The 71,822-nt window shown below is 39.2% G+C and overlaps 6 protein-coding genes across 11 annotated transcripts; 3 read left to right on the top strand and 3 right to left on the bottom strand.

Moving 5' to 3' along the window:
- The first annotated feature begins 24,174 nt into the window (after positions 1 to 24,174).
- On the top strand, positions 24,175 to 25,435 carry LOC110886572 (aquaporin TIP2-1). Its single transcript, XM_022134384.2, has 3 exons — positions 24,175 to 24,396; positions 24,494 to 24,744; positions 24,943 to 25,435. Exons 1-3 carry the CDS (start codon positions 24,270 to 24,272, stop codon positions 25,309 to 25,311), a joined length of 747 nt encoding a protein of 248 aa, XP_021990076.1. The 5' UTR covers positions 24,175 to 24,269; the 3' UTR covers positions 25,312 to 25,435.
- Positions 25,436 to 26,104: 669 nt separating this feature from the next.
- LOC110886573 (putative nuclease HARBI1) lies at positions 26,105 to 29,671 on the bottom strand. 6 transcript variants are annotated; one of them, XM_035978789.1, is made up of 8 exons: positions 29,546 to 29,670; positions 29,309 to 29,397; positions 27,934 to 28,042; positions 27,625 to 27,821; positions 27,332 to 27,408; positions 27,112 to 27,254; positions 26,792 to 27,023; positions 26,161 to 26,712 (listed from the first exon to the last, which is right to left on the bottom strand). In XM_035978789.1, exons 5-8 carry the CDS (start codon positions 27,390 to 27,392, stop codon positions 26,213 to 26,215), a joined length of 936 nt encoding a protein of 311 aa, XP_035834682.1. In that variant the 5' UTR covers positions 27,393 to 27,408; positions 27,625 to 27,821; positions 27,934 to 28,042; positions 29,309 to 29,397; positions 29,546 to 29,670; the 3' UTR covers positions 26,161 to 26,212. The 6 variants fall into 6 exon arrangements, with proteins under 6 accessions (XP_035834679.1, XP_035834680.1, XP_021990077.1 ...); XM_035978786.1 differs by having other exon boundaries at positions 26,105 to 26,712; positions 27,112 to 27,408; positions 29,546 to 29,671; XM_035978788.1 differs by having other exon boundaries at positions 27,332 to 27,821.
- A 497-nt stretch (positions 29,672 to 30,168) lies between these two features.
- LOC110886575 lies at positions 30,169 to 36,745 on the bottom strand. Its single transcript, XM_022134389.2, has 13 exons — positions 36,504 to 36,745; positions 36,262 to 36,347; positions 34,726 to 34,884; positions 34,321 to 34,658; positions 34,130 to 34,248; positions 33,978 to 34,050; positions 33,112 to 33,335; positions 32,952 to 33,008; positions 32,728 to 32,857; positions 32,538 to 32,639; positions 31,746 to 31,916; positions 31,586 to 31,645; positions 30,169 to 30,454 (listed from the first exon to the last, which is right to left on the bottom strand). Exons 4-13 carry the CDS (start codon positions 34,468 to 34,470, stop codon positions 30,293 to 30,295), a joined length of 1,248 nt encoding a protein of 415 aa, XP_021990081.1. The 5' UTR covers positions 34,471 to 34,658; positions 34,726 to 34,884; positions 36,262 to 36,347; positions 36,504 to 36,745; the 3' UTR covers positions 30,169 to 30,292.
- Positions 36,746 to 41,424: 4,679 nt separating this feature from the next.
- LOC110883504 (ethylene-responsive transcription factor TINY) lies at positions 41,425 to 42,254 on the top strand. The gene has a single exon (XM_022131236.2). The coding sequence runs from the start codon at positions 41,468 to 41,470 to the stop codon at positions 42,101 to 42,103; it is 636 nt and encodes a 211-aa protein (XP_021986928.1). The 5' UTR covers positions 41,425 to 41,467; the 3' UTR covers positions 42,104 to 42,254.
- A 2,621-nt stretch (positions 42,255 to 44,875) lies between these two features.
- On the top strand, positions 44,876 to 45,711 carry LOC110883311. The gene is made up of 2 exons (XM_022131102.1): positions 44,876 to 45,296; positions 45,401 to 45,711. Exons 1-2 carry the CDS (start codon positions 44,876 to 44,878, stop codon positions 45,709 to 45,711), a joined length of 732 nt encoding a protein of 243 aa, XP_021986794.1.
- Positions 45,712 to 67,052: 21,341 nt separating this feature from the next.
- LOC110883313 lies at positions 67,053 to 68,060 on the bottom strand. The gene has a single exon (XM_022131103.1). The coding sequence runs from the start codon at positions 68,058 to 68,060 to the stop codon at positions 67,053 to 67,055; it is 1,008 nt and encodes a 335-aa protein (XP_021986795.1).
- Between the last annotated feature and the right edge of the window lie 3,762 nt (positions 68,061 to 71,822).

The following is a 71,822-nucleotide window of genomic DNA, read 5'->3' as shown; positions in this document are numbered from 1 at the left end:
AAGATTGGTCCAAAAGTTTCTTTTCTTCTTCATGCACCAATTCAACAATTGGTATGAAGAAAAGACCACCTTTAAAGGATGGGAAACCTCCACATACCTTCAAACCACCATCTCAGAGGTTGGTTCGAAGTTTGTGCAGCATTACTAACAAGGTCTCCAAGAGACTTTCGGCACAACAACAGGTGGCAAGCCACCTGGTGACATAAATCGGCTGAGAATCTCGCATCAGACGAAGATTCCTTCACCGATACAGAAGAGACGTCAGATGACCCTTCCAGACCTCCAGCTTGATTTACATACAGAAAAGACCACACATGGTCTAGGATCTTCTCCAGACTCCAAACTACCTTCTAAACACCATAGTCCAGTACTCCTCCCACATACAACTTGTATGTGGCAGCAACACTAGACTGGGGGGACTTGAAGGGGTATGGTCCCAGATCTCGCGCCAGCATCGACCGCGAGTGACCATTACCCTTATCAAAACCCCCACTAGCTAACAACCTACTTGTGCCCATGCGAGAACGCGTCGGCACAAGGGTTGAATCCAATCCATCCAGTAATAAAGGAGGACTTACATGGAACATGAGAACGGTAGAGTGATGCGACATAGCATCACATCTGGTGTATGAAAACGGAAGTATTCACAGCGATGCGGCATCGCACCGCATCCAGTGAACACTTCTATCAATACAGGAAAGCCTTACCTTAGGCATAGAAGAAGATGAACGTAGCAGTGCGGCTGACACCGCACCATACGGGCATTTTCGTCACGACAAGGGATGCAGGCAAGACGACGATGCGGCTAGCACCGCATCTCGCGTATTCCTTGATCACAAGTAGGAGACGCGGTAACTTCAGATGTTACCGCACGTAGCGATGCGGCTTGCACCGCGTCCTATGCACTCAAGCAAGTGGTACTGACACCACAGTACAAGTGGCACCAATGGCAGTTACCTGTCAGAGCTACGTAAGCAATGGACTGACGTGGCGTAACCTCCATAACCGACAAGCCTGACACACCTGAAAAGGTGCAGCACGTCGTCAGTCCATCCATCATCATCCTCCTTCACTCCTCGGCTATAAATACCAACCCCAAACCAGGTTTGAGGTATCTCTTCACAACTCTCTCACTACTACTACTATCTTACTTTGCTTCCCAAGCAAACTACTGATTCTCACGCCGGAGAGTGGTAACAAGGAGCACCCCCCACCCCATCCTCCTTGTTACGAGTCACGGCTTGTTTCCTTGTGCAGGAGATCAACCACCGGTGATCCAGCCAGCGATCCTCGAGAGGAAGGGATTAACCCTTCTTGACGAGACCAGTGTGTTAACCCTGCCCGGTTAACCATTGTTTCATCAGGGTCGTATAACTGTATACGGCCCGTATGAAAAGAAAATTAGATTTTACCCAAAGTATTTAATGGATTTAAGGTGTCAATCAAACGAGACATTTTACAGTCGTTAGGTGGTCAAATCTTTCTAAAAGTAAAAAAAATAAAACTTTAACAAGTAACAAAGATTGAAAAACAAAAAAACGTGTCGTATGACTGTAATAAAAAGGAAGGGTGAGGCATTTGATGAGAGTTGTAAGGAGAAGCGTTTTAATCACTTGTTTTCAACGGGGATGTAATGCAATGATTCTGCTAGTGGTCGGGCTTCCAATGCTTACACAGGGTGATAAACAACGCTGATATGAACCCAAACCAACTGCTTTGTCTTGAGTCGTCGGGAAAACTTTTCCTCAGGGGAGGGTGAGTAGTATTAGTCTGAGTCCATTGTGGTTTGTGAATGTTTCGAATCATCATAGAAGACGTGTCGGGTTCTGCTAGAAGAGTATAAGGATTTTATTGGTTTGTTTCCAACTCTTCTGAAAGACAATAATACAACGTTCATGTATCACAAGTAATGACCGATCTAAGGCAGGGAACCTGATTTAGATACACAAATTCATCACCGGTTTCTACAGCACAAGCACATACACAGTTTGTTGGAAGAACCCTACACGTCTTCTGCTAGTTACTCTTTTCTTCGATTTCAACAAATCTTTCAAGGTCTTAAGTGATGTACAATTGGTTAAAAGATGTAGAAGAGTTTGTGTAGAGATCTTTACATATAAATTTGCATCATCCTTACGGTTACAAATGAAGTATTAAAAGATGTTAGTTTCTTGACAATATGGTTTCTCGACAAATGAAGTATTATCTGTCATTGCTGCCTCTTCGGTTGGTAAAAGACATAGGATGGTTTCTAATACAGGATCTTTTAGAGAAGCGTTGGGATTCAAGGGTTTATGAGTAAAAGATGTTAGTTTCTTGACAATATGGTTTCTCGACAAATGAAGTATTATCTGTCCTTGCTGCCTCTTCGGTTGGTAAAAGACATAGGATGGTTTCTAATACAGGCTCTTTGTCAGTTGTGGTTGATTTATAGCAGGAGGTTATGAAACGAATATATGTTTATGCGAATTCACAACATCCTTGCTTTATTCTCTTTAATCTATTAGAACGATCCTTGTTTTGTCACGCACATGCGTTTAATTCCCAACATCATCTGTTCATCATTGTTCTTGAAGATGAAGATGAAGAAACGAGGGTTTATTCTCATTAATCTATTAGAACGATCCTTGACTTGAATTTGTGGATTTCGGTTGGATCAGAAAAACTTAACAAGAGAATCAACTAAAAAAATACAATTGATTACTCAGTCGAATAACCGGTCCGTTAAAGTTGAGCTTCCTGATGCAACTTTCACAGTGGTACCAATATCCTACTACTACAATCCTTCCAACGCCTGATTCCGATACAACCCTCGATGTTGATTAGTGAAAGAGTTAACATTCTGATTCAGATTCAGGAAGCAGATGTTTATGAGTGAAAGAGTTAACATTCTGATTCAGATTCAGGAAGCAGATGTTTATTAGTGTTTTGAGAAACTAACAAGGTAAACCTGAATTTTCAAAATTTTAGATAACTCGCCATTCTCTTGCATCTGTATACGTTGATTGTGGATTTAAGTTGCAAGAATTGTGTCTGTCGCATGGACTCAGACTCATACTACTAGCAGAAGAACCCGACACGTCTTCTGTGATGATTCGAAATATTCACGAACCACAATGGACTCAGACTCATACTACTAGTAGAAGAACCCGACACGTCTTCTGTGATGATTCGAAACATTCCAAATCACTAGCAGAAGAACCCGACACGTCTTCTGTGATGATTCGAAACATTCCGAATCACTGTCGTTTTTTCTCTTCCGGTTACCAGGCCTATCATCTCCGTCTACGTTTGGTTTCAGCTACTGGAGTTAAATATTTGTTAGATACTTACTTGAATCGTTAGTAATGCTAGATCATTTTGGCTGAACCACAACTTATTACCATTTTTTACCATGTGTATACGGGTCGTATACTGTTTATACGGCCGTATACGAATGGTAAAAAATGTTTTTACCGATCGTATACTATGTATACGATGATTGTATACAGGTCGTATATTGTTATACGGCCCGTATACTATGGGTAAAAAATGGTAAAAAATTGGTTTATTCTCTTTAATCAATTAGAACGATCCACGTCTTCTGTGATGATTCGAAACATTCTGAATCACTGCCGCTTTTTCTCTTCCGGTTACCAGGCCTATCATCTCTGTCTACGTTTAGTTTCAGCTACTGGAGTGAAATATTTGTTAGAATTTGTGGATCAACTGAAATAACTGAATACAACCGGTCAAATCACACACTATATAAAGTGTAAAATTATCGTGTGTTGTAGCTTGTAATAGATTAACTAGACCCCTCAAGTTGTCATTCATAACAACTAAGCGTGTGGAGAAGAGTATGTTGATATAGGAGAGTTGATGCAATTTTACAAACATTTTATCGTGTGTTGTAATTTTAATGAAGCTACACAAGTTCATCACTGGTTTCTACAGCACAAGTTCATCACTGGTTTCTACAACACAAGTTCATCACCGGTTTCTACAACACAAGTTCCTCACCGGTTTATACAGCACAAGTTCATCACCGGTTTCTACAGCACAAGCACATACACAATTTGTTGGAAGAACCCGACTCGTCTTCTGCTAGTTACACTTTTCTTCGATTTCAACAAATCTTTGAAGGTCTTTAGTGATGGACGATTTCAACAATACGTTCACGAACCACAATGGACTCAGACTCATACTACTAGCAGAAGAACATGACACGTCCGGTGATTGTTGATACATGGAAAAACAAGAACCATTCACCTCTTTCAACCTACCAAAACACCAAAATCCGTACCGGTGATTGTTTATCCATACTATTCTTCATAGCCATATTCCCACTCACAAGTTGTTGATACTGAGCTTCCTGATACATATCGTTCGTAAGAAACTTTTCGTGCACTGAACCTTCAGTTGTGTACTCTTCAATCTTCTTGAGTATTTTTCTAACTTTATGCTTGCATCCACCACAGTGAATATTAACTTTGAGTGAAAGAATTTGGAAACCGGACGGCAAAAACGAAGTAACTGTTGGAATTTGTGGATTTCGGTTAGTTCAGAAACTTAACAAGAGAAGCAACTAAAAAAATACAATTGATTTCTCTTCATGTTACAAAGAATGTTCTAGAAATTGAAGGAAAAGGAAAAGATTTGTTGAAATCAAATTCAACAGAGATAACTGAATACAACCGGTCAAATCACACACTATATAAAGATTACAGAGGTTTTTACCATTTTTTACCATATGTATACGGGCCGTATACGCTTTATACGGCCGTATACTCTCGGTAAAATTTTTTTCTACCGATCGTATACAACGTATACGAACGATGTATACGGGTCGTATATTGTTATACGGCCCGTATACTATGGGTAAAAAATGGTAAAAATTAGTTTACTCTCTTTAATCTATTAGAAAGATCCTTGTTTTGAGAACCTGATTCTGATTTAAACAATGGAATTTGTGGATCAACAGAAATAACTGAAAATAACTCGCCATTCTCTTGCACCTGTGTCCGTCACATGATAGAAGACGTGTCTGGTTCTGCTAGAAGAGTATTCTCAAAGACAAGAATACAACGTTCATGTATCACAAGGAATGACCGATCTAAGGCAGAGAACCTGATTTAGATACACAAATTCATCACCGGTTTCTACAGCACAAGCACATACGCAATGAAGTATTAAAAGATGTTAGTTTCTTGACAGTATGGTTTCTCGACAAATGAAGTATTATCTGACATCATCTGTTCATCATTGTTGCAAACTCCTTTAATGTGAGATTCTTCAAGTTTGCACATTTTGAGAAAATACCAATGTGTTTGTCAGCTTCGTCAACACACAAAGTGACAGAATGAAGCAATGAAGATTGAATATGCACTAGGGTTTTTTCTCTTCCGGTTACCAGGCCTATCATTTCCGTCTACGTTTGGTTTCCTCAACGAAGAACCATCAGCCATTATTTGCCCTTTTTCCTTTGGTTTCTGGTTGATTTTGAGGGTGAGGGTTTTGCATTGATTCATGCGCTCAAATCATCTACTTTCTGAATCTGAATCTGAAAGTTAACTAGACCCCTCAAGTTGTCATTCGTAACAACTAAGCGTCTGGAGAAGAGTATGTTGATATAGGAGAGTTGAACCCGACACATCTTCTGTGATGATTCAAAACATTCCGAATAACTAGCAGAACCCGATCCACTTACATTCGAATAACGCTGAGAATCCACAACGCTTATGGCCAGATTCTTTCCTTCAATCTTGGCAAAATCAATGTCTGCTTGTTTTATTATCACGAAAGTACTGAACAACCGAGATAGGCACAATAACAACAACAGCTTTCCATAATTTGGAGACTGATCGGAATCGAATCAGTGATTTTACTGGAAGCCGTTTGATTATTTACTCATGGATCTCGAAAGTACTGAACAACCGAGATAGGCACAATATACACAACCTCTTTGCTTCGTCCACTAGAACTATTTGTGTATGCATTCTTTTGGTAGTTAACAACGCTAATTAGAAAAAAAAAATCTGTAAAATTAATCATATTGATTGCTATAACAGGATGGATGTGACACACATAGACAGATAAGCTGTCACAGTTGTCAAGACTGTTTGTCGGGTTTCCAATGCTCACACAGGGTCATAAACAACGCTGATACGAACACATGTGTTTCGAAATAGGCTTTGTTCTTGGTTTAAACAATGCCCGCCTCAACTGAGATAACGGACATCCATCAAGCTCAAAAAGAAAACTTGTGTTTCCCATAGTCACAAAAGATTGCGGTTTGTATTTCGCATAGCCACCGTTTCCGTAGTAAAAAACGGTTGCGGTTTGTATTTCGCATAGCCACCGTTTCCGTAGTAAAAAACAGTTGGGTTTGCACATTCAATCTTCAATACTTCACTAAAATACCACTAGTAGAAGAACCCGACACGTCTTCATGTTACGGAGAATGTTCTACAAATTGAAGGAAAAGATTTGTTGAAATCGAATTTGACAACTATGACAGCTTATTAAAGGTAGCAATCACCTCCAATTATTTCCTGGTCAAATCACACACTATAAAGTTTAAAGTTATCGTGTGTTGTAGTTTGGAAAGATGACCGAATAGAGATCTGAATAACAAACTGTGGAGAACTTGTTTGTGTCGGGTTCTTCTGCTAGTTACTTGATCAACAGACTGATCGGTAACGTTACTCTACTTGTGCTCCGATTTAAGCGGCGTGTTCCGATCAACGTTGTTTAAAGGTGATGAAGAGTTTAGAAACCCTAGAATGATGGTGCTTTTACGGGAAAAAACGTGATAATTGAAAAACATCAATCTATACGGCCCGTATACAATTATACGGCCCGTATACAATTATACGGCCCGTATACATTTGGTAAACATCAAAAACCTCAAAAATAAATCCATTGAGCCGTATACTTTTTATAAATCGTATACACTTGTATACGGCTCGTATAACTATATACGGGCCGTATATAATAAAATCAAAAAAAATATTCTCTGCGCATTTTCCTATTCAAAAACACTCTATACGGCCCGTATATTTTGTATACGGCCCGTATACACTAGGGATGTGAAAATAAGATCTAGGGGGTGTGGGAATAAGGGGAGCCTTAATCAATCATGAATATCATCGAAAGACGAGAAAAGGAATTTTATAAACTATTTTATTTCCTTTGAGATGATTATTTACTAATATTTGTAATTATTGTTAGTTTTTGAAAGACGAGTCACTATAGAATTGCTAGTAGTGAGGGGGAGAAAAAACTAACAAATAGTTAAAGAGTTGGTGAATTTATAACACGATATGAACCTATTATCACGTTGAACCTATTAACCCGTTTCGTTAAATGGGTCAGGTTTGTGTTAAATCCAACGGGTAACCCGTTTAACCGATTCATATTATATTTTAATTATTTCAAAGTGTATTTTTATATGATAAGTTAAATTGGTTGTGTATCTTTTGCAATATAATTATATTAAAAGAGAAATTGACATAAATTATTATTATAGGGTTAGGTTCATTTGTGAACAACCCTATTGATTGTGAACTGTGTGAACTAATCCTAGTCCTGATGATCAATACACATATGTAAATCAATGGCCATGATTTGATTAGGATTTGATAATGAAAATAAACCAGTGTATTTTACAATTTGATGATGTAAATCAATTGACGTGATTTGTTCACTCAGTTCATAAATACATTAGTGTTCACTCTAGAAACTCACTCTATTATTATTATAAATATAATTTGACAACTTCTTAGCTATAGTGACTTGGTTTTTTTTGTTTATTTGTTTTTTTTCTTTTTGTGTACTTCATCCCTCACACCACTTTAACTTTTTGAAAACTTTGCAAAGTAATTTTGACCCCCTTCCGTTTTACGTGTTTTTAATGTATGTGTCGGTAAAAACTTAAGTTTGTTTACATTTCAACGTAAATCTGTTTTGAAAATGAGTCTGATCAAATATAATATGTTTCCATACTTAGTTTTTTATTTAGGTTTTCAGTTGATCTACGTTTAGATGTAAATTTGGTTCTGAAATGAATCAGGTAAAATATAATATGTTTTCATCAACGGAAAAAATTCGAGTTATTTTACGTTTCGACACCGCCATAACACACAATACCATTCTTTAACCTAAGAAAACCCTATATTCTTACGTGCTTATTTTTATGCACGTGTCGGTATAAATTCAAGTTTGTTTACGTTTCAACGTAATTTTTTTTCAAAAATGAATCGGGTCAAATATAATATGTTTTCCTATTTATTTTTATGTATGTTTTTAATTAATCTATGTTTAGTCATGACCGGTACCGAAAAGTTTGGTACGGTACTGGGACGGTACAGGTATTTGAGGGTAAAATTCGGTAAAATATATATTGTAATGAAAACACCAAAAAGTGGGTACCGAAAAACAATCGTACGGGAAATTCGGTACTGGTACCGCTACCAAGTACCAAATGCTCATCCCTACTCAAATCACATTTAAAAAATTGACCCCATAACACGGGGATTCAATTCTAATTATATATATTAAACTACACTATTAGCTACAAGAAATTTTTTGAATTTTTGTTTTGACGACGAAATTTTTTGAATTTTTATTTTGACCACGTTATATATACAAATGCCGTCAATCCTTAAGTACAATCATTTTTGTGACTTTTGACTTTGACCAAACAAAGTTTGTTTGATGGTGGTTAAGATTGTACCTTTAACTTTTTATAATTATCTTTTAAATTTGTCACTTTTAGCTTCTGCTTTCGAAAAATTTTATACGGTATTACATTGACCCCTCGACTTTAAGTCACTTCGTGTTTTTTAGCGGTTTTGGTCGTTGTTTGGCCCCTCCCCGTCGGTATAAATTCGAATTCATCTCCGTTTTAGTCATGTAAGTCACTTGGTGTTATAAGTTCGTGATTTTGTTATATTTTTTTTCTTGGTTTTGATCATCGTTTTAGCATGTTTTTACACCCCTACCTTTGGTGCTACATTTTTACGCCCCCGCCCCGCAACGCGGGGGCTCGATTCTAGTTTTGTATTAAGATGTAACTTTTTATATACATTTGTATTTTTTTATTGAAGATTATATTTTGCGTATATTAATATGTGAAAAAATAACAAATAAAAATATTTGCGTTAAAAGGGTCGTCAACCCAGAAATATTCGTGTTGTGTTCGGGTTTCTGTGTCTTACACGATTTTCCGGGTTTAGGTTCGTGTAAAATTTTTGAGTTCAGATCAAGTTGAACCAGCGAACACAACCTGTTTAACACCTCTCGATAACTGTATCTACCGAGTACCGACTTACCCGCATTACCCTTAACTTTGTTACCGTTGTTCAATAGCTATGAATGATCACATTGTACTGTATTTATTTGTCTAAGGATAGTTTGGATAAATCTTTTTAGACATTATAATGTGCGAGAATTTAGGTAACGTAGTCTAGATAGACTTATCTTATATATTCGGATCATAGGCTTTCTTGGCATACTTTCATTACAGGGTGTAAAGGTTCGAATATCCTTCTATCCGTTTTTATAGCCTCACAATCTGTCACGTGGTTGTGTTTACAAGCTTCAAATCAAAAAGTATAAATTTTAATCTCTTATTTATTAACTTAAAACTATTTAAGATAAAGTTAAAAGCATTTCAAAGTATTATAAAAGAAATGTTTTGATATATTATCCATTGAGAGATCAAAACGACAAATCAAAAAATATAATTTTTAGTCTCTTATTTATTAAATTAGAACTATTTAAGATATATTATCCATTGAGAGATCAAAACGACAAACATAAGAGGACATGTATCCATTATATAAAAAAGATTTGAGTTCTAGACACTTCCATATTAAGCATGTTATTGACAGCCAGGATCCCACCCCCACATATTTGCATCGACAACATTATATTCCTATCTTCAAAGATCTATTATCCTAATTAGTTTTTATAAAAATTACAATAATCTAACATCTAATTATGTCATTAAGATATTTTATTATTAATCAAATCTTAAGAAACACTAAACCATGACTATGTTTCAACCAGTGGAGGAGGTAGTCTAAAATTTCAGGGGTATCCCAATGTATTTTTTTGGGGGAGTAGAGGTGTCATTTGTATAAAACCGTAATTTTTTATTTTTTTTACACTACGAAAATGGTACAAAGATGGGGTTGAGGGGTAGCCTGTGCTACCCCTTCTAATACACTAGCTCCGCCCCTGATTTCAACGTTAGTGTTTCTTAATTATTTTCGTTCCTATAAGTATGGAGAAATATGTAAATTTATAGAAGTGAATACGTTTTCATACATCTAAGGTTAGATATGAATACTTTTTAAAAGTATATTGTTTTAGTTCATTATATCAAAACAATGACACTTCACACGTCAAAACTTCTTACCTTCATAATGTTTCATGGACTTGAAATGAACGAAATTTTGATGAGGAAAATAAAATTAGGAAAAATAGTCTATAGGTAGTTTTGATGTAAATTAACCATAAAGGCTTATTTACGAGAGTTTTAGATATGAACGTAGGAGTGTGATGTTGGAAAATAAGTGAAAATAACATTTTTTACAAATATAAGAAAATGATTTTTTCCTATTTTGGACTAGAAATAAATATAATAAAATGAGCGGGTTTTATGTATTTATTTGTGAGTTTGTGTTCTATGTTGGAAGAGCTTCGCAACGATGGGGAGTGATGTTGGAAAATAAGTGAAAATAACATTGCGCGTGGCGTGGGCGATGGGGCGCAATGTGGCGCTTTGATGGCGCACTTTGCACTTCACTCAGTTTGTGTTTTAAAAACAGATTTTTTTTTAGTTTTCATCTTTAAAGGAGCGACTTTGGGTGAAAACTTTTGTGGTTACATTCGAACTTGTCCTAAATTTGCTAAAACTTTCTGATTTGGTCTTCAAAGTTGGACTTAGAAGCCAATCAGTAAGTTATAACTAATAAAAATTTTCTGTTTTGGTCTTCAAAGTTGGACTTAGAAGCCTAAACAGTAAATTTGTGGTAAAAAAATTAAAATCTAATTGTTTACTTCTGGTTTTTGCGTAAATCAGAATATTTTGACTAAACTTTTAAAATTTTAATTTTTTTTTCAGCATGTCGAACGAAAATGTCAACGTTAACAACACCACAAATGTTGTGACGGGAAACCCCCTTAACGCCACCACTGTGGGAGCGTCCACAGTGGCCAATCACGCTGAACGACCCGAGAAGTTTTCGGGTCAACACTTTAAGAGGTGGCAGCAGAAGATGTTCTTCTACCTGACCACCATGAACCTTGCGAGGTTCTTAACTGAATCCGCTCCCCAACCTGCGGAAGGGGAGACCAGCGCTCAGGCTCTGAATGCGGTAGAGGCTTGGAAGCACTCGGATTTTATTTGTCGAGGCTATGTGTTAAACGGGTTGTCGGATGCGTTGTATAATGTTTACTACAACGTCAAGACTTCCAAAGACCTTTGGGATGCATTAGACAAGAAGTACAAAACGGAGGATGCTGGCACAAAGAAATTTGTGGTAGCCCGTTTTTTGGATTTCAAAATGGTTGATTCTAAAACAGTTATGAATCAAGTCCAAGAATTCCAAATTATACTTCATGACATCTCAGCGGAAGGCATGACACTTAGCGAGACATTCCAAGTGGCAGCGATGATTGAAAAGTTACCTCCTAGTTGGGTTGATTTTAAGAATTATCTTAAACACAAACGAAAGGAGATGACTATAGAGGATCTTATTGTTCGTCTTCGGATTGAAGAGGACAATAGAATTGCCCTAAAAGGCAGCGTTGCGCAGACTAGTGCTAGCGCAAATCTGGTTGAGCATGGGCAATCCTCTAAGGGCGCGAAGGGCAAGGGGAAAAAGGACAAAGGGAAAGGGAAAGCAAAGGCTAGCAACCTTGGACCAAAGAAAGGGGTTGTGAAAAAGAAACCTCAAACGTTCCAAGGGACTTGTTACAACTGTGACGAGCCGGGGCATCGGGCTAACCAATGCAAGAAACCAAAGCGTGAGCGTGCGCACATGGTGGATGAAGACGGAATGCCTTTGGTGGCAATGATTTCCGACAAAAGCGCAATGATGGATGAGGTCAATACTGTGACCAACACTCCAAAAGGATGGTGGGTTGATACGGGCGCGACCCGTCACGTTTGCGCAGACAAAAGTCTCTTTACCACCTTCAAGGCGCTTTCTGGAGAAGAGAAGCTGTATATGGGAAATGCAGCCACCGCTGACATCATGGGTGAAGGAACGGTGATCTTGAAGTGGACTTCGGGGAAGGAGCTCACTCTAAGCAACGTGTTGTATGTCCCAGACTTGCGCAAGAATCTAGTCTCGGGATGGCTGCTTAACAAGTTTGGTTTTCGTTTAGTTTTTGAGAGCGATCAATTTGTACTAACTAAACGAGGAACGTATGTAGGCAAGGGCTATGCCCAAAATGGAATGTTCAAATTGAATGTAATGGCTGTCAAGAACATGAATAAAATTGCTACTACTTCTACTTATATGCTTGAGTTTTCTGAATCGAATAAATGGCATGGTAGATTAGGTCACGTAAATTTTAATTCAATACGCCGTTTAATCAGTTTAAATTGTATACCAACATTCCATATTGATTCACACTATAAATGTGAAACATGCGTTGAATCCAAACTTACAAGAACATCATCAAAATCGGTTGAACGAATAACCGAACCCCTTGATTTAATTCACACTGATATTTGTGATTTAAAAGCGGTACCCACAACAGGTGGAAATAAGTACTTCATCACGTTTATTGACGATAGTACTAAATATTGCTATGTATATTTACTAAAAAGTAAAGATGAAGCAATAAGTAAATTTATCTTATATAAAAATGAAGTTGAGAATCAACTTCAAAAGAAGATAAAAGCTTTGCGAAGCGATCGAGGAGGCGAATATGTTGCACCTTTTGCCGAGTTATGCGCAAAAAGTGGCATTGTACATGAGTGTACACCTCCTTACTCTCCACAATCAAATGGCGTGGCGGAACGAAAGAACCGCACATTGAAAGAAATGATGAACGCCATGTTGATAAGTTCTGGGGTGAGCCACGAACTGTGGGGGGAAGCCATTCTCTCGGCTAATTATCTTTTGAACAGGATAACACTCAAAAAGAGAGACGAAACTCCATATGAGTTATGGAAAAGGAAGAAACCTTCATACAAATACTTGAAAGTGTGGGGGTGCCTAGCAAAGGTGACTGTACCACCTCCTAAGGCTCTTAGGATAGGACCCAAAACTGTTGATTGCATATTTATTGGGTATGCACATCAAAGTAGTGCACATCGCTTTCTTGTACATGAGTCCAAGAATCCTGATGTACACGTAAACACTATTATGGAGGTGAATTCTAACGTTGTGTCTTACTTTGAAAATGTGTTTCCTTTGAGAAGACAAACACATGCAACGTCATCAACACCTAATTTTGAAGTAGGTGAAAGTTCATCTACACCAGTTGATGAGGTGGTTCATGATAAGACACATGAACAACCTGAGGTTGAAGAAACCGATCGTAGGCGAAGTAAAAGGCCAAGGGTTGAAAAATCCTTCGGTCCAGACTTCGTTAGCTATATGGTTGAGGGCGAGCCCAATACATATCGCGAAGCGGTTTCCTCTTCAGAAGGACCTCAATGGAAAGAAGCAATAAGAAATGAAATAGATTCTATATTGCAAAATCATACTTGGGAGTTAGTAGATCTTCCACCTGGTTGCAAACCACTTGGATATCGTTGGATATTCAAAAGGAAGATGAAAACTGATGGAAGTATTGATAAGTACAAGGCTAGGTTGGTGATTAAAGGATTTAGACAAAAGGAAGGTCTAGATTACTTTGATACCTACTCGCCTGTGACGCGCATAACCTCGATTAGATTGGTTCTTGCTATAGCGGCTTTAAGAAATTTGGAAGTTCACCAAATGGATGTTAAAACCGCATTTCTAAATGGCGATTTAGAAGAAGAGATTTACATGGAGCAACCTGAAGGTTTCTCCACCCCAGGTCAAGAGGGTAAAGTATGTAAACTCGTCAAGTCTTTGTATGGCTTGAAGCAAGCACCAAAACAATGGCACCAAAAGTTTGATCATGTCATGATTGACAACGGTTTCAAAATAAATGAGTGCGACAAATGTGTTTATTTCAAAGACACAAATGAAGGTTATGTGATCTTATGCCTTTATGTAGATGATATGCTTATCATTGGGAGTAATGATAAAATTATCAAAGCTACTAAAAGCATGTTGAAAGTGAGGTTTGACATGAAAGATATGGGTTTAGCGGATGTGATTCTTGGAGTAAAGATCATAAGAACCCAAGATGGTCTTGTGTTAAGTCAATCTCACTATGTGGATAAAATTCTTGAAAAATTCAACTCGGGAGATACGAGTGTAGCTCGAACTCCAGTTGATACCTCCCAACATCTCAAGAAGAATAAAGGAGATGGAGTTGCTCAGTTAGAGTATTCAAGAATTATTGGCAGTTTAATGTATCTAATGACATGTACTAGACCCGACTTGGCTTACGCGGTGAGTAGGCTAAGTAGATACACCAGCAATCCGTGCGCGGATCATTGGAAGGCTATCACGAGGGTGCTTAGATACATAAGATACACAAGAGACTATGGATTGCATTATACCCGACAACCAGCAGTGATCGAAGGATACACTGATGCAAACTGGATATCGGATAATAAAGATTCCAAATCAACAAGTGGTTACGTGTTTACACTTGGAGGAGCTGCTATTGCTTGGAAGTCTTCTAAGCAAACGGTCATAGCGAGATCCACAATGGAATCTGAATTTATCGCCTTGGATAAGTCAGGCGAGGAGGCGGAATGGCTACGTCAATTCGTGGAAGATATTCCAAGATGGCCAAAGCCTTTGCCAGCCATATGTGTACATTGTGATAGCCAATCAGCGATTGGTAGAGCTCAAAGCTTGATGTACAATGGCAGATCAAGGCATATGCGACGTAGACATAACACGATACGACAACTACTCTCAACGGGTGTTATCACAATTGATTATGTGAGATCAGCGGATAACATTGCGGACCCGTTTACAAAAGGCTTAAGCAGAGAGTTAGTAGAAACGTCGTCAAGAGGAATGAGACTAAAGCCCGTGGTAAATGGGAATATGAGGGAAACCTAACTTAGTTGACTGGAGATCCCAAGATCTAAGTTCAATAGGACAACTTAATCATATTACCAAAACGGAGTCACTGTGGGGGAGTACCCCAAACTAAATAAAAGGGAGTTACATATACTTCCTAGTCCATTCCAATCAGTGACATGAAGTGAGGTTAAGCATATTAAGGTTAATGATTTCGGGAAATCAAATAACCATGATGCTTTTAATGATTCATGGGAATCACCTATGTTAGAGAGAAGTGGGGTCGCTTCAAATGGATTTGTGGGGTGAGCAAATTCTAGAGCTCTCGCAGAACCAGGCTAGTGTTCCAGGACCATAATAGGACACGACAATGAGGAGTTGGCCAAACCAGGGAGAGTATTGTGTGAAGTGTATTGTCGTTTACACAAATGGGGGTATGTTCAAGGACATCGCGTCTACACACCGCTAGTAAGCTAAGTGCGTTTCACAAAAGAAGGTTCAAAGGCTTCAACCTACCTATCTTGCAATACTCAACTGTCGAAGTTTATCGTTGAAAAGTGTAAGGAAAAGATCCATTTCCATACATGTGGGGGATTGTTGGTAATTTGATGAAAATAGCATTTTTCATGTGGGGGATTGTTGGAAAATAAGTGAAAATAGCATTTTTCACAAATATAGGAAAATGATTTTTTCCTATTTTGGACTAGAAATAAATATAATAAAATGAGCGGGTTTTATGTATTTATTTGTGGGTTTGTGTTCTATGTTGGAAGAGCTTCGCAACGAACTAAACCACGTCCAAAACCGAGCTAAGATGAATGAGATATCAATGCTCAAAGTTGGGTGTTTGGAACATTCAATGTTGAAACTAAAGGGAAAGTAGCACCTTGTCCCACATAGGAGGAGAGATGGAACTTAAATGGGTATTTAAGGTGGAACTCTCCATCCTTATTGTTTCATGGAAGCACACACTAGTGTCCTCGCGAAGGGTGCGGAGCACCCTAACTCGCACTCGCACTCGCACTCGCACACGCTCGCGCGCGCGCGCGTGGCGTGGGCGATGGGGCGCAATGTGGCGCTTTGATGGCGCACTTTGCACTTCGCACGCTCGCATCGCCGCTTGAGAGCCGCCTTTGTATTTTTGACCACGCGCGCGTGGTGGAGCACAAGGGTTGCAAGGACCAAGTGGTACGTGATGTGGCGCATGACGTGGCAGTCATGCGCGCGCGGTTGGGCGCATGGTGCATGGGTCCTGCTGTGTCGTGTGCGGCGCACCAGAGTGAGCCAATACGGCGCGACTGTGTGGCGCGCACGTATAGGCTCACAGGTGACGTGGCGCACGCGCGCATGGACGGACTTGAGCCAAGAGGCCGCACCGCGCATGGCCTTGAGCCAAGAGGCCGCACCGCGCATGAGCGCGCATGGGCATGGGCTATTGTGGCGCACGCGCGCATGGCAGTGAGCCAAGATGCCGCACCGCGCATGGGCGTGCGGACCTGGGCGCGCGCGCGCGCGCAGAAGCTTCCAGCATTGAATGACTGGGCAGTTTCAGTCCAGCTTCGTAACTGACGAGTTAATAGGCTTTGACTGAGAATTAAATGACGTATTAAATTGCATTGAAGACGTTTAATGCAATTTAAACCTCTCATTTAATTCGTTTTGACTGTTTCAACCTAGGAGCTGTATAAATACAGCTCCATACCCACATCAGAGACACACCAGCAACAACAGCTTATGAAAACAACATTCCTCCTACTTCTAATCATCTTCTTCGTGCAAGTTTCAAGGTAACCTTCGGGTTGTAGGCGAATTCCGGCAGTACTACTGCTCCGGCTGTTGTACCCTGGGAAACAAAACGAGTACTCTTGGGAGACTCGGAATTTGTTTTAAGGGAAGCGTGTTGAACACGTGACTCAGCCACTCTGTTTCTACCCCTTTCTTGTATTTTGGTTTATTTCAGTTGTAATTGTTCTAGTATTTTATTTTTAGCTTTCCTTGTATTGTAATCTGTAATAAAATATTGTTTATTTTATTTATTTACGCGAACGGTTCTTACAATCTTAAAACAAATTTTTAAAACAGTTCGTGTAATCAAAACCATTCTGTTTGTGATTCAAACCAGTTTTGTTTTTCACTCAGTTTGTGTTTTAAAAACAGATTTTTTTTTAGTTTTCATCTTTAAAGGAGCGACTTTGGGTGAAAACTTTTGTGGTTACATTCGAACTTGTCCTAAATTTGCTAAAACTTTCTGATTTGGTCTTCAAAGTTGGACTTAGAAGCCAATCAGTAAGTTATAACTAATAAAAATTTTCTGTTTTGGTCTTCAAAGTTGGACTTAGAAGCCTAAACAGTAAATTTGTGGTAAAAAATTAAAATCTAATTGTTTACTTCTGGTTTTTGCGTAAATCAGAATATTTTGACTAAACTTTTAAAATTTTAATTTTTTTTTTCAGCATGTCGAACGAAAATGTCAACGTTAACAACACCACAAATGTTGTGACGGGAAACCCCCTTAACGCCACCACTGTGGGAGCGTCCACAGTGGCCAATCACGCTGAACGACCCGAGAAGTTTTCGGGTCAACACTTTAAGAGGTGGCAGCAGAAGATGTTCTTCTACCTGACCACCATGAACCTTGCGAGGTTCTTAACTGAATCCGCTCCCCAACCTGCGGAAGGGGAGACCAGCGCTCAGGCTCTGAATGCGGTAGAGGCTTGGAAGCACTCGGATTTTATTTGTCGAGGCTATGTGTTAAACGGGTTGTCGGATGCGTTGTATAATGTTTACTACAACGTCAAGACTTCCAAAGACCTTTGGGATGCATTAGACAAGAAGTACAAAACGGAGGATGCTGGCACAAAGAAATTTGTGGTAGCCCGTTTTTTGGATTTCAAAATGGTTGATTCTAAAACAGTTATGAATCAAGTCCAAGAATTCCAAATTATACTTCATGACATCTCAGCGGAAGGCATGACACTTAGCGAGACATTCCAAGTGGCAGCGATGATTGAAAAGTTACCTCCTAGTTGGGTTGATTTTAAGAATTATCTTAAACACAAACGAAAGGAGATGACTATAGAGGATCTTATTGTTCGTCTTCGGATTGAAGAGGACAATAGAATTGCCCTAAAAGGCAGCGTTGCGCAGACTAGTGCTAGCGCAAATCTGGTTGAGCATGGGCAATCCTCTAAGGGCGCGAAGGGCAAGGGGAAAAAGGACAAAGGGAAAGGGAAAGCAAAGGCTAGCAACCTTGGACCAAAGAAAGGGGTTGTGAAAAAGAAACCTCAAACGTTCCAAGGGACTTGTTACAACTGTGACGAGCCGGGGCATCGGGCTAACCAATGCAAGAAACCAAAGCGTGAGCGTGCGCACATGGTGGATGAAGACGGAATGCCTTTGGTGGCAATGATTTCCGACAAAAGCGCAATGATGGATGAGGTCAATACTGTGACCAACACTCCAAAAGGATGGTGGGTTGATACGGGCGCGACCCGTCACGTTTGCGCAGACAAAAGTCTCTTTACCACCTTCAAGGCGCTTTCTGGAGAAGAGAAGCTGTATATGGGAAATGCAGCCACCGCTGACATCATGGGTGAAGGAACGGTGATCTTGAAGTGGACTTCGGGGAAGGAGCTCACTCTAAGCAACGTGTTGTATGTCCCAGACTTGCGCAAGAATCTAGTCTCGGGATGGCTGCTTAACAAGTTTGGTTTTCGTTTAGTTTTTGAAAGCGATCAATTTGTACTAACTAAACGAGGAACGTATGTAGGCAAGGGCTATGCCCAAAATGGAATGTTCAAATTGAATGTAATGGCTGTCAAGAACATGAATAAAATTGCTACTACTTCTACTTATATGCTTGAGTTTTCTGAATCGAATAAATGGCATGGTAGATTAGGTCACGTAAATTTTAATTCAATACGCCGTTTAATCAATTTAAATTGTATACCAACATTCCATATTGATTCACACTATAAATGTGAAACATGCGTTGAATCCAAACTTACAAGAACATCATCAAAATCGGTTGAACGAATAACCGAACCCCTTGATTTAATTCACACTGATATTTGTGATTTAAAAGCGGTACCCACAACAGGTGGAAATAAGTACTTCATCACGTTTATTGACGATAGTACTAAATATTGCTATGTATATTTACTAAAAAGTAAAGATGAAGCAATAAGTAAATTTATCTTATATAAAAATGAAGTTGAGAATCAACTTCAAAAGAAGATAAAAGCTTTGCGAAGCGATCGAGGAGGCGAATATGTTGCACCTTTTGCCGAGTTATGCGCAAAAAGTGGCATTGTACATGAGTGTACACCTCCTTACTCTCCACAATCAAATGGCGTGGCGGAACGAAAGAACCGCACATTGAAAGAAATGATGAACGCCATGTTGATAAGTTCTGGGGTGAGCCACGAACTGTGGGGGGAAGCCATTCTCTCGGCTAATTATCTTTTGAACAGGATAACACTCAAAAAGAGAGACGAAACTCCATATGAGTTATGGAAAAGGAAGAAACCTTCATACAAATACTTGAAAGTGTGGGGGTGCCTAGCAAAGGTGACTGTACCACCTCCTAAGGCTCTTAGGATAGGACCCAAAACTGTTGATTGCATATTTATTGGGTATGCACATCAAAGTAGTGCACATCGCTTTCTTGTACATGAGTCCAAGAATCCTGATGTACACGTAAACACTATTATGGAGGTGAATTCTAACGTTGTGTCTTACTTTGAAAATGTGTTTCCTTTGAGAAGACAAACACATGCAACGTCATCAACACCTAATTTTGAAGTAGGTGAAAGTTCATCTACACCAGTTGATGAGGTGGTTCATGATAAGACACATGAACAACCTGAGGTTGAAGAAACCGATCGTAGGCGAAGTAAAAGGCCAAGGGTTGAAAAATCCTTCGGTCCAGACTTCGTTAGCTATATGGTTGAGGGCGAGCCCAATACATATCGCGAAGCGGTTTCCTCTTCAGAAGGACCTCAATGGAAAGAAGCAATAAGAAATGAAATAGATTCTATATTGCAAAATCATACTTGGGAGTTAGTAGATCTTCCACCTGGTTGCAAACCACTTGGATATCGTTGGATATTCAAAAGGAAGATGAAAAATGATGGAAGTATTGATAAGTACAAGGCTAGGTTGGTGATTAAAGGATTTAGACAAAAGGAAGGTCTAGATTACTTTGATACCTACTCGCCTGTGACGCGCATAACCTCGATTAGATTGGTTCTTGCTATAGCGGCTTTAAGAAATTTGGAAGTTCACCAAATGGATGTTAAAACCGCATTTCTAAATGGCGATTTAGAAGAAGAGATTTACATGGAGCAACCTGAAGGTTTCTCCGCCCCAGGTCAAGAGGGTAAAGTATGTAAACTCGTCAAGTCTGTGTATGGCTTGAAGCAAGCACCAAAACAATGGCACCAAAAGTTTGATCATGTCATGATTGACAACGGTTTCAAAATAAATGAGTGCGACAAATGTGTTTATTTCAAAGACACAAATGAAGGTTATGTGATCTTATGCCTTTATGTAGATGATATGCTTATCATTGGGAGTAATGATAAAATTATCAAAGCTACTAAAAGCATGTTGAAAGTGAGGTTTGACATGAAAGATATGGGTTTAGCGGATGTGATTCTTGGAGTAAAGATCATAAGAACCCAAGATGGTCTTGTGTTAAGTCAATCTCACTATGTGGATAAAATTCTTGAAAAATTCAACTCGGGAGATACGAGTGTAGCTCGAACTCCAGTTGATACCTCCCAACATCTCAAGAAGAATAAAGGAGATGGAGTTGCTCAGTTAGAGTATTCGAGAATTATTGGCAGTTTAATGTATCTAATGACATGTACTAGACCCGACTTGGCTTACGCGGTGAGTAGGCTAAGTAGATACACCAGCAATCCGTGCGCGGATCATTGGAAGGCTATCACGAGGGTGCTTAGATACATAAGATACACAAGAGACTATGGATTGCATTATACCCGACAACCAGCAGTGATCGAAGGATACACTGATGCAAACTGGATATCGGATAATAAAGATTCCAAATCAACAAGTGGTTACGTGTTTACACTTGGAGGAGCTGCTATTGCTTGGAAGTCTTCTAAGCAAACGGTCATAGCGAGATCCACAATGGAATCTGAATTTATCGCCTTGGATAAGTCAGGCGAGGAGGCGGAATGGCTACGTCAATTCGTGGAAGATATTCCAAGATGGCCAAAGCCTTTGCCAGCCATATGTGTACATTGTGATAGCCAATCAGCGATTGGTAGAGCTCAAAGCTTGATGTACAATGGCAGATCAAGGCATATGCGACGTAGACATAACACGATACGACAACTACTCTCAACGGGTGTTATCACAATTGATTATGTGAGATCAGCGGATAACATTGCGGACCCGTTTACAAAAGGCTTAAGCAGAGAGTTAGTAGAAACGTCGTCAAGAGGAATGGGACTAAAGCCCGTGGTAAATGGGAATATGAGGGAAACCTAACTTAGTTGACTGGAGATCCCAAGATCTAAGTTCAATAGGACAATTTAATCATATTACCAAAACGGAGTCACTGTGGGGGAGTACCCCAAACTAAATAAAAGGGAGTTACATATACTTCCTAGTCCATTCCAATCAGTGATATGAAGTGAGGTTAAGCATATTAAGGTTAATGATTTCGGGAAATCAAATAACCATGATGCTTTTAATGATTCATGGGAATCACCTATGTTAGAGAGAAGTGGGGTCGCTTCAAATGGATTTGTGGGGTGCGCAAATCCTAGAGCTCTCGCAGAACCAGGCTAGTGTTCCAGGACCATAATAGGACACGACAATGAGGAGTTGGCCAAACCAGGGAGAGTATTGTGTGAAGTGTATTGTCGTTTACACAAATGGGGGTATGTTCAAGGAAATCGCGTCTACACACCGCTAGTAAGCTAAGTGCGTTTCACAAAAGAAGGTTCAAAGGCTTCAACCTACCTATCTTGCAATACTCAACTGTCGAAGTTTATCGTTGAAAAGTGTAAGGAAAAGATCCATTTCCATACATGTGGGGGATTGTTGGTAATTTGATGAAAATAGCATTTTTCATGTGGGGAATTGTTGGAAAATAAGTGAAAATAGCATTTTTCACAAATATAGGAAAATGATTTTTTCCTATTTTGGACTAGAAATAAATATAATAAAATGAGCGGGTTTTATGTATTTATTTGTGGGTTTGTGTTCTATGTTGGAAGAGCTTCGCAACGAACTAAACCACGTCCAAAACCGAGCTAAGATGAATGAGATATCAATGCTCAAAGTTGGGTGTTTGGAACATTCAATGTTGAAACTAAAGGGAAAGTAGCACCTTGTCCCACATAGGAGGAGAGATGGAACTTAAATGGGTATTTAAGGTGGAACTCTCCATCCTTATTGTTTCATGGAAGCACACACTAGTGTCCTCGCGAAGGGTGCGGAGCACCCTAACTCGCACTCGCACTCGCACACGCTCGCGCGCGCGCGCGCGGCGTGGGCGATGAGGCGCAATGTGGCGCTTTGATGGCGCACTTCGCACGCTCGCATCGCCGCGAGCCGCTTGAGAGCCGCCTTTGTATTTTTGACCACGCGCGCGTGGTGGAGCACAAGGGTTGTAAGGACCAAGTGGTACGTGATGTGGCGCATGACGTGGCAGTCATGCGCGCGCGAGTACACGAGGCGCGCGGTTGGGCGCATGGTGCATGGGTCCTGCTGTGTCGTGCGCGGCGCACCAGAGTGAGCCAATACGGCGCGACTGTGTGGCGCGCACGTATAGGCTCACAGGTGACGTGGCGCACGCGCGCATGGACGGACTTGAGCCAAGAGGCCGCACCGCGCATGGCCTTGAGCCAAGAGGCCGCACCGCGCATGAGCGCGCATGGGCATGGGCCAGTGTGGCGCACGCGCGCATGGCAGTGAGCCAAGATGCCGCACCGCGCATGGGCGTGCGGACCTGGGCGCGCGCGCGCGCGCAGAAGCTTCCAGCATTGAATGACTGGGCAGTTTCAGTCCAGCTTCGTAACTGACGAGTTAATAGGCTTTGACTGAGAATTAAATGACGTATTAAATTGCATTGAAGACGTTTAATGCAATTTAAACCTCTCATTTAATTCGTTTTGACTGTTTCAACCTAGGAGCTGTATAAATACAGCTCCATACCCACATCAGAGACACACCAGCAACAACAGCTTATGAAAACAACATTCCTCCTACTTCTAATCATCTTCTTCGTGCAAGTTTCAAGGTAACCTTCGGGTTGTAGGCGAATTCCGGCAGTACTACTGCTTCGGCTGTTGTACCCTGGGAAACAAAACGAGTACTCTTGGGAGACTCGGAATTTGTTTTAAGGGAAGCGTGTTGAACACGTGACTCAGCCACTCTGTTTCTACCCCTTTCTTGTATTTTGGTTTATTTCAGTTGTAATTGTTCTAGTATTTTATTTTTAGCTTTCCTTGTATTGTAATCTGTAATAAAATATTGTTTATTTTATTTATTTACGCGAACGGTTCTTACATGTGATAGCTCCATATTCACTATGACCACTTATGAAACAAGTTTAATACATGTCTAAAATTACGGCGTATAACTTTTTATAGGAAAGAAAACATAGCACGGGAGTATGTCAAAAGTGAAAAAGATAAACGGACGTCGAGTTTTAAAGTTTAAACGCACCTGTTTATAGACATTTGTGTATTTTGGTGTTACTTTGTAATTTAACCCGATGTTTAGAACGTATAAAGCTTTTAGGTTCGTGAGGGCTCAAGCCATCAACCCATATAATAATATAACATATAAAATATTTAATATTTATTAAAATGTCTATTACTTATTTAGTTAAGTATGAATTACTAGAAGAATCGTAATTATAGTATAGTGATTATGACACCAAACCTTTCTTAACAAGGCATTTTCAAAATAATATATATTCCACTAATAATTTTTGTCACATCTTAAAATAATAATTATTATTATAATTGAAAATTTCATTATATAAAGGGGCTTTAGTGTCATTTGCAAAGTGCCCACTCCCAATTCTCCTCATTTTTTCTTCACACTCTCCATTTCTTTTAATTATTTAAGTTCTGAAAAAACAAAATGCCTGGAATTGCATTTGGTAGTTTTGATGATTCCTTTAGCTTGAGCTCCATCAAATCCTACGTTGCAGAGTTCATCTCCACCCTTCTCTTCGTCTTCGCGGGTGTCGGCTCCGCCATTGCTTTCGGTATTCAATATATATTTCTCACTTTCTAATTTACTAACTATTATTTCCCATGCAAATTTCATGTTTTGTACGTAGATTAATTGTTGGTTTTGTGCAGCCAAGTTGACAGCGGATGCTGACCTTGATCCAGCCGGTCTGGTGGCTATCGCGGTCTGCCATGGACTTGCACTCTTTGTCGCGGTCTCCATCGCCGCTAACATCTCTGGCGGCCATGTCAATCCAGCTGTCACCTTCGGATTGGCTGTTGGCGGTCAAATCACCATCCTAACTGGCATCTTTTACTGGATTGCCCAATGCATTGGCTCCATCGCCGCATGCTACCTTCTTAGCTTCGTCACCGGAGGCTTGGTAAGTAAATTTTTAGTACAAGAGACGTTTTATCTGATTATGTTGGTTAGCAGGGTATTGGCTAGGCCACTTAAGTTTTATGATAACGGGGTTTTCCAGTAACAGATTCTCATGGTTTAAAAAAAAATAATAAAAATAAAAGGCTATACATTATGGCATATATATTTATACGATTTGTTTTCTTTTTTTATTTTTTAGGCGGTGCCTACCCATGCGGTTGCTGCTGGTGTTGGAGCTATCCAAGGAGTAGTGATGGAAATCATTATCACATTTGCATTGGTGTACACCGTTTACGCCACCGCAGTTGACCCCAAGAAGGGCGATTTGGGCACAATCGCGCCGCTTGCCATTGGTCTCATTGTAGGTGCCAACATTTTGGCCGCCGGTCCATTCTCTGGTGGATCAATGAACCCGGCCCGATCCTTCGGTCCTGCTGTGGCCGCTGGTGATTTCTCCGGCCACTGGATCTACTGGGTTGGACCTCTCGTTGGTGGTGGCTTAGCCGGAGCAATTTACAGCAATGTGTTTATTAGTAATGAACATGCTCCCCTTTCCAGCGAGTTTTAATGTTTTTTTTCTTGTGAACCAGATCAGTTTGTAATTGTAATAAAAGAAAGGAAAGCAATTTATTTGTTTTTCTTTTCTTTTCTATTTTATTTTAATTTATGAAAATTTAATTTGTTGTGTTCTTTGTATTATCCAAGTTTTTTTTTTTTCTTGATTTTTGAATAATGGGTGAAATTGGTACAAGCATTGCAATTATTGTAGGTAGTGGTGGGCCCATTTGCTTTACTGGGCCATTTTGTTTGATTCTTTACTAGCATGAAGTGAGTGGGCCAATTGTACCAATCAAGGCATGTGATTTCATGGGCTTGTTGACCCCTGACATCATATATGACAAGAAATATCATTGAAATAATAAATAAAAATTTAAAAATAAATGTCATATATCTCAACCTTTTGTTCAGAAAGAACACAACTGTACTTTTCCACAGGGACCTATTTAAGGGACAAAACAAGCTGAAAACAGAGACATGTAGGCTGTTTGGCAACACCGAATAGTTAAGTGCTCAACCAGTAAGAGGTCTGAACTATTAAGGGGGTGTTTGGGATTGCTTTTTCAAAATAGATTATGCGTTTTGAATAATCAGAATCAGATAATCAGCTGTAACAAAACGTGCTGCAGAAAGATTGTGTTTGGATTTGATTATGCTGTTTGATATCACAATAATCAGATAATCAACTATTGAGTGTTTGGCAAATATATATATATATATATATATATTTAAAAAAAATAAATAAGTGACATGACAAAAAAGGCATTAACTATCAAATCAAACAAACAATATCAAGAAGCCAATAACAACAAACTCCAGTTCAATCGCTACGCCATATGATTTCAGTGCAAGGTAAGTAAACAAATTATGCACTATTTTGCATTAGTACCGCAATTGCAACAGATAAATATTCAAATGGATTGCATAATATCTTTTGCAATTCTCTCTCTTACCGAACTCATATACATATCGTCTTGCCTACGACGTGTAGTTATGTCTTCTTGTGATCCATTAATTCTGATGGATGTATCACCTTCAAGATCTCGAGTTGGACGATAAGTTTCTTGTTGTGCTTCGTTAAATGCTTCATCAAAATGACCTTTCATCCTAATGTAGTTGTGAATTGCCATGGATGCTATCACAATGTCGACCTGTGTTTCATAAGAGTAATCAACATGCATATCTTTTAATATTGCCCACCTTGCCTTCCATACTCCAAATGTCCTTTCGATCACATTTCTTAAAGATGAGTGATAGTAGTTAAATGTCTCTTTTAGTCCTTTCGGAGCACGTTGGGCAGCTGTTTGACCTCGACGAAAATCAGGTATATGATAACGAACATCATTTCCTTTATATGGAGCAAGATAGCCTCTGGTATTTGGGTACCCGGCATCAACAACATAGTACTTATCTGTATAAATTGAACTTGTACTTCAATGCAATGGGTTAATTAAAAATATAGCATAAAACATATATAAAATAATACTAACCACCCGTTGGACGAGGAAATTTCACCTCTGGCTTACGTAATGCTTCTAAAAAAATTCTTGTGTCATGTGCAGTGCCTTCCCATCCCGCCCATGCAAATGTAAAACACATATTAAAATCACATGCTGCCATGATATTTTGGGTTGCATATCCTTTTCTACCAATATATTTTGCTTGTTCATGCTCTCGAACTGATGCCTTAACATGTGTCCCATCAATAGCACCAATGCAATCCTATAGATACAAAAACACTAATTACTAATTCACAATACTATAGACAAAGTATTAATTCTAAAATTTGAAGTAAAAAAATAGAACACACCTTGAACATGGGGTAATACCGAGAGTTGTTTAAGAGTTGTCGAGGTACTTCATCGTTATAGTTTGCTTTAGGCATGATGATGTCCCCGCTAAGCTTAAGCACCGCTCTTAAAACACGATGGAAATGTCTGTGAATAGTTTCCCCTGAATGATTGAAAATTTCTTGAGCTAGTCTATTTCCACATCCGTGTGCTAATATCAACAAAAAAATACCAACATACTCTTCAATAGATACATTACGTGTCTCCTTGGTAGATGAAAGCTTACTTGTGGCATTTTCATGGTTCAAATCCATTCCCTGTTAGATGAAATCTGGCCTTGGTAAAAGAAGTAATATACATAGAAGGCTATAAAAGCCCAAAACAGTTCTAATAACACTAGAAGAAACTTTCCTATAGATATTATGGAACTCATAATCTAGCAAGTGCATAAGATATGTTTTTATTTTTCTTATGTTGTATTGGATAGGGTTTGAATTTGTGTCCAGCTAGATGAAATTACACTATGTGCTTACTGATACATCTGATCTAAGCAAAACAATGTAATCAGTATAATTCCACTCATAGTAGAGTTGTTAGTAGGGTTTGGGGATGGTGTGAAGGAGGCAAACAGGCTGCTCATGCGATATCCCCTGGCTTCGAAAACCTTTTTTTTTAATTTCGTCACGTGTCGCCTAATTTGGCATGTCCTTTAAGAGCCCTGATCTCCTCCCTAAATTGATAGAGATTTGATTAATACTTTAATTTTTTAGAAGAAAAATAATTTTAAAATATTTTTTTTTTCTTAAAGATTGCAGATAAGAGCTAGAAATATAGCACCTGACCTGTAATGTGAATGTCATATCTTTTAGGCTATTTCTATACACACCCCCTCTCTTCCTGATTATACCCCCCCTTGTGAGAGGAAAACTGTCGGTCCCACGCAGGCCCCACCTGTAAGTATGTGAGAGGAGGGGGTGAAAAAAGTAGATAGGGGGGTGTAGAAAGTAGCACCCATCTTTTAAATTGAAAACTCTTTATCTTTTTTCACAAAAATATAAAACACAGTCAGAATTCCTCATATTCATATTGAAAGTATTGTTTAGTTATATTATGACTAATACTTCTAGAAGGACCAATATAAAATGGAAGTAAACTGTAGAAGCACTAATCCATATGTCAGTACCTATACACTTCCAATAATAATGCTTTCACATGTTAGAAGCCCCATTGAAATCCATTTTTAGATGATTATGTACAAGTTAGCTCACTGAAACAAAATTCCAATAATAATGCTACATACATGAGATGAAAGACAAAGCATAAAACCTCACTGTTAGGGGGGCAGGGCACTCCCCTTCTCCAGCACTTGAACCCAAACCATCACTTGGCCGTGACGTGATCACACCACTTGCAGCGGTAGTATATTAGTTGAACCTGGGGAACCGAAGGCCTCATCACGGGAGTGCCCCAGGTACCCTTAGTGCTTGGAGTTGGGAGCAACCGTAACAACTCCGACCCGTTTCAACCCTCACTAAAAGTTACCCCTTATGATCCAATACCCAACTCGACCATTTTACCGCTTAATTCACTTTAATACTTCATTACAAAAATATGGATTATTAGTAAAAGGTCATATATCAAAACAGTAAATCTATGATACCGGTCGAAACGGTTCGATTCGAAAGGGTACGGGTCAAAACGGTTCGCGTCGAAACAGTTCTATTCGAAACGATACCGGTCGAAACGGTTCGATTCAAAAGGGTACGGGTCAAAACGGTTCGCTAATCATATGTATGACAAGAGCAACAACTATGACTGCTGCGAATTTGGCGAGTAATGGCAAGATCATTATTACTAGCTAATATTGCAGATTTAAGGAGGTGTTTTAGCAGATGCTATATCAAGGCTCTGGCAAGATCACTATTACGAACTTTAACGGGTTGACACGAAAGATGTCTCGAACACACCAGATCACACCAGCATAAAACATAAACTAGATCATACCACCATTATAATAACCATGTATCTGGTGATATACGTTTACTTCAATAATCTTATTGGTTTGTAACCTATCTGTTTTATTAATCGACAACAAACCCTAAGTTAACTCAGCCTCTTAAACCTATCCTGATCCAAACGACGAACAATCAAAGCAATTTCATTGAATTAAACCAATTGCACCAAACCGAAAACAAAAACAATTAATAGGACGAATACCTTACGTAGGGCAAACGACAGATGCTGAAAATTAAGAGACAAGAAACCCTAACGCACCGCTTTCAATCTATTGCGTGGGAAACGAATGGCTGGAATATCACGCACCAAGAAGAGAAGAAATAGTTAGAAAAAAAGAGTGAATTTATACGATTGATGTGAAGAGAAGAAATAGTTAAGAGATAGTTGTGGTGATCGAAAGTAAAGAGAATGATTGGGGATTGTGATGAAGAATCATACCTCTTGATGAAGAGAACTGCAACTGTGATTGATCAAAGGATCGTGGTGATGAAGAGATCAACTTCCAGGGGATTTTGGCGGCAGTTATGGCGCAATATTTTGTGGAATCACGTTTCCTTACAGTAAGGGGAGACCTACTTATGGATTATCACGTTTTGAAGTTTACAAAACGTAAAAAATCACTTTTTATTAATTTTTTACCAAACGCTCAAAATAGATTTTTTGCGATTTCAAAACACAATAATCAGATAATCAGGTTAAAAAAGCAATCCCAAACACCCTCTAAGTGCTGAACCAGTAAGAGGTCTGAACCATTAAAAGCATGTATAATGCTTAACCGTTCAGAGGCAAATGTCTGACCAATTCAGATTAGAGGTCTTAACCATTCAGAGGCAAATTTCTAAACCATTCAGACATCTGCTCGTGAAACAAACAGTCTGAACCATTAAGTGCTGAACCAGTAAGAGATCTGAACCATTAAGAGCCTCATTAAGAGGTAAACAAACAGCCCCGTAGTTTTTATTAATTTTCACGGGGACCTATTAAAGGAACAAAACAACCTGAAAATAGACATGTATTTTTCATTAATTTTTTTTAAACTTCAAAACTAATTCTGCAGGAGATGATCAAAATCTTTAACATAAACTCATGTAACATCAAATTATACATCAAGATCTAATTATATACGAGCTACGAAACAAGACCAAAAACACCATGAATGGAGCATATTCTGTGATCCGAGAATTACTACGGTGTTGTCACTGTAAAGCTTTTATCTTCTTCGTTTTCTTTACTAGTTTCTCTAGCCCGGACCATATCTTCACTGGCCCATGGTTCAGCTTCCATCTTCTTTGTTCTTTCTAGTTGTTTCACCAAGTTGAGCCGTTTAGATGAATACGGAGAAGGGATCTGTGTGGACGAATGAAAGCACAAAAGGATCGTGAAGATAAAGAATTGATTAAATTTAACGAAAACAAAACAGGTCATATAAATTAAAGAGTAAAATGACATTTTCGTCCCTGAGGTTTGGCCAGTTTTGCGACTTTCGTCCAAAGGTTTGTTTCCGCATCTGGATCCAAAGGTTTGAAATCTTGTCATTTTCATCTGGCTTGTTAACTTCATCCATTTTTCTTCGTTAAGTCATGGGCATTTCCATCTTTTTTGTTAGCTTAAAAGTTAAAAGGCAATTTGGTCTTTTCAGGGGTATTCGGTCTAGGGGTGTAAACAAGCCCAGAGGCTCGAGAGCTACTCGTGATCGGCTCGGTTAAAAGCTCGAACGAGCCGAGCCTTAACGAGCCCGAGCCCGAGCCTAAAAAAGAGCTCGTTTTGTTATCGAGCCCGATCTCGAGCCTGAAATACAAAGCTTGTTTAGGCTCGCGAGCCTAAACGAGCCTATACAAAATTTTAATTTTTTTATATATTATATATTATATATTAATAATGATGATAACATTGATGAGCCGAGCTTTGGCTCGTTTAAGTGATGTTGAAGTGAGCTCGAGCCGAGCTTTTAGCTCGTTTAAGGTTGTTCTCAAAATAGTTCAAGCCGAGCCGAGCCGAGCCGAGCCGAGCTCGAGCTTTGGGTTTTACTCACGAGCCGAGCTCGAGCTTCATAAAAAACTAACGAGCCGAGCTCGAGCCTGGTCGAGCTCGGGCTCGGCCTGGCCCGTTTACACCCCTAATTCGGTCTTTTTACATAAAGTAAAAAAGACCGAATTGCCTTTTAAGATAGCAAAAAAGACGAAAATACATCCGACTTAACAGAGAAAAATGAATGAAGTTAACAAGTTGGATGAAAATGGCAAGATTTCAAACCTTTTGGATCCAGATGCGTAAAAACAAACCTTTGGACGAAAGTCGCAAAACTAGCCAAACCTCAAGGACGAAAATTTCATTTTACTCTAAAATAAATGTAGCCCCAGGTATATGCCATTAATAATTATCAAAATTAAACCGCCCGGTCCGGCCCGCCTGTTTTGCTACATATTAAACAAGTAATTAAAAAACATGAGAAACAAGAGGGTGTTAAAAGAGATGTACCAATGATGGAATGTACTTCTTGATTGCTGCTAGCATTGCTGCATGGCCTACAGCTGATACCTGCTCACAGATGAAAACAGTTGCAGAAATTTAATAAAATACATTGGTCATTGGGTCGATTCGAGTTATGTGATATCTGTAACGGGTGAGATAAACTTACAGGAATTAACATTAGGATTGTAATCGGAACAAGAGTGGCAATATCATTAAGTGTTCGTTTTATCTTCCCTCTTTCCCTATTTGTAATCTTGTTGCCACTCAATTGCTTCAGAAGGAGCCCAAAAGCATTCCTTACATCTATAAATAGTAACCGAGTGCCCATCCAAATGTCCTACATGTTAAAAAAATAGCACTTAATTACAGATAGACAATTCTACCCCTGTACTTATAAATAGCTCAATTCAGGCTATCTTTGATCTCTATCAAGTCAAACAAGTAAATTTAAGAAAATTAAGAGAAACGGGTCAATGGGTTGACCAAAGCCAAAATAAAGAGAGTAAAATGCCATTTTCATCCCTGAGATTTGGCCAGTTTTGCGACTTCCGTCCAAAGGTTTGTTTTTTCGCATATGGATCCAAATGGTTTGAACTCTGCCATTTTCATCCGGCTCGTTAACTCCATCCATTTTTCTCCGTTAGGTCAGGGGTATTTCCGTCTTTTTTGTTAACTTAAAGGGTTTTGAGTAAGTGTACATTATGCTAAATGCTTTTACATAAAGCGAAAAGACCGAATTGCCCCTTAAATTTACAAAAAAAAAAGACGAAAATACCTATGGCTTAATGGAGAAAATGGATGGAGTTAACAAGCCAGATGAAAATGGCAAGATTTCAAACCTTTTAGATCCAGAAACGGAAACACAAACCTTTGGACGAAAGTCACAAAACTGGCCAAACCTCATGGATGAAAATGGCATTTTACTCCAAAATAAAATTAAAAGTTTTTGGAGACTTACATTACTAGCAGCCACCAACTTCATGGTGGATTCCCGCACTATGCGTTCATACAAGGGCTTTGTTTCAGTTTTTACAGGGTCAATTCCTGATAAATTAGTGCCCTGAAAACAAATGCATAGAAAATATCAGATCCACCCGTAAAAGTAGACTTACGAGTTACGAAACTTAAAAATATTAAAATCTTTATACCTTCCTAACAGTAGTTCCATCTTGACTATTTATCCTTTTCCTCAAATCAACTGACTTTTCCAATAATATAGATGAGTTTGTCATCGCTTTATTACTTTGAACACATGATTCTGAAAATTTCATTGATTCGCTGCAAAGAGGTAAATTAACAAACATGTACAACGCTCATATTTGAGGTATTACGGTACCTTGCTTAAAAATACAAGGTAAATAAACCAGCTTACCCTGATTTATCATAAGCAGCCCAATACTCCTCGAGACAATAAGATAATAACGTCTGACTACAAACATTAAAAACTGATTATTGCAATGATCAGGTAATTAGTTCAAAGCGCGTATCCAAATGCCCCCTTATGATAGATTCCGTAAGCAATCATCTATTACCTTCGGAGGAGAAACGAAAGCAAATTTGCATCCATGGGCTGCTGGGAAGAATTGCTATAGTGCGCGTATCCCGAAAAAACATCGTAGCAAACTGTAAGAACAGTATAAAGAATTATTTCCTTTTCTGCCTGGGTAGCTTGCTGCCTTGATCTTCTTCCATCATGATGGAATTTGGATCTAAGTGGTGCGTAAAAATCGAGCCATCCGATTTCATCTATAACCACCTGCGATAACAATATGATTACATCAGCAGTACAGATGATATTTTCAATCCTTTATGGGTGAACAGGTCAACAGTGACCTAAATTATATTAATATAGAGTAAAATGCCATTTTCGTACCTGAGGTTTGGTGGCCACTTTTGCGACTTCTGTCCAAAGGTTTGTTTTTCCAAATCTGGATCTATAAGGTTTGAAATCTTGCCATTTCCATCCAACTCATTAACTCCATCCATTTAAAAAGACGAATATGTCCCTCATTTAACGGAGAAAAATAGACGGAATTAACGAGTTGGATGAAAATGACAAGACTTCAAACCTTTTGGATCCAGATGCGGAAAAACAAACCTTTGGACGGAAGTCGCAAAAGTGGCCAAACCTTAGGGACGAAAATGGTGTTTTACTCATTATAATTTCATAAACCTCTTATACTGTTCTGTTAAAAATAAGATTATCATTGTCAGTTTTCATAATAAAGTTCCAAATCACATTTAAAGCATTTATTGGTATAATTTAAGAAAAGAGAAAACAAAAAGTACTTGCGGCTCGTCCCATATTGACCCAACTGAACCGCCCATTTTGCAACCTCTTATCAGCATGACTCAACAGTAACGTTCGTATGAGAAATAAAGCATATAACTAACCAACCTCGATGAAGAGTTGATACTCAGGTAGGGCACTAAATTCAGGACAAATGTACAGGCTACCACACTCCAAGTAACTGAAAAATGCGGATGCTCAAAGCTTTCAAAATCTGTTACAATTTTAGAAGTTTGTGTCGGACCGATTATACAATTTACCTGAGGAAGTCTTTGATCTGCTCATCAAGATCCTTTATATTCATTTCTGATAAGAACAACCTTGTCTCTCTTCCAAGAAACGCAAAAATCCCAAGAGTAGCTAACGCACCCTCTTCAGTCTGTATGAGCATACAGCATTATTAAACTTAAACAATGTACCGAAATAAATAAGAGAGTGTGATGTGACTGACCTTATCATTAAATGTTTGTTTTCCAGTAATTACACTTTCTCTATGAAACGCTAACAAAAGTTTTTTTTGGACTAACCCAATCCAAAACTCCACATCTTCAATGTTCTTATTTGGCAAAACCTTTTTGCCAAAATGCAACAAAAAAATCATATTCAAATCCCGCCTCAATTGCCAAATGATGCAACTTATCAACTGTTACAAGACTGCATGATAAGTCCATAAGCTCCACCAACACATCATCAATTGACTCGGTCAACAAAGCACTCGAAATACGGCTTGACCCCAACCTTCTCACAGCAGTGCAGCAACTTATAGCCAGGATAACTCCTGCAACACCACTGAATAAATTTGTTTTAGTGATAATGGTGATTTTCATGATTCAAAATGATGATTTTATTTGCATACCTTCCAGCGTATTCCACGGACCACTTTTTGAATAATGGGATGAATGATCCTGCTATGCGTGGAAGCTCAACAGTTCTAAACCACTGCACCAACTTCGGGTGTTTGGCGTTTAACTGATTCTCGACAAACTCGCCAAGAAACAACGTTTTAGCAGACAAACTGAGATACAAACACACATATAATGTTAGCATCAACAGATTCTTAACAAACTCTCCAGGAAATAGGGGTGTAAACGAGCCGGGCTGAGCCCGAGCCCGACTAGGCTCGAGCTCGGCTCGTTATGTTTTTATGAAGCTCGAGCTCGGCTCGGTTCGAGCCTACTTATTTAAGCTCGAGCTCGGCTCGCGAGTAAACCCCAAAGCTCGAGCCGAGCTCGAGCTATTTTGAGAACAACCTCAAACTAGCTAAAAGCTCGGCTTGAGCTCGCTTCAATATCGCTTAAACGAAGCTCGAGCTCGGCTCGCCAATGTTATCATTATTATTATTGCATCATATATATAAAAAATAAAATTATGTTTGGGCTCGTTTAGGCTCGTGAGCCTAAACGAGCTTTGTATTTCAGGCTCGAGCGCGGGCTCGATAACTAAATGAGCTCTATTTCAGGCTCGAGCTCGGGCTCGGCTCGTTCGAGCTTTTAACCAAGCCGATCACGAGTAGCTCTTGAGCCTCTGGGCTTGTTTACACCCCTACCAGGAAACAACATTTTAGCAGACAAACTGAGATACCAACATATATATAATATTAGCATCAACTGATTCTTAATAAACTCGACATAAAACAACTTTTAGCAGACAAACTGAGATAGAATCATAGAAACATAAATATTAGGGGCGTGCACGGTTCGGTTCGGTTTTATGGTAAAATCGAAACCGTAACCGAAATATTCGGTTTTTGGTTTTTAAAAACCGTTTGGTTTAGGTTTTTTCGGTTTTAGCAACGGTCCGGTTTGGTTTTTCGGTTTTTGGAACAAAATTATGTAAGATTCAAAAATAAAGAGTATAATCCTAAATTTAAGAATCATTCTTAAATGTTTACATTTAAGTTATTGTATTTAAAATTTTTAATTAATATTGTATGCTTTAAAAATCTTTTAATTATTGTGTTAGTTTTGTTATTTCTTGTAGGTAACAGATAAATCATTTCAAAGATAAACAAAAATGTTAATATTTTTATTATAAATACTTAACATTCAAGAATTTTTATTAATAATTCTTATATCAATATATAACAAACATTAAAAACAACAGTTTTTCGGTTATTCGGTTCGGTTCAGTTTTTTTCAGTTTTCATAAAATGCAAAACCGAAACCGAACCATAAATTTCGGTTCGGTTTTTTTCGGTATTTTATGCGGTTCGGTTTTTTTCGGTATTTTATGTGGTTCGGTTTTTTCGGTTTTCTGCTCACCCCTAATAAATATAATGTTCGCCCACATGACTGTTTGCACTTTGCATCGTTGGTTGTAAAACACGAGATTGTTTTTATACAGATTGCATGAAGAATTGGGTGCAGTATATAGGCAAACTATAGGTACTTACAGTTCACTGATAGGACTGTTGTAACGCTTTTGAGAAAGAAACAACTCCACTTCTATTGCAGCTTTCAGTAAAGCATATACAGCTACCTATAAAATAATAAAATATAACTTATGTGTGTGATAATTCTATTCAGCCATATAATGCTTCTTCGAAAGCATACACAACTTATCAATATCACGTTTAGATTATGTTGTTGTCTGAATATTAGACAAATAACAGTTTTAAACTATTTTGCGGAATACCTGATATGCAATGCGTTTATGCCATGCATGCACGTCTACTCCAATCCACGCATTTGAAAGCTCAGGCCCACTTTTAGCCAAATCCAGAGTCTGAATTGCATGGGAAAAGCTCTTGGCAGATTCATGCAATACCCATACAAGATAATTAACACGATTAAGTTCCACTTCATCAGTGTTTGTTATACCGACAGAAGGATTATCATCAACGATGATTTTATCTCTGGCCAAACAAGAAATGGATGATGATGATCTTGCTGAGGACCGACTTAGTATAATGTTTTGGGATGAAATGCAATGCCTAAACAGGAACCTGTGCAAAAAGTTGTTCATTGAAGAGCCATCGTTCTCTTGCCCTTTCAGGTTAAACTTTGATCCATAAGATGAATGAGCTGTGAACTTTGCACTTTCTTCTGATCCACCAGAGTCCCTGTGGCACAATGAATGATTATTATGCATATTAGACTTTCTCATATTGATTCATGATACGGAACCATATTTTCATAAAGAAATGTTTTTAACGGATATATCACTAGGTCTAGAATAATTAATGTTATAGTGTAGAGAACCGTGCATTTAAGAATTGATGTTGATGCTCACTGCAAATAAGCAATCAGCATAAATATTCAGTGATGTGCAGGTGGAAGAACATCTGAGAGAAAACAGAACAAAAAGAGGGAAAGCTCAATTTGAGTAGAATGAGAAGTGGAAGATTTGACCATCTGAGAAAACATTTCAGATTCCTTTTGAGGATAACAATGTAATTAAAATAGAATGACACAGAGGAATTTTAAGCAAAAGACAATTAGGGACTGCTGGAAGATAACGACTTATAGACAAAAAACAGAATAGGTTAGTAAAGAGAACTAAAGAAGATTCTATAGAATGGACAAGTGGCCCATAATTGTTAGGTGCACAATGGGTCAATGTATGCCTGCTAAACTACAAACTATGAGGCTCGCCCAACGCTCAACTGCTTTCTTCTAGTGTCGACTTTATTTTAGATGAATCAGTGAGATTATGCGTCATACGAGCAGGCTTATTCATTGGTGTTTATATCCATTGATTTATTTATAACGTATGTATGATTCATGTCAGTCTCCATTGGCTTACCCTTTCAAAGAAATAAGTAAAACAATAACAAAGGCTCCATACTCTCACATTCATAATCAATTTGAAACGTGATTAGTTAACCTAAACTGCCATCTCATTCACTAACTAACCATTAGTCATGTACTGAAAAACATTATCCGGTTTCCTATCCAAAGTTATCTCAGTAGTCAAAACAAGCACGCTGTGTAGACAAACACATACTAACCGAACGCAATGGCAAACAAACAACCGCAATAAAACTAACTACAGTCTAATTCGATTCTCCACGACTATTATTAACACGAGTACACGTCAACACACAAAAACAATAACTAAGAGGCTCAACTGACGCTCAATGCTTTTTTCTATTGTCGAAATTAGTTAATAAAAACCAGTGAGATTATACTTCTTACGAGCAGGTTTATTCATCGGTGTTTATATCCAGAGATTTATTTAAAACACAAAGAGGTAACTTTAAACCTATTCGTCTTTGCTTCACCTCTGCCTAAAAGTTATATAAAGTTCCAAAATCAACATATGATTTTCCAGCCATATCAGTCTCCATTGGCTTAACCTTTCAAACAAATATGTAAAATAATAACAAAGGCTCCATATTAAACATTTATAATCAATTTGAAACGTGATTAATAAACCTAAATCGCCATCGTATTCACCCAACAAGGCAACAACCACTAATCATGTACTGAAAAACATTATTCAGTTTCCTACCCAAAATTATCTCAATAGTCAAAATATGCACACACTATTTAGAAGAAAAAAAAACACGTATTCACCTAACGCAATGGCGAAAAAACAACCTCAATACAATTAACTACAGTCTAATTCGATTCTCCACGACTACTATTAACAGAACGACACGCAAAAAACCGATTACTAAGAGGCTCAATGACGCTCAGTTGCTTTCTTCTATTGTCAATTTAATTTAATAAAAATCAGTGAGTTTATACTTCATACGAGCAGGTTTATTCATTGGTGAAACACAAAGAGGTAACTATAGACCTATTCTTCTTCGATTCACCTCTGCTTAAAAGTTCAAATTCCCAAAATCAACAAACAATTTACCAGTCATATCATATCAGTCTCCATTAGCTTATCATATTCAACATTCATCATCAATTAAAAACGTAATTAGTTAACCTAATCACCATCTCATTCACCAAACAGCCATCAATCACGTACCGAAAAACGTTATCCAGTTTCCTATCCAAAGTCATCTCAAACTGTCAACATAAACACGTACGAACACACTACAATCAACTCCAGTCTAATCCAATCCTCCACAGCTAATTTCAACAAACAAACACGACACACAAAAACGATAACTAACAACGTAACGTAACGTATTCAATGCAGCAAAATCAAATAGCTTACAGAAATCAATAACATGCATTAGGTCAACATATAATTCAATCGGAACCTAATTAGTTCATCTAGTTCGAGTGAAACAAGTAGAAATTAGAATAAATGCAATACTTAGGGTTCGTGTGTGTGCGTGAGAGAGAGAGAGAGAGAGAGAGAGAGGGAGCTTACAGGTGGCGAGACGAGAGAGTGGTGGATTGAAAGAGAAATCGGGAGGCCATAGAAGGAGAAAATGGGGGAAATGAGAGGGTGTTGGTGATATGGAAGAAGAAGAAGAAGAAGAAGAAGAAGAAGAAGAAGAAGGGGGGGTTTGGTGGTTGGTGTGAAGCGAATCCATCGAGGCAACACGCAGCGAAAGACGAAGCCGTCTGACAGATTGGAGCTTCATTAATTTATTATTATTTTTCTTTTTTTTTTCTTTTTCCTAGCTACTACCATTTTGTTTTTTCAGAGTTACAACATTAGTCCTTTTATAGTTGTTTGGTTATAATTAGTAGTGATTATGTTAGTAGAACTTTCGGTAGGAACTGAAGTTACTGTTGATGATTAGTATGTTAGTGATTTAGTGGATTGGTTACTGTTGATGACCTAAGTTGTTGTTGATGCACGGTTAGTGTTGATTGTATGCTTACTGTTGATAGGAGTTTTTGATAGTCGAAGTATACGTTAAATGTAGTTATTACTGACACCATAATTTACAATTGATGCATTTACTACTGATAGAATAGTTGTTGTCGGTGGAGTAACTTTTATGGATGATTTATTTGTGTTGATGATCGGTTGTTATTAATGAACCCAACATGGGTTCTGCCACTTAGACACAGCAGAAGTGATGGCCCTTTAGAACACCAGTAACCATTATGGTCATTCGTGTCGAAATTCAAAATAGTCTTGAACATTTGTGTACTCTAATCTCTACACCTTCTAACTTTTATCAATGTGCATTCTTATTTGCATTTGGCTTTAAGTAAATCATACTAACTAGACCATGACTTAATGGCACTAAAATCACTAACATTAAGTTCTTTAGTCCAACAAAGGATAGAGATCATAATTAAAATGTTCTTTTGATTTATCTATAATTGTTATTTGTAGCTATAAAAGATAAAATGAGGGGTTTCAAGAGCTAATAACATTTGTTACCTTTGTTTCCAATGATGGGTAACTTGTTTTAAGTGATCACGATTGGTTAGTTGGTTAGTTGAGTTAACCATACGATAGATTACAAATCAACGAACATTTACATATGTCGTATCTATAGTTAGTCGATCAACAATGTAAGTCATGTCTAAATAACCATATACGTGTATCAAAGGCTTACCATAGTAATTCACATGATTGTACTAATTCCAACATAAATATGGAAAAAGGATAATTGGTGTACTTTTGCATGGACCATGTGTAAGGTTAATCTAGAAGGTGAATGCTTGTTTCCTATCATCACAACCGATTCAAGTTGTGTTTTTGTGTTCCATGAGTTTCTTGCTTCTTAGTTTAATTGCAATCTAGTTCACCTTTAGTTAACTTCATAATCAATCAATATCTTTGTATTTTTTTTATTTCATAATCAAACAAGACATGTTATACTAACCAAACGTTTTTGAGAATGCCATATCTTCGTAGCCTATTTATCCCCGTTAAAAGATTCTTTTTTAAATCATAACATCAATTTTGAGGGAATTTGTTAAATTAAGATACTTATAAATCATAGATCTAATTAACTGATTTAGTAGCCATTTCAGCTTTGGTTGAGTGGTAAAGGCTTTTGCCTCTTGGGAAGAAGACGGAAGACCATGGTTCAAAGATTTTTTGAGAATGTGATATATTCGTAGCCTATTTATCCGGGTTAAAAGATTCTTTTTAAAATCATAACATCAATTTTGAGGGAATTTATTAAATTATGATACCTATAAATCATAGATCTAATTAACAGATTTAGTAGCCATTCCGGTTTTGGTTGAGTGGTAGAGGCTTTTGCCTCTTGGGAAGAAGACGGAAGACCATGGTTCAACTCTTATCATAAGGTAGGTTAGGGTTAGTTTGGTATAGTTTAGAAGTAGTAGTAGTAGTAATAGAGTAGCATTCGGCGTTAAAAAAAAGTTAACCGATTTAGTCGGAAAGGGGATATGACGACCAACAAAAAAATAAAAGAAACCATGTGACCAGAAAGTCACATACGAAGGCTGACAATTCTTTACTTATTGTGTTGAGATTGTGCTAGCTAACTATATGTGCTAAGATTTTAAATTACATTTGCTAGATATCCCTATATATTAAAATCAATATAATATTGTATTTACGTGTGATATTTTGTTGTAAAAAGCTATGCTAGTCTGCCTATGTCTCGGTTTAAATGATAATTATTTAATAGAAAAAAAAGTAGGTTAAGGATCACCAATGTCTATAAATAGTCAATATGCACTAAACCCCTCACTTCATAAGTTCATACTACATCTATATATATTTACTCCTTTCAAACTTTGCTCCTACCACAAATGGCACAATCCGATCCAACTTCCGTCACCAAAACCCGCCCGAACCCGACTCCATCGAAGGCGAGTCACCCTCCAATGTACCGCGGGGTTCGAAAGCGTAGTTGGGGCAAATGGGTGTCCGAGATTCGCCAACCACGCAAAAAGTCCCGCATATGGCTCGGCACATTCTCCACGCCAGAAATGGCCGCTAGAGCGCACGACGTAGCCGCCTTATCCATCAAAGGAAACGCCGCGATACTAAACTTTCCTCAACTCAAACACTTGTTGCCACGCCCGGCTTCTGCCTCGCCACATGACGTCCAAGCCGCAGCCGCCAAAGCCGCCACAATGCATGAGCTTAGTTTGGAATGTTCTTTCTCAGCCGAGCCAACGCCGAAGCCGTCGGCTCATGGGTTTGTGTTTCAAGCCGAAGCCGATGAAGATGGGTCAATATTAGTAAGCCCGGGTGATGAACTCGGTGAGATCATTGAGTTGCCGAGTTTGGAGGGTGTGGACTCGTGTGACTCGTTGACTAAATCGGTAGTTGACTCGGTGGATGGTTGGATGCCGGTTTCGTGGGATGTGTCTGACGTGGATGGTTTATACGACCAGGTGACAAAAGATTCAAGTTTTGAGACACTTATTTGGGATTGTTAATGATCATAACGTGTAGTTGACAATTGACATCGTTAAATCTATGATAACAAATATTAAATATAAATATTTTTAATTTTTAAAGGAAAGAGAATGCAATATATGTATAAGTTTTTATATGTTTCTAGAAGAAACATGAATTTTTCTTTTTAAATACTTCTTAAATTAATTAATATTTGTCTAATCTAGTTCACACTTCACATCTAAAATCGTAGAAATTGTGTTGAGACCGAGAGAGACGTGTAAACCAACTGAATACGCATGTAAGGCATGTGTCTTTAGTTTATTGTTTATTTTGTATAAGTTTTGTTGAAAGCGGAATTGTATTCCAAGTATGGTCTTTTTTTGGTATCGTAAGCTGTAATGTGACGAACCGAACTAAGATCGACATCAGTGTTATCCGAACCGATACCAATATTTGTTTTATATGATATTCGATCGATGTAAAAAAGCACGTAGATTGTAGATATTCATTTGAGTGTATTATGACTTTAATTTTATTTTTATTTTTGTTCCCATTTCGGTTGCTATACCGAGTGCTGGTACCTACCGGTGTCGAATCAAACTGAACCGATACTGACCAAAACTGAATTCCTGCCACTATCACACGAGAGAATCTCCTCGTAAAAATATTAATTATTGAGTATAAATAATAGTATAATAGTATAAAAACATGTTTTATCGTTTTTGGATAATCTTCTAACTAACTAGAATATTTATATTGTTTAGTTGATTTTTTTATGATTATTTGGAAAACATGGTGAGATAAATTATCCCACAAGTTGAGACTAGAGAAACGTATAAACCAATGATTATGTAGATGTCAATTTCTGAACTGGGTCAAATTTTATTGTAAGTTAAAATGTCACGATGAATGAGACTTACTAATTCTTTGTTTTGACCAAATCCAAACCAATGAAATTGAAATGTTACCAACTTTTTGTGACAAAATTTTAAAACAATCGGTTGGTTCCATTGAATTATCTAGTGGGTTAAGTTTGCTTGCAATAAAGTAAGTGTGAGTTTTGGGGAAATTTTGTATTTGAATCTGCTTTCTACAAGTTATTGGCTTCTGTCTTTAAGAGTTTTAAAGATCACGTGTCTAATAAAAATTGTGTTACATGATCTTATTAGTTATATTGGTTATGTCAAGTAATTTTTTAACAGATTTTTATGATTAAAAAATGTAATTACCTTGAAGACACAAAAATCGACATGGATTTATAAAAGACATTGAATGGTCATATGACTATAAAAATTATCAAAGAAGTAACTTAACTTTTAGGTTGCAGGGTATGAGACACCATTGCCCATGCCACCTCTGCTTTTTTATATCCATCAATGGCACCCCTCCCCCATCATACCATGCTAGATATTGGGGGGGGGGGGGTGGTAATTGTATGCTAGCCAAGGCAATAGCGAACAATAGCGAGATCTTGTGTCATTTGTGAGAATAGGAAAAAGTGGGCTTCATCTCATACCATGCTAGCTATTGCGGAAAGACAATAGAGCTCCTTTATTGATGTGGTGTATACGTGACGTAATGGGCCCCCTACCACCTTCAAACCATAGCTTGTAACCTTATTGTCAAATTATTAACTAAAAGGGGTTTTAATGAAATTTAACATGAATGTGATTTGAATTTGAAATTTACCTTATTCGTTGACTACTTGTACCGGGCAGTTCTAAATGCCCCATTTAAGTGCTCTCAACTTTTTTCTTTCAACGCCATATGTAATATAAGTTCACAATGGTAACTTAGTTTGCATTTTTACCACTTGATGCGATATACCTGAATTTCTATTCAACTATTCAAGTATATTTTGAAGTTAATAAACACATAAGATATGGACGGAAATGTCTTAAATAGACCGTACGTGAAATAGACCGTACGTGTTGTACGCTCCAACACACATCTATAGACGAGTCGAGTCTTAAACCCACACTCTTTCATATGAGCTATAATTTTGATTTTAACGATTTTCTCTTAAAATTAACCCTGATACTAGATTATGCCATTATGGGCATTGGATCAAACAAAAGGAGCAAAACAACCACTATACCCAGTTTCTCACTTAGGGCGGTGGGGGTGGCAAATTATAGTTCCGTGATACCCAAAATTAACGCGTGAAATTTGGTGAATTTCCTCCGTCACCAACATTGTTAACGCGTGATATATTATTGGCGTGATAAAATTCACGCGTTATAAGGTTTGAGTGATGGAACATGTGAGGGGTGTGAGGGTTTATTGTTGGGTGTTGCGAGTGATGACCACCGCCACTAAAAAGGTTGTGAGTGATGAAATAATGGTTGATAACATGGTGGAACTTGATTGGATATTGTGAGTGATGGAATTTCTATCACTAGTGACCACCCCCACTCCCCTTATAACAAAGCTATTAGGCCGGTCTGAGAGACGTAGACAAACCATACATTTATCATAGGGAATAGGGATGTTGTTTCTAAGGCTGGAGGGTGTGGGGGCGCCACCCAAGCCAGCTGGGCATCTATAGCGCCCCACGGCGCTATCGGACCACACCCCCGGCGTTATGTCGGGGCGCCATACAACTCTCGCCAAGATGATAACGGGCTGGAAACGCATTGAACGAGGAAGAATGGTCAAAATGACCGTTGTCAAACGGTCCATTATTAAAAAAAAAAACCTTTTTCTTATTTTATTATATATATTAACCTATCCTGAACTAAAAAACTCACCAATCACAACCAAAACACACACCAATCATAACTAAAACACACACCAATCACAACTAAAAAATGTCTTCTTCGAGCTCCTCATCCGACGGTGTTCTTGACGATATGGTTATTGCCATGACACAGGAGGCGATTAATTATTTGCGAGAAGAAGCCGAATCCTCTGCATCGCGTACCAGACAACCGCCTATTGAACAGAATCGGTTAGCTGCTCATGAACGTCTAGTGCAAGATTATTTTTGTGAAACTCCTTTGTACGATGATGTTCAGTTTAAGCGTAGGTTTCGTATGAGCCGACGACTATTCGTTAAAATTTCCAATGATCTTGCGGGCGAATCCCCTTTTTTCACGCAAAGGGTAAGTGCAAGTCGCAAAGTTGGTTTCTCTGGACTACAAAAGTGTACAGCAGCAATTAGGCAACTAGCTTACGGCACAACGAGTGATGCGTGGAATGAGTATTTAAGGATGTCGTCAAGAATGTATCGTGAGTCTCTTGAAAAATTTTTGTGAAGGTAATTTTTATTAACACTAATATTTATTATTTTTATTTACGTCGTTATTATTTTTTAATTAGCAATAATTTATTAGGTGTAATCTCTCTGTACAGGAGACGATATTTGAGGATGCCAACCGCAGCCGACGTTCCACTTCTATACGAGGCCATCAGCGCATACACGGGTTTCCTGGAATGTTGGGTAGTCTTGATTGCATGCACTGAGGAATGGGGGGCATGTCAAACCGCTTGGAAAGGGCAACATCATCGTGGTGACCACGATGGTCCTACCCTAATATTACAAGCGGTCACTTCACAAGATTTATGGATTTGGCATGCGTACTTTGGCATGGCTGGTATGAACAATGACATTGCAGTTTTAGGTGGTGTTTGTTTTTTTGGGTAAAAGCTCTTCTGAGCACTTATGTCTGCGTCGCGCAGACGCGTGCAGACATAAGGGTCCTGCTGCTTGTTTGTTTTCTTGAAGATCTGCGGACCTTTTACCTCTGCCTCACCTCTTCACCAAGCAGACTTATACCCATGTCTTCAAACCTCTTCTCTGCTCTCCTCTCCTCTTCAACTTCCACCACCCAGATCCACCACATCACGGTCACCCGAAACCTCTCCCTCTCCTGTCCAATCGAGTTTCCGGAGACCAAGAACCGACCTCCGGCGACCATCTCCAGCTACCACTATACACACCCAAACAAACCCCTATTCTCCTCCCTTCTCCGATATCCTGAAGACAGCCTTACCACACCCACCTCCTCCCTTGTTCAACAAAACGACCGACCACCACCACTATCTGGTGGCGGCGGCGACGGGACATAGAGACGAGAGAGAGAGAGAAACGATGGAAGAGAAGGGGACCGAGGAGAGAGAGAGAAAGAGCAGCAGCTGGTTCGAGGTTCATGGCAGCGGCTCAACATCAACAGCGAGAGATAGTCGCTGGAGGTCGGATCTTGCAACAATGGCAGCAGGGATGAAGGCAGAGAGAGAAAGAGAGGAGTGTTGTGTGTTGTGTGTGTATTGTGAGAAGAGGTTTTTGTATAAGTAAAAAAAACAAACACTCTTCTCCTTGCAGACTGCAGACCTTTGGTCCACCTCTTCTTCTGCAGATGCCTGCAGATGTGGTCCGCAGACTGCAGACTTTTTACCTCTTCAAAAACAAACAGCACCTTATGTCCTTGAATCTATTCGACGATGTCATAGATGGTGTTGCACCAGATACTTCATTCTATACAAACGACGTGCAGTATGATACGCCCCGAACCTTACGTAGTTAACTAGTATAATATATAGGGAAATTTTTTGGAAATTTCGGCATGACCCATTCGTTTAAAACCACTATTACCTGTTTTACACAAACAAACTCCAACATTTAACATTTTTGACAAAACCCAAAGACGGACAAGGTTTACATTGAACACGACAAGACTACAATTACTAAGTTTCAACCCAACGACAAGGACATCGACATACTACATAAGTTTAAGTACATATAACCAAAACTTTAACCCATATCAAAATAATTTGTAACGGAAGCGTGAGGCGGGCATAGGTCAAGTGTGCACGTTCCAAGCCGTCCAATCGCCTAAGTCGAGGATTTACCTACATTAAACAACAAGCTTTAGAAAGTTAGTCTATTACTTATTTTGCTTACGATACCACTTTATAGTCGCATTTGTTTATATACAATCATTACTGTTAAGCATTCGATTTACCCATTTAAATGGGTAAGACATGTACTCTCATAAAGAGATTCATGCATTCCGCTTACGACCCGGTAACATCGGGTTAATTGCTTTCAACATAAACCTTTCGTTCTATCCGTATAACGGATTGAACTTCATACATTCGTTATTGCATTTGTGAACGGATGGTACCATAATCTTACTCGACATGGTTCGACTCGAACCGGTCGACTTGCATAGCTTATTGTAACCTTCGTTAGCATAACCAAATCCACTAGGGATTTGCTATCTATTTACTAATCACCGTAATCATTGTAACAAGGGTTGTTCGACATAATTATTAACAAAATTTAAGTAAAGTTTTGTATGCAACGGAACATACCTCCATCTTGTACACCTTCCGCTCTACCAGTGTTCGTGCTTTCTTCCTTCACGCCTACATTATAACATTCGTTTGCTTACTTAGTCAAATTCAAATCATTTCAGCATTTTCTTTTCATACTACACATATAATCATCTCTTAAGCATTTTATCAAACACTTGGTGGGCATTATATTTACAAGCATAATGTAGGGGGGGTTATTGCACGGACCTCCCGGCCGCTGGAGTGATCCCACTCCACAAGCTAGCAACGTCCCAATGCTGCCTGGCGGTTAATACCCCATCCCGAGCTGAGTCCGTTTCCCTCTGGGAAGAAGGTGGCAGAATACCCCCTGCCTGGACTCGAACCCGGGTCTCTGTGAAGAGTAGAGGTGGGACTGGCCAACTGGGACACCCCAATTGGTTTTACAAGCATAATGTACAAGTATTCATAGCATGGATTCTACTTTGTTTACTTTCTAGTCTAACAAAAATCGGTTAAATTCATATCTTTCTTTCATTCTATGCTAACTCATCTAATTTCCCTATCACATATAAGATCATGCATTAATTCACAATTGTAAGCATATTATAGAAATCATCATGTTCATCAAAGTCTTACAACAAATGGGTATAAACCCTAACCCTTTCAAATAATCGAAATCAAACAAAATTCTCAATCTATTATGAGTTCCTAACTTACAATTGCACAAGAATTTCACCTAATTTCACGTTTGGGTTAAAACCCACTTCCCACCACTCACCAAAACAGGATTTTCGACTTACCTTTTGATGTTCAAGCTTAGATGGTTGAAAATTTGGGGTTCTAGCATTGGTTTGGGCTCTCAGTTTCTTCCTAATCTTGAGAATCTCTGAAAGTTAGGGTTTTCCCCTTGGTCTCTGCTTCTGGTCGAACAACAACACACACCAGTGTGTTTGTTTTTGTGAATTTTCTAGAATAATAAAGCTTTTATCACAAATTACAAGTTCAGCCCCTATGGTTATAAGTGTTGATAATTATCACACTAACTTTCTTTTTTATTAACTAATATCACATTCTTTTAACTTGGTTAATTCTTACAAATTATACACTTAAAGTAGCATAAATGAATAGCATATTTTGGGGTGTTACAAGTCTACCCCCCTTAAAAGAGGTTTCGTCCCCGAAACCTAGGCACATAATGAATTTAAATATTGACATACCGAAGAGAAAAGGGTAGTATCTTCGCATATCATCTTTTGATTCCCACGTAAGTTCCGACCCCTTTCGGTGCTGCCATTGCACCAACACCTGTCTAACAGCTTTGTTGAGGAGATTCTTCACCTTGACGTCTTTAATGGCTATTGGTCTTTCAACATAGTTCAATCCTTGGTCTAACTCGACATCATCGAGAGGTACTAATGATGTTTCATCCGCAAGACACTTTCTCAATTGTGATACGTGGAAGGTATTGTGAATCCCGTCTAGAGTAGGCGGTAATTCTAATCGATATGCAACTTTTCCAACTCGAGCCAATATTTTAAACGGTCCGATATAACGAGGACCTAACTTACCCCGTTTGCGAAAATGGATTATGCCCTTCCATGGTGATACTTTCAATAGAACATAATCTCCGACCCGAAATTCAATAGGACGCCTTCTCTTGTCTGCATAAGCTTTTTGTCGATCCTGGGCTGCTTTCAATCGAGCTCTAATAAATTCAATCTTTTCATTTGTTACTGCTATTAAATCACTTGGTGCGAGCTCCCTTTGCCCCACTTCACCCCAACATACGGGAGTTTTACATTTTCTCCCGTATAGTAGTTCGTAAGGTGCCATTTGAATACCACTATGGTAACTATTATTATAAGAAAATTCCACTAGTGGTAAATGGTCATCCCAACTTCCCCCAAAATCTAAGGCACACGCCCTCAGCATATCAACAAGTGTTTGAATGGTTCTTTCTGACTGGCCATCAGTTTGAGGGTAGTAAGCGGTACTTATGTGTAATTTTGTACCCACACTCTCGTGGAACTTTTGCCAGTAACGAGAAGTAAATCTAGTGTCCCGATCCGAGACAATTGACACGGGCACCCCGTGTCGAGATATAATCTCGTTCATGTAAATTTCCGCCATTTTCTCGGAAGAGTAAGCTTCTTTGACGGGTAGAAAGTGAGCACTTTTCGTAAGTCGGTCTACGATTACCCATATTGTATCATGCCCCTTTTTCGTTCTAGGAAGCTTGGTTACTAAATCCATTGTTAGTTCCTCCCACTTCCATACCGGTATCTCCAAAGGTTGTGATTCTCCGAAGGGCTTTTGATGTTCCGCTTTCACTTGGGAGCATGTTAAGCATTTTGCGACATATTTGACGATATCGCGTTTCATGCCCGGCCACCAATAATTGGCCTTCAAGTCCCGATACATCTTTGTAGCCCCGGGGTGGACCGAATATCGTGACTTATGAGCTTCTTCAAGTAACGCAGTCTTGACTTCGCAGAAACGTGGTATCCAAATTCGGTCGAACCTCGTCTTGAGTCCGGTCGAGTTTTCTTCTAGCTTATCGACCACACCTTTTAACCTTTCTTTCTTTAAATCTTCCGCTCCTAGCGACTTTATTTGGGAATCCCGTATCATTTCAAGCAAACGTTGTGTAACTATCGTCTTCATGGATCTCACACGAATTGAAGGTGGAGTCTCTTTTCGGCTTAGTGCATCCGCCACCACATTCGCTTTTCCCGGGTGATAAAGGATATTGCAATCATAGTCTTTAATCAGTTCTAACAATCTTCGTTGCCTCATATTCAAGTCTTTCTGTTCAAAGAAATACTTGAGGCTTTTATGATCCGAGTAAATTGTACATTTCGTACCATACAGGTAGTGTCTCCAGATCTTTAAGGCGAACACTACCGCTGCCAATTCCAGATCATGTGTTGGGTAGTTTACCTCGTGAGGCTTTAGTTGTCGCGAAGCATATGCAATAACTCTTCCCCTTTGCATCAAAACACAACCTAAACCCTGCTGTGAAGCGTCTGAATAAAAAACCAGATCTTCAGTCCCATCTGGCAAAGTCAAGACCGGAGGACTCAACAATTTCTCCTTTAATATACGAAAGGCCTCTTCCTGTTCTTTACCCCATACAAACTTTTCTTTCTTTCTCGTCAGTCTGGTTAAGGGTAAAGCTATCTTCGAGAAATCCTGTATGAACCGTCTGTAGTATCCCGCGAGGCCTAGAAAACTTCTTATTTCAGTTGGATTTTTCGGGGAAACCCACTTCATTACGGCATCAATTTTTGAAGATCTACTAAGACACCCTCTGAATTGATCACATGCCCCAGAAACTGCACTTCTCTGAGCCAAAAGGCGCATTTTGAGAATTTTGCGTAGACTTTCTCCTTGCGGAGAACTTCAAGTACTTCACGCAAGTGCCTTGCATGCTCGGCTTTGCTTCGCGAGTAAACTAGAATATCGTCTATGAACACGATCATAGATTTATCTAACATAGGTCGGCATACCCGGGTCATAAGATCCATAAACGCAACCGGCGCATTCATCAATCCGAACGACATGACTAGAAATTCATAATGCCCATAACGGGTTCTAAACGCGGTCTTTGGAATATCTTCTCCCCGTACTCTAACTTGATGGTACACCGAACGCAGGTCTATCTTGGAGAACCAACTCGCCCCTTGTAATTGATCAAAAAGGTCGTCAATTCTAGGTAAAGGGTAGCGGTTCTGTCACACCCCAACCGATGGCGGAATCATCGGGCGCGGCACTAGGCGAATCAGATTGCTCAAAAGAATCCATAACAACTATATTGCGATAATATTTATTACATTCGTTATCCCATACTAACAAATAATACAATCACATAAGTCATCACAGATTTCTTGTCCTCTCGAACAATTCAAATCCGACAACCTAGATTTTTGGTGAGTTTCTAGACTTCCTAGCTTGATTTGATGTAGACTTCAACTAGACCTGCAACATAGGTTAAAATAACGTCAATACAAAAGTATTGGCGAGTATACAGGTTTGATATGTACTAGAATAATAGCTTAAAAGTGCTGTGAATTTCCACATGCATAAACGTAATACACGACATATATACTCACAAAACTGATACTACCAGCTAAGTCCTCGATGCTCGATTCTTTGTTGGAACCCGAAGGTTTATTCATGAAGGTTAGCATAGTTTAGGGGTTGATTATGTACTTGTTTAGTTCTTATGTTTTGGGTTAATTATGTTTGGTTTGGGCTAGTATGGTGGGTGTCGCATGGGCTTAGATTTCGGCCCAGTTGGTTTTGTATTTAAACAACATTTACCTCATTGTTTGAGGTTGTTGATTTGGTTTAGAGTTGGGGGCGACATCTAGTAGAGGAACCGAGTTCCTTACGATTTCTTGTATCAGTCATTGCCAAGCCATTGAATGCAAGTTATCGGTTTGTGATTTGATTATTACTTTCATCTTGTTTATTAGATTATATTCTTGAATCAACTTGTGATTGATTTCCGCGCTTTCACAAGTTAAGGTTTGATATCATTGATAGATCCTTACGGGTTTTACAATTGGTATCAGAGCCATTGAAGCCATTCAAGGGCTCGGTTTTGATATCATTCGGATTCAAGAATCATTTATGCTACTGATCTGTTTTGTTGAGTGTTTTACAGCGATATATTTAATCTGTTCTTGACAGATTCATCGAAATAATACTGATTTTGGTTTGTTGATTTCTGGAAAAGGTGTTTGCTGAATTTTCAGGAAGTTGGTGGTCAACAGATTCAAAGATTACAATATCTTTGAATTTTGGAAGTGCTGAAAAATCGGGATTGCGAGTAAACAGATCTTATCGTTTATTCTTTTGCAGGTTTCGACTCGCAACCATCTAGTTGCGGCTCATCACGTTCCAGTTACGACTCGCTACCATCACTGGTTTCGGTTCATCCTGTTTCAATTGCGACTCGCAACCATCACTGGTTTCGGCTCATTCTGTTTTAGTTACGACTCGCAACCTCTGCAGTTACGACTCGCAACCACAGTAGATTTGACTCGCAACCTCTGCAGTTACGACTCGCAACCACAGTAGATTTGACTCGCAACCTCAGCTGTTACTACTCGCAACGACACTGATTTACGGACTTTTGGACTGTTGACTTTTGGACTTAAAACAAAATTAATTAATTAATTAACTGATTAATTAATCATGTCATCTAACAACAGTGAACTGTCCGCCCTTAATCAACAACAAGAATTGGACTCAAAGCTTGGAACTACAACACGCATTCCTAGGTTAACTGATGCTAATGACTTTCCCGAGTGGAAGTGGCGCTTTGAACAGCATCTGAAGGTTAAGGATTACAAGCTATGGCGAAGCATTTTGAGAGGACCTAGGGAGATTATGATGGAAAGCCCCACAGAACCAGATGTCAAAATAAAGAAGCCTCGAGATAAGTACACTGAAGATGATTTGCTCATTGTTGAAGAAGATGATCGAGCTCTTTCCTACTTAACCATGGGTTTGGGTCCTGATATTGCTATTGGTTTTCGCACCTGCAAATCTGCCAAAGAATTGTGGGATTCTCTGATCGAGGTATATGAAGGAAACGAAGACATGAAAGAGAGCCGAAGAAATTTGCTGCAACAAAACTTCAACAATTTCAACCATATTTATGGTGAAACGATAGACAATCAGATTCAGAGATTCGTGAAGCTAGTCACTCAAATGCAGATGGAAGAAATTCATACAACAAATGCATCCTCAAATCGACAACTTCTCAATGCACTACCAAAGAGTTGGGATCATCATGTTGCTATGATCAAGAAGACAAAAGACCTAGCTAGATGCACTCTGTCAGAGATGATCTCTCACATTAAGGCATGCGAACTGGATGATAAGCAAAGAGAAACAAATTACAAGAACAGTATGCTAGCTGCTGGTTTCTCCATTGCTCCTGCCTCCTCCAACAACAGCAACACAGCCTTATTGTCTCAAGGAGGCTTTCAGATGTTTCGCAATACTTCATCCGCCTCTCCAACTTCAGCAAAGGTGCACTCATCTGGATCCTCAAATCAAGTCGTTTCTCCAGCTTCTCCTGCTTCAACTCAAAATGCTGGAAATGTCTCTACTGGTGCTCCTACTTCTGCCTCCGCTGCAAACAACGAAATGATGGCCTTCTTCGCAAATCAATCGAAGGAAAAACTGGATATAGCAGCTTCAGTGATCAACTGTTTGAATGCTTTCATTACAGGAAAGCTTGATCCACCAAAGTGGAGTCCTGATGATCTGACACAGATTCATCCAGATGATGTTGAAGAAATGGACATCACCTGGCAGATGGCAATGGCAGCTTTCAGAGCCCAAAAGTTTGTGAAAAGAACAGGTAAAAACAGGTGGGGAAATGCATGGAATGGAGCTGCTAAAGTACCCTTCAATCTTCGTTGTTTCAACTGTCATGAGGAAGGACACTATGCTCGAAACTGCCCGAAGCCACTTGTAAACAGAGATCAAACTCCTGCAACTCCTGCTCAACCTGCAACTCCTAATCGAGAAAGAGCTCTTGTGACCACTACAAGTATAGCAGATACTGCCGCATCTGGAAGTCCACAGCCGCAAGGATTAGCTCAAGCACTGGTGGTGCAGCCCAACGTCAACTTTGATTGGTCTTCAGAAATTGAGCGTCTGAACATATCAGCTCCAGAAAATCAAACTGCTACATCCAACATTGCTTTCATGACTTCAAGCGAACATAGCCCTAAGTCAGAGGAAGAGACTGCAGCTGATGATTTTGCATTCATGACTCAAACTCAAATCCTGTCAGCACCTGTCAAAGGTCTCACGAAAGAAGAGGTAATTTCTGTTTTCTGCACTCCTGAATGTAGGGAACGAGTTGAGGCTTATAGAATTCACAACGCTGAGCTAATCGAAGATTATAATGAAATTAAACGAAAAAATTTCACTTTGACGAAAAACGAAAAACTTTTCAAAGAGAAAATCGAAGCTCAGCGTAAGGACATCGTTCAACTCAAGGACGATGTTAGTGTAGCTACGGCCCAACTCATGATAGTCAAAGAAAAACTGTGTGAGGTGACTACAGAACTGGAGAATGTTAGGGATAAATACCAAATTAATCAGTTAAACATTAAAAAATTCGATTCATCCAGTAAATTAGTCAAAAATTTGTGTGATCAACAATTAGCATATTCTAAAAAGAAAGGGTCAGGATTGGGTTATCATCAGACTCCTCCTCCGTACAATGATAATTACACTTATTTACCAATGACTGAGGAGGAGATACTGAACGAAAGTAAAATGACCTATGGTTCACATAACAACAAATCGTCTGTTCATAACAGACATGTTGAGCCACAAAAGTCTTCACCATTGAATTTTGTTCCTAAAGGCACAATTGATCCTAACGTTTCATTGTCATGTGCAGATGATAGCTCTGAAGTAAAGTGTGGTGATGTTCATGGGAGTGAACCAGTCGTTATTTCAAATGTTTCTGAACCATATTTTGAACATTATTCTGAACCAACTGAGTCTGACATTGCTTTTACTAGTTCTTTGTTTGCGTCGTTTTCTGCTTATGTTTCGTCTTGTGAGCCTGTTGTTTTGGGCAAAACTGATAATGTTTGTGTGGATGATTTGAACAATAAGTGTGGTGATGATTGTTTTTCAGCTAATGCTTGTGATACTAACATCTCTAATGTTTCAGCTTGTGAAAATGTTACAGGTGAGGTCCCTCAGGATGCATTCAGTGAAACCACTGAAACGACTTCTCAAGAAAATCAAGTGTATCCTGATTATTCTTCTGAATCTGTCTCAGTGGGTGTCCCTAATGTTGAATCTAGTGGGACCCCATTGGAAACTGTGTTAAACAATGAACCTGAATCTGTGTCACAAGATAAATGCTCTGAGGAAATGCATGTTGATGAAACTTCTTCGGGCTCAGAAAAGGAACCTGAATCAGTTTCACATGACAAATGCATTGAGGAAGAGCATATTGTTGAGACTTCTCCTTGTTCGGGAAGTGAACCTGAATCAGTTTCAGATGATAAATCCCCTGATAAAACGCATTTGGATGAAACTCATACATGTTCAAATTCGGAATCAAGTTTAAGTAACAATGAAAAGGGTGCTGATCTAAAAGAGAAATCATTAGAAGAAAATTTGTCTAAAGAAAAACCACAAGTCAAACATGCTCAGAAAACTAAAACATCGAATCACACGAAATCAAGCAAACAGAGTCAAAATGTTAAAAATATTCAAAATGTGAAACGTCAAACATGTTTTAACTGTGGAATTGCTGGTCACATTGCCAGAAATTGTGGTAAACTCCCAAGAACACCGAACAAGAAAACATCAGGGCGAAATCAGAAGGTCACGTCTAATCGATATCACTGTTCGGAGTCCATGAAGTCTGCAAAGACTAAGACAATGAAGAACAACTATCACAGGACTAGACCTTCTGATCAGGATTGGAATGCAGCCAAACGCTATAATCAATATCAGAATAGACAAGCAAATTTTCAGCGTAATCGAAGTAATTCTTTTGGTAACGTTTTTGAAAATTTCAATTCTAACTGGTCAAGACAGTTTTGGAAACCTAAAGCTAATGGCATGCAATCCAATTCAATGAAATCATATCATCAAAATGTCGCCAACAGAAATGTTTCAAAATTTCTGAATAAAGATAATTTAGTTTGGCAGAAGGTGACGTATATCGATGCTCAAGGAAAACCCAGATCCACTATGGGCTGGGTTCCTAAATCTAACTAATCCCGCTTATCGTGCAGGAACAGCTGTGGAGGACTACCGTGCGCCTCTGGTACATGGATAGTGGCTGTTCCAGGCACATGACAGGAGACTTATCCCAACTGGTAAATGTCAAAGAGTTTAATGGTGGATATGTCTCATTTGCGGGAGGAGAGTCAGGCAGAATCACGTTAAAAGGAACTGTTCAAAACGGTGTCTTAAGCTTTGAGAATGTTAATTATGTTCCAGAACTGAAACACAATCTGTTAAGTATTTCGCAGATCTGTGATCGAGGAAATTCAGTTCATTTCACGAAGAAGGGATGTCATGTTCTTAAGCCTGGGATTGTTATTCCAGAAGACTGGTTCTTGATGACAGCTGAAAGGAAAGGAAATGCTTACGTCATTGATATGAACAAGAAACCGTGTGAAGAGATCACTTGTCTATTCTCAAAAATTTCGGAGCATGATGGTCTGCTGTGGCATCGTCGACTTGGGCATGTGAATATGAAAAATCTGAACCGTCTAGCTAAAGGTCAACTGGTACGTGATCTTCCAATCAAGGACTTCATGTTGGTGGAGAAATGTGTTGCTTGTGCGAAAGGGAAAGCTCATCGAAAACCTCATAAGACTAAACCAGTGCCCTCGACAAAAGCTGTACTCGAACTACTTCACATGGATCTTTTTGGTCCAGTGAATGTGCTGAGTATTGGGAAGAAAGCTTATTGTCTGGTGATCGTCGATGATTACTCTCGCTACACTTGGGTGTATTTTCTCAGCCACAAAAATGAAACTGCTGTCTTGGTAAAACAATTCATTACTTTGGCTGAAAATCAAGCGAGTACTAAGGTGAAGGTTATTCGATCAGACAATGGGACAGAATTCAAGAATGTTACTTTGGATACTTTCTGCATTAATAAGGGAATCGATCGTCAGTACAGTGCGCCTCGAACTCCACAACAAAATGGAGTGGCTGAAAGAAGGAATCGTACTCTCATTGAAGCTGCGCGTACTATGCTGGCTGATTCAAAGCTTCCTAGCTTCTTTTGGGCCGAGGCTGTTAGCACGGCTTGTTATATCCAGAATCATGCTTTAGTAAACAAACGTCACATGAAAACCCCTTATGAGATTTTGGAAGGACATAAACCTTCGGTTTCACACTTTCGTATCTTTGGTTGTCCATGTGTATTATTACTAATGGACTCCAACGGAAAGTTTGAAGTCAAAGGTGACGAATGTTACTTTGTTGGATATGCTAAAGGCTCTGCTTATAGGGTATACAATAAAGTAACTAAAAAGGTCGTCGAGTCGTGCAACATTGAATGGCTTGAAGAGAATGCTACGGACGCTAGAGTTGGTCCAGATTGGTTATACGATTATTCTGCTCTGTTTAAATCATTTAACATTTTGTCAAGTGATGTTTCAGTTGCAGGTGTGTCTATTCCCAAACAACCATTGTCGTTTGACGATACAGAAGACGAAGATCAGATGCAAGACAACGTGAGGCATCATACCATTGATCCACCGGGAATGGTGTTTACGCAACATCCTACACCAACTCCGATGGTCAATCGATCCCCTGAGGGTGCATCAACTAGTGACTCTGCTTTGTTTCCTGAACCAATTCCTGAGGATTGTATTGTCACTTCTCCTGTAGTTCACACTACTACAACACCTAATGAGGGGGAGTCTAGCAACACCACCACTGAAGAGGAGATTGCACCTGATTTGGCCATACCTACGAGCGTTCAACGCAATCACCCAATCGAGAATGTGATTGGTCCTGTAAATGCAGGAATTTTGACCAGGAGTCAATCAGGAACCATTAATACTTGCTTATATTCTTGTTATCTTTCTCAAATCGAACCTAAAACTATTGATATAGCTTTGCAGGAACCTGGCTGGGTAGATGCTATGCACGAAGAGCTGAACCAGTTTGAAAAACTTGGAGTATGGAAGCTCGTCAAGTTGCCAGCAGGAAAACGTAAGCTTGGAACTAGATGGGTATTTCGAAACAAGCAGGATTCGGCAGGAGTCATCGTTCGAAACAAAGCAAGGCTGGTGGTTTAGGGATTTAGACAAATTGAAGGACTGGATTATGATGAAGTATATTCTCCGGTTGCACGACTTGAAGCCATCCGGATCTTTTTGGCTTACGCGTCATACATGGGATTCACTGTTTATCAGATGGATGTCAAGACCGCGTTTCTCTATGGAGATGTGAAGGAAGAAATTTTTGTCGAGCAGCCGCCAGGGTTTGTGCATCCAGACCATCCTGAGTACGCTTACAAGCTAGACAAGGCACTGTACGGGTTACACCAGGCTCCTCGAGCTTGGTATGCCACACTAACAGAGCATCTGTTGGCTCATGGGTATACGCGTGGCACCATAGACCAGACTCTGTTCATCAAGAAAGTAGGACGTGATCAAATCTTGGTTCAAATCTATGTTGATGATATCATTTTCGGATCTACAAGTGAGGATCTTTGCAAGGAGTTCGAGAGAGTTATGAAGAAGAAGTTTGAAATGAGTGCTCTGGGGGAGATGACACTGTTTTTGGGTCTACAAGTCAAGCAGAGTTCGCAAGGAATTCTTATTCATCAAGGGAAGTATGTGGATGATGTGCTGGCAAAATTTAAATTCACAGACGCAAAGCCTGCTGAAACACCTATGGCAGAGAGACCACTATTGACTGAAGATGAAGAAGGAGAGTCTGTCAATCAACGTCAATATAGGTCCATGATCGGGTCATTGATGTATCTCACAGCTAGCCGTCCGGACATCATGTTTGCTGTTTGCAACTGTGCACGCTATCAGGCTAATCCTAAAACTTCTCACCTTACTGCTGTTAAAAGGATCTTTCGGTATCTTAAAGGCCGACCTCGGTTTGGTCTGTGGTATCCGAGGGATTCCAATTTTGACTTGTTTGCTTTCTCTGATAGCAATTTTGGAGGTACTGACAGTGACAGGAAATCTACATCTGCGGGATGCCAATTTTTGGGTGATCGGCTCATTTCTTGGCAATGCAAGAAACAACAAACAGTGGCGATATCTACAGCTGAAGCCGAGTATGTTGCTGCTTCTGCTTCTTGCTCTCAAGTGGTGTGGATGCAACATCAATTGCAGGATTATGGTTTGACTTATCTTAACACTACTATTTACTGTGATAATGATGCTGCAATACAAATTGTTCGAAATCCTGTTTTCCACTCCAAAACCAAGCACATTGATATTAAAGTTCATTTTATTCGAGACTGTTTTGACAGAGGTCTTATTACTCTTGAACAAATCGACACAGATGCAAATGCTGCCGATTTGTTCACTAAACCTGTCAGCAGCTCGAAATTCAGAGTGCTTGTGGATTTTCTAAAAATGATCCGTTTTACTGATTGAGCATGTTTTTGTTTTTCGTAGGTAAATTTGTTCATAAAGTTTTCTATTCTTAGGTAGTTTTTATTTATGCACAAATTTAGGGGGAGAAAAATCGAAAAATACAAAAACATTAAAAAATTGAAAAATACAAAAAGAAGTACAAAAGGAAGTGTGGCTGGACTGGGAAATGAAATGAATTTTCACATTATGGTCGAGGGCTGACTCATGTAAGACCAGTATCGAAAAAGTTTGACTCTAGTATGATGTGTTGGTAGGCTCTATCCTTAAGATTGGAAACATTAGCTGTTTCTGTTCAGAACTAAACTAGTACATGACCTCAGAAAAGAAAATCACTTGGAATTAGCTCATGTCTATTTGAATGTCTGTATGTTTTTTCCCGATACACACAATTTTGATCTGATTCTGAAATCTTATCTGAAAAAGTCGTGTACCTCCTCTGCTGCATCCAGATACATGCTGACCTGGAGGTGCTAGGCAACTACAGCTTCTGTTGCATCTAGATACATGCTGACCTAGCTGTACGTTGTCGATCTGTAGATCAATTAACACCCGAAAGAGGCCCTCAAGTGCCCAAAAGAAACCCATGAAACCTATATCAAATTGAGAAAACTCGTTTGATCTGTATATTATACCATCTCTGAAAAAGGATCTATTCTGTTCTCTTCTCAACCTATTCCTAGTTAAGATTTCAGAAATTTGGATTGGACTTGTGAAATATGTGGTAGGGAAACTGCTTGCATGATAGAGTGAGCTGTGCATAATTCCAGGATTTGATTAGTATTTGTTTGGGTGTTCATTATTAAAAATATCAAAACATGATAAAATGAGATACAGGCAGTTATATGGAAAAGGTCTAGGGAGATGAGTTTAAGAGGACAAATATACTGGCAGTTGTCTAGATCATCCTGTAGTAGATCAGTGTTGATAAGTGAAGTCAAGCCCGAAACCTTGTGATTTGATCCCTGAGTATCTATGCAAATTTCCTGATTTATTTTTTTTGTAAATAATATTTTATTATTTAATTTTTTTTAGGTTTTATTTTGCAAACATTGCTCAAAAGGTTTAATGGATTGTTTTTACTAAATCAGATTTTGAAATGGTTTTTAAAATATTTATTGATAAATCTGTTTTGAGCCCAAGTTCATAAGGCCCAAGCCCATAAGACATGGGCCCATGAAAACAGTTTGAGTATAAAAGGAAGAATACGAGTCATAACCTTGTTCACTCGCAATCACTTCTCTCCTTTTCTCTCAAGACTCCGGCAATCATCAACTGTTCCGACTGGTTTCCGATTGCGACTCGCAATCTGCTTTGTTAATCATCAAGGTATAATGACGTCATCATTCAAGTTTTGCAGGAAAATATGAATTTTTGTTGAAGATTCCGATGAATTTTTGAAGATTCCGATGAATTTTTGAAGATTCCGATGAGGATTTGAAGTTTCCGATGATGTTTCCGATGAAGTTTTGACTCGCAATCAAAAACACTTAGGACTCGAAACCAGTGGTTACGAGTCGCAACATCAAGATTGCGACTCATGGTTGCGACTCAATTTTGTTTGTTGCGACTCATGATTGCGACTCATAATCTGCTGGTTGCGACTCATGGTTTCGACTCGAGACCTTTTGGTTGCGACTCATGGTCTCGAGTGAATAGTAACAGTGTTTGTTTTGATTTTTATTTTTATCACTGTTATATCAGTAGTTGGAAACTTATGTGATTTGTGTTGTGTGCAGAAAATGGATTTAAAGTTTATATCTTCTCATAATCAAGTTGGATACTTAGCACCTCCACCAGTGAAGCACAAGCAGCTGTATACGTCGTTGATAAAAGGCCTAAATACATGCAGGATTGTTCATGCTCTACGTGAGAATCCAGTTGTTTATGAAAGCCTTATTCAAGACTTTTGGAAGACTGCTAAAGTTGAAATCGTTGAAGGAAAAGGAGCTATAGTTGCTGAGATTGAAAAGACGAAAGTTATAGTGACTGAGCAGATTATTAGAGATGTGTTGAAGTTTAATGATCAGGAAACAGATCCTATAGAACTTCTTGCTGGAACCGTGGAAGCAATCTTGCCTCGTTTAAGTTATGAAGGAAAGTTTCCTCCCCTGGTTAAGAAGTTTGTGCATCCTTACTGGCGTCTATTACTGCACATGTTTCTTTTGTGCATGACAGAAAATAGAGGGGGAATTGATCAGTTGAATACCACACAGACTGCTGCATTGATATGTGTGATTACAAACGAGCCGTTTAATTATTCTAGATATATCTTGGAAGCAATGAATAGAAATGCAATTGGGCTTCGGAAGGATAAATTTCTTATGTATCCAAGATTTGTGTAGATGATTTTGAATGAGCGTTATCCTGAATTGAAGAGATCTGGTAATACGTTGGAGTTAAAGCCTATGGGTCCTTCATGTTTTGGTGCTCTCACTACGAAGAAAGGAACCGAGAAAAAGTTTGAAGGGTTGATCGAATTGGAGAAATTTGGTCAGTTTGCAGAGACGGAAGATATTGGTGAGAATCCAGTGATGGCACGATCTGTAACTGCACGTGCTATTGTTGCTGAAGAACATGATATTCCAAGGACAGTTGAAGGTGAGCCTGAACCAGAGCGTATTACAATTAACTCTAACGATGAAGGTGTTGAGATAATGTGTAACTCTGATGATGACATAGAACTTCCTCCTGAAGTTAATGCTGATGCTGTTTCTACGATTAATCTAGTGATTTCTGCTGAAAGTTTGGCTATGCTAATAAAGTCAGTAACTGACAAGATGGGAAATCCTCCTTCCGATCTGTCAGTATCAACTGAAGAGCCTGTTGAAAGCCCAAAGGATTCTGATTCCATTCCATTAAAAAGGAAAAGGAGGGATCCTAGACCTGGAATGTTTGTTGAACAAGGAAAAGATCAATCTGTGAACTTTGCTGATGATGACGAAGGTTTGTATGACTTCGATTTTGAAAAGAATGTTAGTGATACTATCACCACTGCAGAGAATATGTTTGATTTTGACGCTGGTGCTCAAGGAGATGATATAGCTACGATGGATGTTGAAGTTCAAAAAGAAACTGGGCCCAATGTTGAAGTTCACAATGAAGCTGGGCCCTCTGGAATTGTTGATGCTGGACCTTCTGGAATTGTTCATGAAGAACCTGGCAGTTCTAGTGGTAAAAGGCCTGAAGAACCACTAAGAATGCCATTTGATAGTGATTCAAGTCATGAAGATGAATTTATCAGCATGAGAGATATGAAGAAACGAATGGTTGTGCTTGAGCAAGATTCGATTCATAAAGATGCAAAGATTATTCAACTTGAAGACACTATTGTAAAGAAAGATCAACAGATTGAACAACTTCAAGGAGACGTTAGCTTGTTATTCAACATTGTTTATGATTTACGAGGAAAGTTGGAAAAGAAGTTTGGGCAAGAATTTTCTGATCCAACTGATGTTGAAAACAGAAGAAAAGCTATTGCTAAGGATGATGCTGAAAGAAGTGCTGCAATGGAAAAATATTTCACAAGAGTTACAGATTCAGTTGCAGACAGAGAGAAGGCAGAAAGGTTGAAAAAGAAAAGAGAGTTAGTGATCTTGAAGAACAAGAATGCAAATCCAGATGATGAAGATGCTCATGCAACTCATCATTTAATGGATGTTGGTGAAACTCTCTATGATAAAGTTGGTAATCGTTCTGGTGTAGTTAGCTGGGGATATGATCATGATCGCAAGAGATGGTGGATCAAAAGAAAAGTTGGACCTGTCGAGTGGTACAAACGTTCAGGACAGTTTCAGTCTTTCACTAAGGTGGATTTGACAGACTTGTCTAATGCTCCTTATGTGGATGATAAGCCTGGTGGTCCTGGATATGCGTTCTTTGAGAGATTGAAGAGGGAGGTTGCTAGAGGTTTTCCCTCGATGCGTACGGCAGACTCCATTGTTAAACCGGCTAAAGGGATTAGAGATCCTTACACAAACAAACGTATGAAGATTGTGCATTGGCCAGCTACAGATAAAGAGAAAACAATTCCGTTGGTAAGAAAGATTCCCAAAGGAGCACTGAAGACATTACACTTTTGGGCATACGATGAACGTCTTGGGCAAGCGGTGATTGTTTGTGATGGAGATGCAAGTTATTGTTTGGTAGATCAAATTGACTTGTTGAATCTTGCGGTTGAAGATCTGGAAGTGTTGGCAAGCAATCAAATCAGAGCTACAGAGAAATATGAAGAAATTGCTAAGGGTTGGACGTCTGCTGTAGCTTCTGTTCTGCATATTCAAAAGAAGGGATTCGGTGGATATAAAGATCGTATAAGTGGTGGTGATCAAGGCAATTGAAGTCAGAAGAACCTTCATGCATAAACCTAGGGGGAGATTGTTGGAACCCGAAGGTTTATTCATGAAGGTTAGCATAGTTTAGGGGTTGATTATGTACTTGTTTAGTTCTTATGTTTTGGGTTAATTATGTTTGGTTTGGGCTAGTATGGTGGGTGTCGCATGGGCTTAGATTTCAGCCCAGTTGGTTTTGTATTTAAACAACATTTACCTCATTGTTTGAGGTTGTTGATTTGGTTTAGAGTTGGGGGCGACATCTAGTAGAGGAACCGAGTTCCTTACGATTTCTTGTATCAGTCATTGCCAAGCCATTGAATGCAAGTTATCGGTTTGTGATTTGATTATTACTTTCATCTTGTTTATTAGATTATATTCTTGAATCAACTTGTGATTGATTTCCGCGCTTTCACAAGTTAAGGTTTGATATCATTGATAGATCCTCACGGGTTTTACATTCTTCGATGGCATAACTAGACCCCGTCGGGCGCAATAGTACTATACTAGTCGTGGTGGGACGTCACGAGTATAAGTCCTAGCATACATGCAACTAGCATCACGTATATCTATGCAAGCAGTTATTCGCAAGTGATAAATTGACAATTTGAATCATCCGTTCGATAAGTTCGATTTATAAGGAACGTATGTTACACCCAAAATTCGATAAAAGGGGTCAAGTATACTCACAGTGCGTATTTGGTTGGATTGACGGGATGATGCCTGAGAATGCCCTGATTTCAGACTGATTACATGAGTATTGGATTACGCGCTAAATGGTATCGGAATACACGAAATTGGACGATAGTTAGGTCGAAAGTTGGCCCATTCGGATGGGCCGTCCGATCGGATAGGCTGTTCGATCGGATGGTCAGCTCGATCGAGTGGGCTGCCCGATCGGCCAGCCCGTCCGATCGGCTAGCCTGGCCGATCGACTAGACCGCTCGATCGACTAGGCTGCTCGATCGGCCAGCCTGTCCAGCTGTTTTTCGACTATTTTCGCGTGTTTTTCGTTGGTTTTGGTCAAGACGCCGTTGTGACGTGTTGAACAACTGAAATCCCATCAATTCCGACCTGTTCTAACGGCCGGGAATCACCCCGTTCCATCAGAACTGGCCGTTATTGGCGGTTTTTCCGTGTTTAACCCGAAATGGGTTGTCTCTTCGGTAGGAATCAGATCCTTGCCCAACACGACACTAAGAATGAGTAGAAGGTCGGTACAAGCTCAGGTTCTACCGTTTTTAAGTATTTTGAGAGTAAAAGAGTTGAAAGAAAGTTGGAAAACCATCCTTCAATCCTTTTATTCGAGGTTATGAGTAGATCTGATGTGAAAACCTTGATTATACTTGCGGAATTTCTTAGATCTGAGTTGTTCTTGGTGGAATGAGGCCAACACTTGAAGTTCATAAGAACTTTATGATGACATCACTCTAGAACATCTCAATCTATAATTTCTTGATTGGAAAACATAGATTTAGACGAGATTTATGTAAAATCGTATGGAAACCATTCGGATCTGAGTTGTTCTTCATGGGATGACATCACTCTTGAAGAACTCCATGGTGACATCACCCTAGAACACTCCAAATCCGTTGATTTCATGGTTAAAAGTCGAAAATCGAAAGGTAGAAAGATGAAAGAATGCATATAGATCAAGGAAGTACAAGATTTGGGTTGAAAACTTACAAGAATCGCGAGAAATCGAGAGATTAAGGGGCTGGAACGTCTTGGTCGAGCAGCAGCAGTAACAACAAGTGTTTGGGGTGAATGAGGGGTATTTATAGGCAAGGGAGGAGGGAAAAGGAGAAAAAGTGGGCTGGATCGGTTGGCCCGCTCGATCGGCCGGCCCAACCGATCGGCTGGCCTATCCGATCGGCCGGCCCAGCCGATCGGCTGGCCCGTTCGATCGGGTGGCCCAGCCGGTTGGCTGGCCTGTCCGATCGGCTGGCCCGTTCGATCAGGCGGCCCAGCCATTCGGCTGGTCCGTTCGATCGACTGGCCCAGCCGTTTGGCTGGCCCATCCGTACGGAAGCCTTTCGATCCTCGTTTTTGGTGCGTTGCGGTAGTTTGGACCACGTTTTCATGTATTTTTATATTGTTATTTATTTGTTTATTATAATTAACCACAAAAGGGCCGTATATACGTATCTATATAACCAATTATTTGGTGCGATGATCGAGTTACGCGTGCCTTCGGGTGCGTTCTTCGATGTGATGTGCGACAATGATTATCGGGGCACTACTTGCTCGTGTTGCCGTCATCGTCACGATGGCTGGAGACATGGTACTCACCCGATAGTCTTTGTTAGTGTTGCTTGTTTACGTTTTGACACCTCACGGTTATCGAGGAGGGTAGATTTAGCCCTCACTCAACATCATCGTGAGTGTTATAATTTATGAAAATAGGTTTGTAATAGCGATAGAATATGCGTAATTATTCGATTATACTTCAATTTAGCGATATATCTGATATAGTTACACTATTATCCGAATTTCTGGTGCTAGGCGTAACGAGTGCATCAAGTAGTAACAACGCACGAAGGTGCGGGTTGTTACAGGTTCTTTATGGTCAGCTTATTTAATTCTCTATAGTCGATGCACATGCGCATCGACCCGTCTTTCTTTTTAACAAATAAGACAGGTGCTCCCCAAGGCGACACACTTGGGCATATGAAACCCTTATCAAGAAGATCTTGCAATTGTGTCATTAATTCCCGCATCTCAGTGGGAGCCAACCTATAGGGAGCCTTCGCAACCGGTTTCGCACCCGGATTCAATTCGATTCGAAATTCTACTTCTCGCTCGGGAGGGAGCCCCGGCAATTCTTCCGGAAATACATCTGGAAATTCGTTCACAATTTCGACATCTTCAAGCTTCGGGGAACCTTGTTGAGTATCTACCACGTAAGCTAAATATGCCCTACTCCCATTGAGCACATACTTAATGGCTTGAACGAGGGTACATAGCTCCGCTTCCACCTTTCTTTCGCCTTGTATATTTAATCGCCTTCCACTTGGAGATTGGATAAGTATTGTTTTGGTTTCACAATTTATCTTCGCGTGGTTTTGGGACATCCAATCCATACCCACTATTACTTTAAATTCCCCTAAAATCATAGGTATAAGATCGATGTCAAACTCCTCATCTTCGATGGTTAATTTACAACTCCTACATATATCGTTCAACAAATAATTTTTGCTATCGGCTATTTCTACTTCTAAGGGAATCGACATTCATTCAACCTTAAATGAAGGATGTTGTACAATTTCGTTTGAAATAAGCGACATAGTGGCTCCGGTATCAAATAAAACATAAACCGGTATGGAGTTTAATAGAAAGATACCTGAGACCACATTCGGATGGGACTTGGCTTCTTCGGATGTGATTTGGAACATCCTTCCTTTAGTCCTAGAACCCTCTTGCCTCTTATCTTCCGTTTTCGATTCTTGCTGAAGTTTTGGGCATTCTGATTTAACGTGCCCCCTTTCAAAACAATTGAAACATGTCTTCGGGTTATTTGGGCATTGATAAGACGAATGCCCCTCCTTACCGCATTTGTAGCACCCCTTTTTGCCTAACAGACACTCTCCAGTATGGAGTTTTCCACAAGTCTTGCAAGGAGTAATTCCACCTTTCGACTTTTCCTTCCTCCCTTGATCTTGAAACTTTCCCTTTTTAGATGGACTCGAACTTGCACCCTTTTCACTTGATCTCTTTTCACCGCGTTCTTCCTGTCTCTTGATTTCAATTTCTCTATCTCGTGCCAGATTGATAAGTTCATCAAGGGTCTCACATTTCGAGGGAGTGACGAATTCCCTAAATTCCGCCTTTAATACCCCGTAGAAACGATTGATCTTCATCCTTTCAGTCTTCACGAAATCTCCACAAAACTTCATCTTATCCAGGAAGATGTTTGATATTTCATTTATTGACTCATTTTTCTGTCGGAGGTGCAAGAAATCTTCCTGAATCTTATCAATAGCCGACTGAGGGCAATGGTATCTCATAAAGGGTTCCTTAAATTCTTGCCAGGTCATTATTTGGAGTCTGTCTTCCCCTATTTCCTTGCTATACGCATCCCACCAATCTTTCGCCTGAAGAGTGAGTTGGCCAGTAGCGAACATCACCTGATCTTCCTTATCACATCGACTTCGTATAAATACCGTTTCTATGTTTGAAATCCATCTTTGGCATGCGATCGGATCAATTTTACCATCATACATTGCAGGATTGCACGCCATGAAGTCTTTATACGTGCATCGTTGATGTGCGTAAGTGTGTATATGTTTTAGGTATGTATTTTAAGCCCTTTTACACTTTTTAGCCAAGTTTTAAATTTATAAAACACGATATTTACTAACACTAAACACACATATGGGCAAGTGCACCCATCCTGGACGTATTATAGTGTTGGTAAGATACCGAGGTCGTCCAAGGACACAAGAGCTTTTAGTACTGGTTTATCCTCAACGTCTAATCAAATCAAAATGTTAGAAAAGATTTTTAAACTAAGAAAATAAAACTATCTAAAATGTTGAAAATAAAAATAAAAATAAAAATAAAAATAAAAATAAAAACAGATAGACAAGATGAATCACTTGGATCCGACTCGTGTGTTAGTGTAACCTTTGATTATTTTCGCACTTTTGCACTTATTTAAGAGATTATCTTAGTTATTGTAGTAGGCCCCTCTTTTGAAGGCGACGTTACCCTCAACCCAGTAGTTTGAGTCAGCAAGGATACAATCCTAAAGGGTCGGATTATTGAAAGATAATTAATTAAGTTATTAATGCATAATGTGGTAGGCCCCTCTTTTTAAGGCGACGTTACCCTCAGCTAAGTAGTCTGAGTCAGCAGGGATACAGTCCTAAGTAGCTGGGTTAAAGTTTTAATAGTAGTTTAACTTATGAGGGGATCAAAGAATTTGGACCCCCGCCATCCAATACATTTGGGTATTGAAGGAGGTCCTACTAAATTTGATCCAGGTCCTTTGCAGGATCTATACACTAAACAATGGCAAGACTCTTACCAAACCGTTCCCTTAACCCCCGACCAGGTAGCCAACATACTCCATATAGACCGTGGAGATATGAATGGTGAAAATCTTTTATTTTATATAGACAGTAAAATAATGCCAAGACACCACGGACAAACGATAAGGAAGAATCACCTTCAACATAAGAAACTAGTAATTAAAGTCATTAATACAAAACCAATTAAAAAGTGCAAAAGATTAAAAATAAAAAGTATTACACTAAACACTTGTCTTCACCAAGTGATGTAAGAGACTTAGGCAAACATGGCCTTTGATTGTCAAGAACTCTTACGATCAATCTTGGATCCCGAGATGACTCACACACTCTATGATGGACAATGGATGATGGTGGTGGATGATGGTGTTATGGTGGTGGTGGGTGGTGGGTGAAGTGTGAGAGGGGTGGTGTGCCAAGGGATGAGTTGAAATGACTCCAAACACTCCTATTTATAGGTTGAACAGAAGCTCGGGCACGGCCCCGTGTCTATCCTCGTCTCTCTCTTCATTAATTGTAATTCGCAATTACAATAAATGCGCCTGCAGGAAGTTGACCATGCCCCTGTGTCCGCTGGGCACGACCCCGTGGTAGGCAGTAGAAGCTTCTAAAGGTTTGTCTTTTCTGCTGCTACTTGGGCACATGAGCGCGGGACGTGTTCAGTCTTCTGTTTTCTTAGTTTTGCTTAGGAAGATGCTGTCGAGGGGTCGGGCATTCAACTTTTGTTCCTTTTCTTGTATTTATGTTAGATTTTGCTGTCTTTTTGCTTCTTTTGTTAATTTGAGCTCATTTAATCCTGAAAATACAAAAGGAAGACAAAAGCACACTTTTTCCAACATTAGTACCAAAAAAGGGTTAGTTTTATGCCACAATTGATATAATTTATATGTTGCATTTTGTGCATATCAATCGTCGTTCCTTGCCTTTACCTTTAGATCCTTCAATTAATTCTTTCAACTCCTCAATTTTGCTAGTCATCATGGCATCCACGACTCCCAACACCCGACTTTCTACTTCTTGAGCTAATCGTGGAAGATTAGCTTGCATAATCCCTTCCGCCACCTCCGTGACTCTTCTGTTAAATGCTTCTTGATGAGCCGTGTCATCATCTTCATTAACGTTTCTTGCATCAGCCATCTATAAAAATAACATTTACATTCATCATTAAACACAAGCTCTCGATTATACACATACTTCGACCTTTGATTATTACAATCGTAATTATGCATTTCATGGTTTTTAACCACCAAATTTTTCATCGTTCTTTTCGGATTCTTCATTCCATTGGTTACCACACTTACGAACTCTTTTTCGTTTTGATCTCAGTTTATGATCGTAAGTGTCTTATTAGTATGCTTACAAGGATCTTATGTCATTGTCGATAGTCATTTAGTTCATACGGGAACCCTAGGCGTGAAAAATAAACAAAACAAACATTATTCAGCGGAGTCAGTTTCCACTGGCCGTCGGCGACGACTCTTCACCCGTCGACGACGGGCCTTGTAAAGTGGCGCCGGCCACAAAGTCCGTAAACAATCACATAGGGCGTCGGCCCGAATGAAAGGGGCGTCGGCGACGGCCTTCTGTGTGATGACTTCGCTGCAGATTTGTTTAGGCACTTTTAATCGCATTTTCGGGTCGGTTCCTGCTATACGGTTCCTGGAACTTCCCGTTTCACCTCCCCTTATTACTTACAAAAATACTTATCTTCAATATTTACATTGTAAGCTTACTATGCGTACTTGCGTTTACCGAAACTTAAATTTTTAGCTCATTGGCGATCTTGGAGCGAGCACACTTTCGAGTGAGCCATCGGTTTGAGTTCAAGCACTATTACTCTTGCTCGAATCCCTCAAACCTACGCTCTGATACCAACTTGATACGCCCCGAACCTTACGTAATTAACTAGTATAATATATAGGGAAAATTTTTGGAAATTTCGGCATGACCCATTCGTTTAAAACCACTATTACCTATTTTACACAAACAAACTCCAACATTTAACATTTTTGACAAAACCCAAAGACGGACAAGGTTTACATTGAACACGACAAGACTACAATACTAAGTTTCAACCCAACGACAAGGACATTGACATACTACATAAGTTTAAGTACATATAACCAAAAATTTAACCCATATCAAAATAACTTGTAACGGAAGCGTGAGGCGGGCATAGGTCAAGTGTGCACGTTCCAAGCCGTCCAATCGCCTAAGTCGAGGATTTACCTACATTAAACAACAAGCTTTAGAAAGTTAGTCCTATTACTTATTTTGCTTACGATACCACTTTATAGTCGCATTTGTTTATATACAATCATTACTCTTAAGCATTCGATTTACCCATTTAAATGGGTAAGACATGTACTCTCATAAAGAGATTCATGCATTCCGCTTACGACCCGGTAACATCGGGTTAATTGCTTTCAACATAAACCTTTCGTTCTATCCGTATAACGGATTGAACTTCATACATTCGTTATTGCATTCGTGGCCACCCGTTCTAAACGGATGGTACCATAATCTTACTCGACATGGTTCGACTCGAACCGGTCGACTTGCATAGCTTATTGTAACCTTCGTTAGCATAACCAAATCCGCAAGGGATTTGCTATCTATTTACTAATCACCATAATCATTGTAACAAGGGTTGTTCGACATAATTATTAACAAAATTTAAGTAAAGTTTTGTATGCAACGGAACATACCTCCATCTTGTACACCTTCCGCTCTACCAGTGTTCATGCTTTCTTCCTTCACGCCTACATTATAACATTCGTTTGCTTACTTAGTCAAATTCAAATCATTTCAGCATTTTCTTTTCATACTACACATATAATCATCTCTTAAGCATTTTATCAAACACTTGGTGGGCATTATATTTACAAGCATAATGTACAAGTATTCATAGCATGGATTCTACTTTGTTTACTTTCTAGTCTAACAAAAATCGGTTAAATTCATATCTTTCTT

Source organism: Helianthus annuus, chromosome 10, assembly GCF_002127325.2.
Source record: "Helianthus annuus cultivar XRQ/B chromosome 10, HanXRQr2.0-SUNRISE, whole genome shotgun sequence".
In the NCBI taxonomy this organism is placed as follows: domain Eukaryota; kingdom Viridiplantae; phylum Streptophyta; class Magnoliopsida; order Asterales; family Asteraceae; genus Helianthus; species Helianthus annuus.
The sequence above is the reverse complement of the archived record's forward strand: the minus strand, read 5'-3'. Positions and strand labels throughout refer to the sequence as shown.

Coding starts and splice junctions, on each gene's coding strand:
- LOC110883504 (XM_022131236.2), top strand. CDS start 41,468: ATGGCACAATCCGATCCAACTTCCGTCACCAAAACCCGCCCGAACCCG.
- LOC110886572 (XM_022134384.2), top strand. CDS start 24,270: ATGCCTGGAATTGCATTTGGTAGTTTTGATGATTCCTTTAGCTTGAGC. Junction 24,397..24,493: donor CGGCTCCGCCATTGCTTTCG/GTATTCAATATA, acceptor GGTTTTGTGCAG/CCAAGTTGACAGCGGATGCT. Junction 24,745..24,942: donor GCTTCGTCACCGGAGGCTTG/GTAAGTAAATTT, acceptor TTTATTTTTTAG/GCGGTGCCTACCCATGCGGT.
- LOC110886575 (XM_022134389.2), bottom strand. CDS start 34,470: ATGATTTTTTTGTTGCATTTTGGCAAAAAGGTTTTGCCAAATAAGAAC. Junction 33,336..33,977: donor AGTATCAACTCTTCATCGAG/GTTGGTTAGTTA, acceptor TTGTTATCGCAG/GTGGTTATAGATGAAATCGG. Junction 31,646..31,745: donor CAATCCTAATGTTAATTCCT/GTAAGTTTATCT, acceptor ATCTGTGAGCAG/GTATCAGCTGTAGGCCATGC.
- LOC110883311 (XM_022131102.1), top strand. CDS start 44,876: ATGTCTTCTTCGAGCTCCTCATCCGACGGTGTTCTTGACGATATGGTT. Junction 45,297..45,400: donor GATGTCGTCAAGAATGTATC/GTGAGTCTCTTG, acceptor ATAATTTATTAG/GTGTAATCTCTCTGTACAGG.
- LOC110883313 (XM_022131103.1), bottom strand. CDS start 68,060: ATGGCGTGCAATCCTGCAATGTATGATGGTAAAATTGATCCGATCGCA.
- LOC110886573 (XM_035978786.1), bottom strand. CDS start 27,405: ATGGATTTGAACCATGAAAATGCCACAAGTAAGCTTTCATCTACCAAG. Junction 27,024..27,111: donor GGTATTACCCCATGTTCAAG/GTGTGTTCTATT, acceptor TTGTATCTATAG/GATTGCATTGGTGCTATTGA. Junction 26,713..26,791: donor ATTTCCTCGTCCAACGGGTG/GTTAGTATTATT, acceptor CAATTTATACAG/ATAAGTACTATGTTGTTGAT.